The sequence below is a fragment of the Adiantum capillus-veneris genome, chromosome 23 (genome assembly GCF_014529385.1).
Source record: "Adiantum capillus-veneris isolate H3 chromosome 23, ASM1452938v2, whole genome shotgun sequence".
In the NCBI taxonomy this organism is placed as follows: Eukaryota; Viridiplantae; Streptophyta; class Polypodiopsida; order Polypodiales; family Pteridaceae; genus Adiantum; species Adiantum capillus-veneris.
This window is the reverse complement of record NC_140953.1, coordinates 53,851,140-53,923,228: the sequence shown is the minus strand read 5'-3', so window position 1 is coordinate 53,923,228 and position 72,089 is coordinate 53,851,140. Positions and strand designations below refer to the sequence as shown.

Here is a 72,089-nt window from a genome sequence, read left to right as displayed (position 1 = left end):
GGTGAGCTAAGGCTCAAAGCTTAGTGTGTAGATTGCAGCTGGACTAACCCACAGTATAAAGTTTGGAACCCTACAGGTGCCAAGGGACACTAAACAGATTGCAGCATTGAAAATTTGACACGTTGGAGTTCTTACATTATGCACATACACACGCATACACCTTTGGCAGGCAAAAGTATAAGAACAGTCTACACAAGGGAACTGTCAGAAATGACTTTGCTTACAAAAAATAGTTGCTCATTGATATCCTTGACACTAGCAAGGAAAGTGTCCATCTCATCTTCCTCATGCATAATCTTAGACTCTAGCTCTTTATGTAGCAATGCAATTTTCACCTCATTGCGACTTGCATAGAGACCAACCAGAATATCCCAAGCCTGTTTTGCAGATTTTTATGAACGAATATGAGGAGTAATAGTGCGCTTCATAGACAACGCAATCAAAGCATGACCATGTGCATCTTTTACATCCCAATGACCTTGCTCATCTGTAGTCTGTCATAAAAGCTAATATCTAACCCACCCAAATGATTTTCTGATATTAAAGTGATCATTTAATGTGGGAGAATAAACGGGAACAAGGGTTAGGATATAGACATGTGCTTATAGATCTATCTCAATATGGAGACAATGGTAATGGGGCCCAAATGAGAGATGGTCTATCAAAGAGCAAGGCTAACCAATGGAGCATAAAGACCTTAGAGTTAGCTTCATTGAAGACCTCCAATAGTTAGTGTAAAAGTCCTTTGACCTTACGTAAGCTAGGGCTGAGCTTGAGGTGGGAACCCGGCCCAAGCTTAAGGTGCTTGACATGCCTGATGATTGAGATGCTTGAGGTGCTTGATGTTTGAGGTGCCTTTCATGCTTGAGATGCTAGGGATGTGATTGAGGTGAGAACCCAGCCCAAGCTTGAGGGGCTTAAGGGCCAAGCTTGTGGTGAGAACTAGGCCCAAGGTTGCGGGGCTTGAGGTGGCACAAAGTCAAAGGGAATCCCTACAAGGAGGGGGCGAGCCATGCAAGAAGGGGGGGTGGTTGCTTGACCACTCTCTCTCCCAAAGGGCACCCCTTGCCCAAGGGGCAAGTAGGACACATGTCAAGCCCCTAGCTAGGTTACCCTCATGGTGTGCCTAAAGACTATTGATTGGCCACCCAAGGGGTCCAATGATAATTTAGGAGATTTAATTAATTGTTTTTACATTTATCAAGTCCTCTCTCTCAAAGGGGAATGGGAGACACTTGTCCAAGTGTGATTGGCTAGACTGGGAGGGGTCCAATGAGCTTCAAGCATGAGCTACAAGGGGAGGGGGGTGGGGGGGTGGGGGGCGACCAAAGCAAGTAGGGGGCTTGCTAGGGGGTATACTCTCCCACACACTCCCTCATGGTGTGAAGTGCAAAGTGCAAGAGCTCCCTCTCCTTCTCCAAGCAAGTAAAGAGGTTGAGAGCCTACACCAACACTCTTGGCTATGAAATGCAAATCCAATCAAGAGCCATGCTTTAATGCTTAAGCTTGTCATCTTCTCCATCTTCGTTACTATGCTCTTATGTATGCTAGCAAGAATAGTGATGATAAGTGAGGAACTAATTCTTTCTCCTATGAAATGTTTCTTCTTCCCCTTCCCTACCCTCATTCCCTGTTAGATCTCTACACCTTCAAAGGTGTTTGAGGTCTTGGGACTGAGGCTTGGGATAGTTAATGCTTTCCACAAAGTTTATGTTATGCCCGTGATGCATGAAGCTTTCCATCTTCATTGCATCACCTAGGTCACAAGGAACACAAAAATTGTATTGTAACAAGTCTCTCTTGATGGGAGAAATCATAATACAAATGCCTATTGGAGGGGGCCACATAAATCTGGTCCTCAACTGTGTTTGTACCTAGGATCAAGAAGAATATTTTGTATGTATCTACACTTGCTAGACTTGGTCTTGTTGTGAAATTTGTGAATGACAAATGTTCAATTCATGATCTCAATTTTGGTGATGAGATTGTTGCATCAGGTATTTTATGTCATGGGTTGTGTAAGCTCACTTTGTATGACAAGTGTGGGCAGAATTTTGCAAATGTAGTTGTGGATTCTAGGGCTATTTCAGATGCAAAGCTTTGGCATGCATGCTTAGGACATCTAAATTTTGCCAATTTGCTGTGTTTGCAGAAATCTGATATGATTTCTCATTTTCCACCTCTTGAAGCACCTGTCAAACATGTATGTAAAGGTTGTATTTTGGGTAAGATGCAGCGATTGAAGTTTCCAATGGATGGTTCTCTTAGGACTACTTGCAGGTTGCACCGTGATATTTGTGGGCCCATGCAAACTCCACCCTTAGGAAATAACCTTTACTTTGTGACTTTCATTGATGATTACTCCAGGCATGCATGGGTGTATCTGCTTAAGGCAAATTCCAAAATGTTTTTGTGCAAGTAATTTTTGGCTATGGCTAAAAATGTCTTGAAATGTACTATGGACACCCTCCGTTCCGATCAAGGGGGGAAGTACATGTCTCATGAATTCAATGCATTTCTGGCTAGTGGTGGGATAAAATGCCAATGTACACTATCGTATACACCTTAAGAAAATGGTGTTGCTGAGAGGAAAAACAAGTCTCTTATGGAAATGGCACAATGTATGGTCAAAAGTCAAGCTTTACCACATTTGTTTTGGCTTGAGGCTATTATGTTTGCCACTTATGTACTTAATAGATGTCATACAAAAGCTTTACAATCTACGAATCCTTATGAAGCATGTCATGATAGAAAGCCTTCTATTGAGCACATGCACGTTTTTGGTCGTTTCACTTATGCTTTGGTGCCACAAACATAGCATAGAAAATTGGATGATAAGGCTGTCAAATGAATTTTTGTTGGTTATAGTGTTGAAAGCAAAGGTTACATGCTATATCTTCCGCAAACAAAGGGTATCTTGGTCTCACGGGATGGTGTGTTTGTGGAAGATTCAATTCAACCCTTGCTGTCATGTACTAGAGACAATAATGTAAGCGCACATGACATTTATGACACTTTGTTGCCTCTTTTTATTGGTGGAATTTTGAATGTAAATTCCAATGAGGCAAATGTACAGCCTATGGGGTTTTTTAAAAATGTTATAGATCAGCCTATTACTAATGCAGATGTACATGATGTACTTGATGAGGAAAGGGCTGAGAATGAGCAGGCTAGAGGTATGTCGAAATGACTAGTGCATACTTTGTGTGACAATAAATTGGACGCACCTTTGTCTAGTCGTACTCGTTCAAGTTCTTGCCATGCATCTTATGCATCCGATTGTTATGCTTTGGCTATGTCTAGCTTATGTAATGTTGAGGAACCTCTATCTTTTGATGAAGCACAAAGTTCAAAAAATTGGATGGCTTCCATGCACTTATAGAAAATGACACATGGACTTTATGTGATTTGCCTCCTGGCAAAAAGGCCACTGGTACGAAGTGGGTTTACAAGTTGAAACGCAAGCCGAATGGTGAGATCGATCGCCATAAGGCTCGACTTGTTGCAAAAGGTTATGCACAACAAAAAGGCATAAATTATGAAGAGACTTTTGCTCCCACTTGTCGTATGACTACTGTGCGTTTTCTATGTGCATTGGCAGCTCATTTTGGTTGGGATGTACATCAATCAGACATTGTTACTGCTTTCTTGAATGGTGACATATTTGAGGAAGTTTATGTAACGCAGCTCACGGTTTTGTCATTAAAGGGCATGAAGATAAAGTGTGCAAATTTAAGAAAGCTTTGTATGGGTTGAAGCAACCTCCTCGTGCTTGGTATGAGAAGGCTGACACTCATTTGGTCAAACGAGGCTTTCATAACAATCCAATAGAAAGCACATTGTATGTAAAGCATAAGGGTGATGTACTTCTCATTGTCGTTCTCTATGTGGATGATTTGTTGATCACTGGATCAAATGAGAGACATATTGCTGAATTTAAGGCTGATTTGAATGCTACTTTCAATATGAAAGATTTGGGGCTACTGCATCATTACTTGGGTATACAAGTTTAACAGTGTAATGGTGGTGTTGCCTTGGGTCATACAAGTTACATAGAGACATTGCTATGCAAGTTTGGACTTGAGGATTACAAACCTGTTGTCACTCCCATGGATACAAGTTTGAAATTGAGTCTTCATGATGCTAGTGATCCTGTCGATGTCACTCTTTACCAAACCACTGCTAGCTGCCTTATTTATGTATACAACACGAGGTCATATATTCAGTTTGCAGTCTCACATGTCAGTAGATTCATTCATAGCTTAGGGTCTAAACATTGGCAGGTAGTTGAGAGAGGATTTTTTTGCTACTTGAGTGGCACTTTACATCTTGGCTTATTTTATCCCAAGGGGGGATCATTTTCATTGCCACCAGATTTACATGCTTTTTCGGACTCAGATTGGGCTGGTTGTTTTGACACGTGAGTGTCCACAAGTGGTTTTTGTTTCATGCTTGGCAATTCATGTATATCATGGTTGAGCAAGAAGCAACCTACTGTGGCCACTTCGAGTTGTGAGGCTGAGTACAGGGCAGTCTTCACAGCTACGGTTGAGTGTGTATGGCTCAGACGCCTTATGGCTGATTTGGGTGTTGGACAGGACACTGCCAACACTATCTACACTGACAGTAGAAGTGCATTGGCAGTTGCAAGGAACCCAGCTTTTCATGCTCGCACAAAGCACATTGAGGTGCATTTCCACTATGTCAGGGAGAGGCTCTCAGCAGGAGAGATCAGCTTGGCTTATGTGCCAACACAGGACAACCTTGCAGATCTTTTCACAAAGGCATTGTCTCGTGAGAAGCTTGACGATTTCACAAAGCTTTGGGCTTACTCCCCTTTGTGGAATGATTATGTCCTTAGGGCATGGAACTTCCCTATACTCTATGTGCCAGCTCTCGTTCATTGCATCACTCCCAAGGGGGATTTGTTACCATATACATGTGGTAGTGAGTGTGTGTGAACACAATCAGGACCGTCGGGGATTTTTTCCCTAACTAGGAGGTTTTTTCGCCTGTGCATTGTATATGCGCCCATCACTCTAGGGCTATCTATCTTTCTGTTGCACTAAGTAATACACTCTTTGTTGTGTGAGTTGAGAGCTTCCTTCGTCTTCTCCAAGCTGTATGTGTTTTCCTACAGCCTAATTCCAACAATTGGATGGTTATATTTTGAGCATAGATTGCTATCTATAAATAAATATTTACGTACAAGAGGGAAAGGCTCACTCCTACACAAGGGGAGATTGTACCTAGTGCTCTGTGTCCCTCTTCTTCTTCCTTCTTACTCTCTCCCTTGCATGCACGCTTTAGTACACCAATCTAAGAGGTGTGCAATCCATTCTCTCTCTCTCTCTCTCTCTCTCTCTCTCTCTCTCTCTCTCTCTCTCTCTCTCTCTCTCTCTCTCTCTCTCTCTCTCTCTCTCTCTCTCTCTCTCTCTCTCTCTCTCTCTCTCTCTCTCTCTCTCTCTCGCTGCTACGAGTGGAAGGCGAGGTGGCCCTGCCAAATAGAGAAAATAACATATTGCAAGCCATGAAGCGACAAAACTGTATACCTAGACACCATCTTTGCACATACTCCAAGCCGTACACGATAAGAGAGAGACAAAGGGTGAGAGAGAGAGAGAGAGAGAGAGAGAGAGAGAGAGAGAGAAAGCGTGCAGGCACACCTCCTAGAGCGGAGTGATACGTCGGCACGGCGAGAGAGGAGAGGAGAGGAGAGGAGAGAAGAGCAACACAAACACTGGGTGCAATCTTCACCCATGCAAGAGTGACCATTTCCCTCTTGCACGTATTTCATATATAGATTTCTTGAATGATCAAAATTGAGAACAAACTGGTCGGCCGGTCATAAATGGCCAAAGCTCATAAAGAGCACTAAAATATACATAAACTGCCATATCTTTTCACATAGTCCATTAGCTGTTAATTCTTTTTCCACCTGTCAGCTGCAAGATAATAGTAGAATATCAATTCCATTACATACCTCTCCATTGGAAAGCAACTTACTCAGGTGCTGCAAAGATAAGAAATCTACAAGCGATACTTGTAAAAAAGAGTGATTAGAAATCTGTGTCAAAAATAGCACATAGTAGAAGAAAAAATTAATAAAACTAAACAACATTTCTTATGCCTGCCGTCATCCACATACTACCTATTCTAGTGTCCCATACCACCAGAATAAGCAGTATATGTCATACCCTGATGAATCAGGGTATTATTGGTCACATTCATCATTCAATAATCAATTCCCGTCAATCTCAAGTCCAATTCCATAAATATTATCGCGACAAAAAAACATCATATACCAATTCCCAATCCAATTCCAAGTCCAAATTCATATCCACATATTTGTCAAGATATACCCAATTCAAATCCAAATCCAAGTATCCTTCATTTTGTATACTCGAGTAACAAAATCGTACCAGTTGCAATGGTGGCCAGCCACTGCTGCATGATTTTTTGATCGGTGTTGCCTAAACCGACGAATCTACACCCCACGTGCTGCCTAAATCAGCGAATCGGCACTTGTGCTGCCTAAACCGACGAATCTGCACTGATATTATGTAAACTTTTGAATCTGTTGTGTATTGTGTGCTACCGAAATCGGCGAATCGGCACAGGATGAATGTTTACACATTGCCTAAATTGGCGAATCTGTGTGTTGGTGACCAATGGACCAAGCAAGACATAAAAGAGAAAAATATTTACTATCTGTTTGACACCAATTTGGAGTATATAAAGTACTTACAAATTGTTGTGAATTAATGCAAAATACCTCAACTCGTGAGTATCTGCATAGCTTAATGTCAAATGTTCTCCATAAAACTCCATTTTGTTCAAAGCTCAAGCCATAATATGAGAGGTGGCTCAAAAGATAACATGAAAAAAGCAGGGAGGTATTGGATGTACATACCTGGATGATATACTGCCTTTGGAAATATATATGTACCAATGTGTGTGGGGAGAGAGATACAAGTAGGAGAAAGCTGCAACTATCAAAATTACACCAAAGAATAGTTAACAAAGCAAAAATATGTTAAATTTGTGCTGAAAATAGGCTATGTAATAGGCAGCTTGTTTAAGATAATTCAATTTATGTCAAAAGAAAAATAGTACTACTTGGCCTCTCTAGTGATACTATTGTATAAAAGACTACATGTGGATTTTGATTGCGCATGGAGGATGTTTATGACTATTTATGCAAGAATTATAAAAGAAAATAGTTACAAAAACTTACAAACATAACCCTAGAATGAGTAGTAAAATCATTAGAATGAAAATAGGAATGCGCATGTATAAGTCTTGTGAAACCAAAGTGCAGATCATAGTGGGAGTGGGTAAGGGTAGTCATCACACCAATTTAGTTGTCCCCTATTTTTGATTAAGTTTTTAATAGTAAGTACTTGTATTGGTAAGAAAGGCCGTGCTTATTAGTGCATCCATAAATAATTACCTAGGATATCCCTAAGGGGTAAATTGCAAATTCTTTATGAAAAATTGTTTTCAATTTCAAGGAAAAATGGCACAAAATTTAAATTGCTGCAAGAGAAGTTCAAGATAGATAGTGTCATCCCACTTAGAAAATAGGTGCCAGTTGGTTTATTTATTGTCCACCACAATACTACACAAGCTTTGCACGCAACTACTCTGTAAAAAGAAATAGTCAAAAGATGTTATCATTCACCATGCCATCTCAATAACTAACAAAAAGAAAACTATGTCTGAGCACAAAAATAAAGTATTCTCTACTTACAGAAACTTCAATTTTTTTTGAACGAAGTGGGAAGAAAATGGTGACAAAGCTATCCTCGATTGTGCTTTCATGAGCAAGATGCGTGTTTAGTGATTGATTTCAAATTAGCATGTGAGAGTGAGTGTAAGATCTATTCATGAGTTGGTATCAATGATGCATGTGTTAGTTGCAGTTATGGATTGCTTAGGTGTCTATCAAGCAGGTGATTTGATTTAGCATACATAGCAATCATATATACCTTGATGCTTTCCATATACCCTTATGTGCAAATGCCTTTTTGCTAATGTTCTAGTCACTGCCCACAATAGTCTTTACAAACAGTGGATTAATGTTGCTTGCCCTCTGTAGACCTTGAAGACGGCGGATAATTGCATTATAATTAATGTGAAGACTTGGAATAAGTAGGTTCATTAGTGTCTCTTGGACAGCTCAAGGCGATGTATTTCGAGATGCATCTATCGCTTTGGATGTTCAAGAAGAAGAAGATGTCTTTGGGCTCACCTATGTTGGAGCTCATGATGATGATGATGATTTCAGTTCTGATTGTAGAACAATTACAATAAAACTCGTCCTTCTCAATCTGGCAAGATCATTGTGCTTTACACTAACACGCATGCACTTTTGTGTGTTGTGCAAGCTCTCTCCAATTGATCCACTTTACTCCTTGGGTCCACCGTTCCCACAAGGATATGTGTGAATTGGTTCATGCTACTGCAGTGGGTGAAGAGAAAAGTAGGATCTCAACCTGACGCGACTCCACTACCGTGTGTCCCTTTGTAGCAATTGGGGTCTTGCCATGCCATTGTGAGAGTGGGCTTTGCAGTGTCGTGGACCGGTATCAACAAGATAACCCTTGCAATGACTCCGGAGGATGATCAAATTTCAATGTAGTCGATGTTGATTCATATGGGGCGATGGGAGATGGGCTTACAGAACATACATTGTGGGTCCCCTTGTCTTCAAAGGACCGTGTGTGAGCAGCCTTCTTGTAGAGATTGCATGAACTTTGGTTGCACCTTTTGAACCATACAATCTACGGCATGGAAGTTCAGCGTAGTAAATAACCTACAGGTAAGGTACCTACAGAGTTCGAACAGTCCTCAGGTCCATATAATTGTTGCCGGTTCAAGCGATCAATTTGCTAGTGGAGGCACAACAGATAGCCCAAACACGGAGGGTATACACATCTCAGGAACAGAGGACACCTGGATTGGTTATGGCCCGCTACGCTCACCATCAACGTCCAAGAGAAGTGAGAGTCGCTAGGTATGTGTGTGGAGGTTTTTGACAAAAAAGAGAGAGAAAATAGGGACGGTGTGGCTGCCAGCTAGAGAGAGAGAGAGAGAGAGAGAGAGAGAGAGAGAGAGAGAGAGAGAGAGAGAGAGAGAGAGAAATTACGTTGGCCACAAGTGTACTCTATCCAACTAGGGGGGAGAGGAAAAAAAACACATGGGCGGCAGCTAATTGAGAGGGCGAGACAAAGAGAGAAAAGTTGTCGAGCAGCTGCATGCAAAAGGGAGGCTCCATCAACTGGCAGCAACTATGCAAACAACAATGTGAGGAGGATGGGGGAGAGTTAGTGCGAGTTACAGGAGCTGCACATGCAAAAGCGGTGGTTGGTGAGAGAGATAAAGAGAGTGTTCAACTCTAGTTGAGGTCGTTTGCAGGCAATTAGGGAGAGAAAGAGAAGGTGTCGCCACTTCTGCATGAGGGTGGTCGTTGAGAGAGCGAAAGCACCTAACAGTCGGAGGATTGAGAAAGAGGGAGATAGAGGCAGTTCAACAAACGGCTGGCAAGAGAAGGAAAGAGGGAGATATGTTACCATATACGTGTGGTAGTGATGTGTGTGAACACACTAGGACCGTCGGGGCATTTTTTTCCCTCTTTAGGAGGTTTTTTCCCCCGTGCATTATATATACGCCCATCACTCTAGGGCTATCTATCTTTCCATTGCACACTAAGTAAAACTCTCTCTATTGTGTGCCTAGAGCTTCCTTCGTCTTCTCCAAGCTGTGTGTGTTTCTCTGCAACCCTAATTCCAACAATTGGTATCAGAGCAGGTTGCATCCTCCCGGGCTTAGTCGCCAGCTGCTCCAGTACACTCCTGCTCACTTTCTCCGATTTCAGTGAGCTTTGGCGAGCGTTCGTAGGTCGACAAATACTTTGGGATATCTCGTAGAGCTCGGTCTGCTCAGATTTTCGATTTGGGCTCATTTCGGCCTCCGTTTCCACTACAGGCAGTACTGCACATGCTATTTCGTCATTTTGTGCAGAATTTCTGTCAGTGCCGTTTTTTGAATAATAGGTGCCTTATAGTCTTCTATGGTTTGTGCTATATAGCACGTGTTGTTCCCGCTCCGTTTCTCCTATTTTCGAGCAGTTTTCACATCAGGTGCAGCATTTACCATGGCTGACAACAACAACACAGATGTGTTCAAGATGTTTGCTGCTGAGGACATGTTGGATGGGGACAACTACCCTATGTGGGCTTATATGATGCAACACGTTCTTGTGTCAAACGGCGTCTGGAACATTATGCAGGGCATTGATGTACGTCTTGGTTCTAAGGATGTAGGCGATGTTGAGGATGTTGCAGGTCTTGCTGCAAGGGTTGCTGCTGTTAGAGTTGTTTTGCCTACGGTAGAACAAGCTCGTTGGGATGTAAAGGATGCGCAGGCTCATGCATTGATTGCATTGTCTGTGAAGCGCACCATTGTTCCTCACATACGTTCAGCAAAATCTGCAAAACACGCTTGGGATATTTTGGCTAGTCTTTATGCAAGTCGTGATGAGGCTAAAATTGCTTTGCTGCGTAAAGAGCCAGCTGGAGTCAAAGATTATGCATGAGGAAGATGACATGGACACTTTCCTTGCTAGTGTCAAGGATATCAATAAGAAACTTATTTCTGCAGGTGAAGTCATTTCAAATAGTTCCCTTGTGCAGACTGTTCTTGATGCCTTACCAAATTCTTACCAGACTTTTGCTAGTACTTGGAGACTTATGACCCAAGGAAATCCAGAAGTTGTCAAGTTTGATGCATTATGCACATTGCTGTTGCAAGAGTCGCTTTCCAAAAAAAAAAGAACTAGACAGCGTGCAGTTGAACAAGCTTTTATTGCTTCTCAAAGAAAGGGTGGTAATATCAATGCAGCCACTTCTTATGGTTCTGCTGCGAGTGGCAAAACTTCTGTTCCTAATGCTTCTGCTGGCAGAACTTCGTCTGGCTATTCTGGTGATAAGGGCAAAAAGAAGATACGTTGCCATTATTGCAAGGCTAATGATCACTTGATCAAGTCGTGTCCTAAGTTGAAGGCCAAAGAGGCTAAGAAGAAAGAGGGTGGTTCCACTGCAAATACTGGTTCCACTACAAATGCAGCCATTGTTGAGTCTTCTGTGAAAGGAGACTGTGATGCTAATGTTGATACAGAATGGGCTTTTAGCGCAAAGTGCACTTACAATCTTGCTATCCATGATGCATGCTTGTCAGTTGCTGCAGATTCACATGTGTGGTATTTCGATAGTGGTGCTACAAAGCACATTACCTCACATCGTGAATTGTTTACCTCTCTCAAGTCTGTCCCTCATGGGAATTTAGTCACTTGTGCTAACAATGCCTCTTATCCAGTTCAGGGAGTTGGAAAGATTGTGCTTACTGCTACTAATGGCAGTTCTTTCACACTTGTTGATGCACTTTATGTACCTGGGATCAAGAAGAATCTCTTGTCTGTATCTGCACTTGCTAGACTTGGACTTGTAGTCAAATTTGTGGATGACAGATGTACAATTCATGATCTCAGTTTTGGTGATTAAATTGTTGTATCTGGCCTTTTGTGTCGTGGGCTGTATAAGCTCACTTTGTATGAAAAGTGTGGACAAAATTTTGCAAATGCTGTTGCAGATTCAAGGGCTATTTCAGATGCAAAACTTTGGCATGCACGTTTTGGTCATCTGAATTTTGCCAATTTGTTGCGTTTGCAGAAATATGATATGGTTGCTTCTTTGCCGCCTCTTGAAGCACCTGTCAAACATGTTTGTGAAGGCTGTATTTTGGGTAAGATGCAGCGTTCTAAGTTTCCAAAGGATGGTTCAGTTTGGGCCACATGCAGGTTGCAGCTTGTGCATAGTGATGTTTGTGGGCCCATGCAAACTCCGTCCTTGGGCAATTACCTGTACTTCGTGACTTTCATTTATGATTACTCCAGGCATGCATGGGTATTTCCGCTTAAAGCAAAGTCCGAAGTTTTTATGTGCTTCAAACAATTTTTGGCTATGGCTGAAAATGTCTCAAAATGTACTATGGGCACCCTCCGTTCCGATCGAGGGGGGAAGTATATGTCTCATGAATTTAATGCATTTCTGGCTAGTCGTGGGATAAAACACCAATGTACAGTGCCTTATACACCTCAGCAAAATGGTGTTGTTGAGAGGAAAAAGATTCTGTTAAGCCCTTGCTGTCGTGTACTAGAGATAATAATGTAAGCTCACAGACATTTATGACATTTTGTTGCCTCTTTTCAGTGGTGGAAATACGAATGTAAGTTCCAATGAGGCAAATGTACAGCCTATGGGGGTTTCTGAAAATGTTTTAGATCAGCCTATTACTGATGCAGATGTACATGATGTACTTGATGAGGAAAGGGTTGAAAATGAGCAGGCTAGAGGTATGCCAAAATGGCTGGTGCACACTTTGCGTGACAGTAAATTGGATGCACCTTTGTCTAGTCGTACTCGTTCAGGCTCTCGCCATGCATCTTATGCATTAGATTGTTATGCTTTGGCTGTATCTAGCTTACATGATGTTGAGGAGCCTCTGTCTCTTGATGAAGCACAGAATTCAAAAAATTGGATGGCTGCCATGCAATCAGAATATGATGCACTTATAGAAAATGACACATGGACTTTATGTGATTTGCCTCCTGGCAAAAAGGCCACTGGTACGAAGTGGGTTTACAAGTTGAAACGCAAGCCGAATGGTGAGATCGATCGCCATAAGGCTCGACTTGTTGCAAAAGGTTATGCACAACAAAAAGGCATAAATTATGAAGAGACTTTTGCTCCCACTTGTCGTATGACTACTGTGCGTTTTCTATGTGCATTGGCAGCTCATTTTGGTTGGGATGTACATCAATCAGACATTGTTACTGCTTTCTTGAATGGTGACATATTTGAGGAAGTTTATGTAACGCAGCTCACGGTTTTGTCATTAAAGGGCATGAAGATAAAGTGTGCAAATTTAAGAAAGCTTTGTATGGGTTGAAGCAACCTCCTCGTGCTTGGTATGAGAAGGCTGACACTCATTTGGTCAAACGAGGCTTTCATAACAATCCAATAGAAAGCACATTGTATGTAAAGCATAAGGGTGATGTACTTCTCATTGTCGTTCTCTATGTGGATGATTTGTTGATCACTGGATCAAATGAGAGACATATTGCTGAATTTAAGGCTGATTTGAATGCTACTTTCAATATGAAAGATTTGGGGCTACTGCATCATTACTTGGGTATACAAGTTTAACAGTGTAATGGTGGTGTTGCCTTGGGTCATACAAGTTACATAGAGACATTGCTATGCAAGTTTGGACTTGAGGATTACAAACCTGTTGTCACTCCCATGGATACAAGTTTGAAATTGAGTCTTCATGATGCTAGTGATCCTGTCGATGTCACTCTTTACCAAACCACTGCTAGCTGCCTTATTTATGTATACAACACGAGGTCATATATTCAGTTTGCAGTCTCACATGTCAGTAGATTCATTCATAGCTTAGGGTCTAAACATTGGCAGGTAGTTGAGAGAGGATTTTTTTGCTACTTGAGTGGCACTTTACATCTTGGCTTATTTTATCCCAAGGGGGGATCATTTTCATTGCCACCAGATTTACATGCTTTTTCGGACTCAGATTGGGCTGGTTGTTTTGACACGTGAGTGTCCACAAGTGGTTTTTGTTTCATGCTTGGCAATTCATGTATATCATGGTTGAGCAAGAAGCAACCTACTGTGGCCACTTCGAGTTGTGAGGCTGAGTACAGGGCAGTCTTCACAGCTACGGTTGAGTGTGTATGGCTCAGACGCCTTATGGCTGATTTGGGTGTTGGACAGGACACTGCCAACACTATCTACACTGACAGTAGAAGTGCATTGGCAGTTGCAAGGAACCCAGCTTTTCATGCTCGCACAAAGCACATTGAGGTGCATTTCCACTATGTCAGGGAGAGGCTCTCAGCAGGAGAGATCAGCTTGGCTTATGTGCCAACACAGGACAACCTTGCAGATCTTTTCACAAAGGCATTGTCTCGTGAGAAGCTTGAAGCTTTCCGCAAAGCTTTGGGCTTACTCCCCTTTGTGGACTGATCATGTCCTCAAGGCATGGCACTTCCCTTTACTCATGTGCCAGCTCTCGTTCACCGCATCACTCCAGGGGGGATTTGTTACCATATACATGTGGTAGTGATGCGTGTAAACACACTAGGACCTCCGGGGCATTTTTTCCCTCATAGGAGGTTTTTTCCCCCGTGCATTGTATATACGCCCATCACTTTAGGGCTATCTATCTTTCCATTGCACACTAAGTAAAACTCTCTCTATTGTGTGCCTAGAGCTTCCTTCGTCTTCTCCAAGCTGTGTGTGTTTCTTTGCAACCCTAATTCCAACAAGATAAAGAGAGCCTCCCGCCATATGCGTTTGTGTGCATGTGTTTTGGAGGCATCGATAGACAGAGAGTTCGTTGGCCCGCATGACCTCAGAGGTTATTGGTGGCGGAGAATCTGCACGATGGGTGAGAAAAGAAGTGTGGTTGTAAGACTATGGTGTATGCAAGGAGGTCAGTGGGCCAGAGCTTTTTGCTTTCAAATATCATTACTGATAATTAGAGGTGGTTATCCTTCTGTGAGTTAGTGCATGGCCCCTTACAATGCAGAGAGAGGTCGCCATTGGCCAACTGATGATGACGGCTACAACTGCGTGTGCTGGTGGCGATGCCCATGCTTTCACGCGACTACGTGTGCTAATGGTGGCCAACACAACGATTTTTGATTCCACCCTCTTATTCACGTCAACCCACTTACAGATACCTACCACATAATTAAATGGTTGTTTTATAAAATAAAATCAAACCCTGATTCACTTTTGAGTAGTCTTGTAGTTGTGTCAAAAGTCGTCAGAGAAATCTTTTGGGATTATTCCGACGACCGTAAATGTCATAATAACTAATATCTAATTTTCCTAAATGATTTTCTCATGTTAAACTGATCATTTAATATGGGGAAGTACCAGGGGAGAAAAAGCTAGACTATTAGTAAAGCTATCAGATTGGTCACAGTAGGGGGCCCACAGTAGGGATCCAAAGGGGTACCATCTGCACAAGAGCAATGTGCAATGTGCAATGAATGGGCTCCAAAGACCTTAGGGTTCAGCCCATTAAGACTTCCAAAAGGTTAAGTTCCAAAATTTCAAAGTGTAAAGTCAAATGGTCAATTGTAAATGGAATTGGATGCTTTGTGTGTGTGCAAAAGGCCAATAAGCTAGAGGACAAAAGCAAAAACGTTTTGGGAAGATGACAAAGCTTAATAAGGACTACACACACGCACACACACACACTATACACCTAAGCTTACCCTTTCCACAAAGTAAAGAGGACACATGTCAGGCATGCAAAGAAACCCCCAATTCTTGCCTGAATCCTATTGGATGGGCACAGAGGTGTACCAATGAGAAGTTAGCTAGTGTAAACTAAAATTTTATTTTTATAAATGCTCAAAAAATAACCAATAAGAAATAGTCTCCCTAAAAGACTATTGGACAGTCAAAAGGTCCAATGATAATTAAGCAGTTCCTAAAATTGCTTAATTCCTATTGGCCAAAGGACTAAAAGGTCCAATAGCAAAGCAGATAATTAAATTAATTATTTGGCATTTACAAAATGGAAAAAAGGATGGACACTTGTCACAAGGCTCTTGACTGGGCCTCTCAAAGGCTATTGGCCAAATTATTTACGGGCTAATAGGAAGCCAGCAAGAGTAAAACTCATACTCAAATACTATTGGCTAGGCTTTTCAAGGGCCAATAGGAATGCAGCATGAGTAATTGGCAAGGGGGGTCAACCAAGAGGAGAGAGGGGGCTGTTTTGGAAGGGCACTATTCCACACACACTCGCACAACTCATGTGTAGAGCAAGAAAATCATCTCCTTCTCCAAGATTTAATGGAAAGCTCATCTTCTTCTCCAAGTTTGAGAATGGAGGCCTACACCAACAACTCTTGGATATGGAATGAAAATCCAACCAAGAGCTAAGCTTCAATGCCATGCTTCTCTCCTCTATTATCTAATTACTAAGCTAAGCAAAGCTACAAGAGTAATTAAGTGAGGAAATACTTCTTTCTCGTAAGAATACTTCTTCTTCCTCTAGATCTACTCTCATACCCCGCTAGCTCTCACCATCTTCGAAGGTGTGTGAGGTCTTGGGTCTGAGACCAACGAGTAATTGATGTTATGTGTTATCACATGTAAGTTTGGTGCATGAAGCTTCCATCTTCATAGCACCGACGAGTTTTTACCAAGGAACACAAAGAATTGTATTGTACAAAGTCTCTCTTAATGGGAGAAGTTATAATACAAATGCCTATTGGAGGGGGGACCGGTCCATGTAAATCCGGTCCTCAATAGTTGTCAATTGTTTTATTTCTCTCTCTCTTTCAAGTATTGTTATGCCAAACTGATTAGGTGTTATGCTAATGTTGTTATCTCCAACCAAGCACTCTTGTATGCTCATTAGGAATTTGCTCTTAATGAAATGCTCACTATGTTAAGTTATTTTTCGCTATTTACAAGCTTTATAGACCAGTAATTGTTACATTGGTATCAGAGCTATCGGTTTCTCTTTTCTTGCTCAAAAAGAGAGGTCCTCAAGCTTGCTACAAACGGTTGGAATTATTAATTGCATGAGGGTAAGGAGAACAGGGATTTATTATCCTTGAGGTGCACCTGTTTCGTGCAGTTAACGGGGTATCACCGTCGAGAGCTATGGTCTTAATAATGGAGTCCCAAGGGGCTTGCCTACGGCTTAACCATTATTGAGCTATTAGAAGCTTGACAGGAACTGGTGCCGACTGGGCTATGATAAACCCTCTCTTCTATTCCTTGCAATTAATGATATTCCGAACCACGGGTATAGATGCTTGAGTGCTTAATATCTTTGAAAGTAAAGAGTAGCAACTAGGGCTTGAAGTGCCAAAGTACAAGTAAAAATTTACACCTAAAACTTAGTTATAATGGCTGACAATAGTAGAGAAAGTGAAATTAATTTTGATGGCTTTGATTTTGCTAATGGTCAAGCTACTAATGATGCCCCTATGCTTGTGAACTATCTTGTTACTAGGCTTCAACAAGCCATGGGCAACCCATCCCTCCAAGGTGAAGTACAACAGCAATTACGCATCCATGGGATTCTCCAATCTCCTCACCTAGACGAGGGAGTGCCTATGAAAGATCCTAGTGAGATTTCTAAAAGAGGGATCTCTACGGTGAGAGAAGAGGAGGACCCATACGAAGGACCCAAAAGCTTACAAGTTGATGGGGCAACTCCCTCACCAAGGAGAGCCCAAATCTCAACGGTAGAGCCCCCACCGAAAGAACAAGAAAGAAGTGAATCTCCCGCCACCTCGACGGAGATGGCACCACGAAGAAGGCGGGCAAAACGCTCTCCAACACCCCCTAAACGGAGAAGACCATCGGATAGTCCTTCTCACCATAATTCAAAGAAGGAAGAAAGGAAGTATGAGAAGAAAAAGGCAAGAAAGGAAGATTTTGCTAATGGTCAAGCTACTAATGATGCCCCTATGCTTGTGAACTATCTTGTTACTAGGCTTCAACAAGCCATGGGCAACCCATCCCTCCAAGGTGAAGTACAACAGCAATTACGCATCCATGGGATTCTCCAATCTCCTCACCTAGACGAGGGAGTGCCTATGAAAGATCCTAGTGAGATTTCTAAAAGAGGGATCTCTACGGTGAGAGAAGAGGAGGACCCATACGAAGGACCCAAAAGCTTACAAGTTGATGGGGCAACTCCCTCACCAAGGAGAGCCCAAATCTCAACGGTAGAGCCCCCACCGAAAGAACAAGAAAGAAGTGAATCTCCCGCCACCTCGACGGAGATGGCACCACGAAGAAGGCGGGCAAAACGCTCTCCAACACCCCCTAAACGGAGAAGACCATCAGATAGTCCTTCTCACCGTAATTCAAAGAAGGAAGAAAGGAAGTATGAGAAGAAAAAGGCAAGAAAGAGGTCACCCTCTTCTCCATCTTCATCATCCTCCTCCTCTTCTGAAGGAAGTGATGGCACGGCTCCCAAAGAATTCAAAAGGAGAGGCCATAGGAAATCCTATGCCGCTTGGAAGAGGTTGTCCAAGCTCAAACAATTCAAGGGGGGAGGAAAGAGTATCTCTTTTCTTACCTACGATGGCACCTTTGGTGCTACGGACAAAGTCTTGGCCTTTATTCAACAATTTGATGCGGCATTTGGAGATGAGGGTTTCACGGAGTCCTCTAAGATACGTCATGTAGCCATGCATCTCCAAAAGTCTGCCAGGCAATGGTGGTCTAGCCTACGAGCAAATGGTGAAGCTCCACGAACATGGAAAGCTTTAAGAGCTTCCATTATGAAGCAGTTTTTGGCTAGCGATGCCAAAGACAAAGTGCTCACCGAATGGCGAAGCTTGAAGCTCTCTCCGTACGAATCTATTCACAAATACGTAGACAAGTTTTGGGATTTACATCTCAAAGCCATTGTCTACAAAAAGATAGATTTTGGAGAGAAAAAACAACAATTTTGTGCGGGTTTATCTGAAGATATGGCGGAGTATGTCAACTCCCAAAGGCCTCGCACTATTTCAGCGGTCATACACCATACTATGGTGGCTTCACGAATCCACTTCCAACAAGGGGCTAAGAAAAATTATAAACCCATGGAAAGCAAAGACCGTAATGAGCCTAAGGGGAAGGACCATGTCCAAAAGTTTCCCAAGGGCAACTTCAACAACAACAAAGCTAAGGAGAAGGGAGTCTACAAAGGCAAAAATAAACTCTCTCCTGAAGAGCTAGAGCGTTATCGCAAGGATAACCGTTGTTTCAAATGTGGGGAGCAAAGGCATGCTTATCTTGCTTGCCCACAGAAGAACACACGCAATGAACCTCCTAGAGCTTCCATAATTGAAGTTAAAGAAGAAGATGCTCATCACAAAGGATCTCCTCTATGCCATGCTTGGGGGAAGGTGAGAGAACATGATGCTTTCATTCTCTTCGACAATGGCTCTACTCACAATTTCATATTCACGGAGTTGGCCACTAAGCTAGGCATCCAAGCCTTTGAGATGGGAAATCCCCTACCAGCCGATAATGCTTTCAAGGGAGAAGAAGTCCCAGTTACTCCCTTGATTGGGAAATTGAGGCTTCATGTCCAAAGTTATGTGGACAAAGAGGATTTCTTCATCTCTCTCCTTAAGCATGAGGATGTAATCCTAGGGGCACCATGGTTTGATCGCATGGCGGCCAACATCAAGTTTCCTGAAAGGCAAATTTACTTTAAATACAGGGACAAAGACATGTACATATATGCTAATGAGTCAGGTAACACTATACCTCTTGTACATAAGCAAGCTTTTGATAAGTCAATAAAGAGCTCTATTTCCGTGTACATGATATTTGTAAAAGACTCTCAAAATGAACCTAATGTTCTGTCAAATAAAAATAAAGGGAATAAAAAAGAATTAGGGTTATCTAATTTCCTTAATGAATTCCAAGATGTTTTTATTGACGACATTCCTAATGAATTGCCTCCAAAACGAGGGGATGATGACCATGCAATCGAGCTTCTTCCAGAAAGCTCACCGCCTAATAAACCTCCTTATCGAGTTTCTCAAGCTCAAAAAGAGGAAATTATGCGGCAAGTGCATGAGTTGGTTGAGAAAGGAATGGTTAGGCTTAGTTCATCTCCATTTTGTTCACCAATTTTATTAGTGCAAAAGAAAGATGGCACATATCGTATGTGTGTCGACTACAGAGCACTAAATAGGATCACTATCAAAAATAGGTTTCCCGTTCCACGGGTAGAAGACCTATTTGATAAGCTACAAGGATCGACCTACTTCAGTAGGATTGACCTAAAAAGTGGCTATCACCAAATAAGGATTGTTGATCAAGACATTGTAAAGACCGCATTTCGCACTACGTTTGGTCTCTACGAATTCATTGTCATGCCTTTTGGCTTGACCAATGCACCAGCTACATTCAACCGCATGATGGAGAAGCTCTTTAGGCCTCACCGCAGTTACAGTGGAGTGTTCTTTGATGATATAATCATCTACTCCAATTCCTTGGACGAACACAAACAACACCTCCAAGTAATTTTTCAAGTTTTGCGAGAGAATAAGCTTTACATAAATCAAAAGAAAAGCGAATTTTTCTTACAAGAGATTCATTATTTAGGTCATATTATCTCTGAAGATGGCATCCAAATGGATCCATCAAAGTTAGAAGTAATAAAAGCATGGCCTAACCCAAAGAATTTGCATGGATTAAGAAGCTTTATAGGTATGTGTGCATACTATAGACACTTCATAGAAAAATTCTCACTCATAGCAGGACCATTGCATGACCTAACAAAAAAGAACGTTAAGTATGCATGGACTACCAAAGAGAACACTGCTTTTGAAAAGCTTAAAGAGAAGCTTATCTCTCAACCTGTGCTTACACTACCGGATCTCTCAAAGCCATTTGAGGTCCAATGCGACGCTTGTGGTGATTGCCTTGGAGCCGTGCTTCTCCGAGAAGGGCATGCCATAGCATATGAAAGTCGAAGGCTCGACCCAGTTGAGCAAGCTCTAGGCATATATGAAAAGGAACTCCTCGCAGTTCTACATGCCTTAGACACGTGGAAGCACTACTTATTGGGGACTCCTTTTATTCTGCGGACGGATCACCAAAGCCTCAAGTACTTCATGACGCAAACCAAGCTCTCCGACAAACCAATGAGGTGGGCAAATTTCCTTTCGCAATTTCATTTTCATATTGCTGACATTGCTGGCAAGCATAATCAAGTAGCTGATGCACTCTCAAAACGTTCGAGAGTGAATGCGGTTTCCATAGCAACTCACAATGATCTATCTTCTATGATAGATGAGTATGCTATCGATTCCGATTTTAAAGATGTGATGTTAGCCCTTGCACTAGGGAAGAAAGAGGAACCATTTACCTTACAAGATGGTTATCTTCTCTATGGTAATAGGCTATGTGTTACCAATTCACTACGTGAGAAAGTAATGTATGAATCTCATGCTCCTCCATATGCGGGGCATAGAGGAATTCAAGCTACCCTAAGAGGGATAGAAATGTACTTCTATTGGCCTACCATGAAAGAGAACATACAAGAGTATGTTTCAAAATGTGTGGTTTGCCAAAAGACAAAGTTTGATAGAGGGAAGCAACTTGGTTTGCTTCAACCTTTGCCAATCCCTAATTCACCCTGGGAGAGCATATCCATGGATTTTATCTTTGGATTTCCTAAGTCTATCGATGGGAATACGGGAATATGGACAATAGTAGACAGGTTCAACAAACAAGCGCATTTCATACCTGTCAAAAAGACTATTAAGGCCCATCAAATGGCAACCCTCTTTATATCACAAATCTTTAAATACCACGGCTTGCCAATGTCAATAGTGTCAGATAGAGATCCTAGAATGACCAACAATTTCTGGAAGGGTCTCTTTGAGAATTTAGGTACAAGGCTAAATTTCTCTTCGGCCTATCACCCGCAAACGGATGGTCAAAGTGAGATAGCTAACCTAACAATTCTTGATCTACTCAAAGCTTATGTCACTGAAGTAGATCAAAGATCCCAATGGGAGAAGTACTTACCTTTAGTGGAGTATGCTTACAATAACACAGTACATACATCCGCGGGAAAAGCACCTTTTGAGGTAATTGAGGGAAGATCAAAAAGTCCCCTGCTACTTAAGGTACATGGGAAGATCTTCGCTGCAGATGAATATAGCCGCGACCTACAAGAATCTTTCCAAAAGATTAAATATGCTATATCCATCTCACAGCAAAGGCAAAAGGCTGCTTCTAACAAGCACAAAAGAGCCCTGAACTTTAAAGAAAATGATTGGGTCTTGCTTAAATTTCCCAAGGCTCGATTAAGGCACACGACGGGCAAGAATCCTACGGGACACCAAAAATACTATGCTAAACTAGCAAAAAGGTACTATGGCCCCTTTAAGATTCTTAAGCCAATCAATGAGACGGCTTATCAGCTTAAGTTTTCAACCACTGGCTCATACACAATGCTTTTCATGTGAGTCTGTTAAAGCCTTACCAAGGAGAGCCACCCCAAGAAGCAACCATAGAAGACCCACCGGGGATTGAAGACCAAGAAGAGGTACTACAGCCAGAGTCCATTTTCCGACACGAAGACAAGGTATTGAGAGGTGGTAAGATTATCTGACGGTATCTTATTAAGTTTAAGAATTATCCTTTTGAAGATGCTAGATGGATGCAAGGCATACAATTAAAGGATAACCTAAACCTTGTCAATGCTTACAATGATTCCCTAGAGTAAGCAAATGTAAATATGTTTTAAATGATCAATGTTTTTGTCTTATAAGACTCTTTTTTTCTTTATTGTGCACAAATGTTAAGAAGTATGCATGCTTAGGATCAAGTTTGCGGAGACGACGTCTCCCAAACACCAAGTAGAGCTTGTCACTCTACTATGGAAGATTGATAGGACTAATGTGCAGACATGCTTGCGGCAGCTTCGGCTCTCAAGCGCCAAATGGATTAGTCATCCATTGTGGAACGGTGTCGTAGGGTAAAATAGGGTCCTATACCTGCTAAGAAAAGGACTAATGACTATGCTTTATCATCTCTACCTCATAGTCGAGGACGATTATGATTTCAAGAGAGAGGTAATGTCATAATAACTAATATCTAATTTTCCTAAATGATTTTCTCATGTTAAACTGATCATTTAATATGGGGAAGTACCAGGGGAGAAAAAGCTAGACTATTAGTAAAGCTATCAGATTGGTCACAGTAGGGGGCCCACAGTAGGGATCCAAAGGGGTACCATCTGCACAAGAGCAATGTGCAATGTGCAATGAATGGGCTCCAAAGACCTTAGGGTTCAGCCCATTAAGACTTCCAAAAGGTTAAGTTCCAAAATTTCAAAGTGTAAAGTCAAATGGTCAATTGTAAATGGAATTGGATGCTTTGTGTGTGTGCAAAAGGCCAATAAGCTAGAGGACAAAAGCAAAAACGTTTTGGGAAGATGACAAAGCTTAATAAGGACTACACACACGCACACACACACACTATACACCTAAGCTTACCCTTTCCACAAAGTAAAGAGGACACATGTCAGGCATGCAAAGAAACCCCCAATTCTTGCATGAATCCTATTGGATGGGCACAGAGGTGTACCAATGAGAAGTTAGCTAGTGTAAACTAAAATTTTATTTTTATAAATGCTCAAAAAATAACCAATAAGAAATAGTCTCCCTAAAAGACTATTGGACAGTCAAAAGGTCCAATGATAATTAAGCAGTTCCTAAAATTGCTTAATTCCTATTGGCCAAAGGACTAAAAGGTCCAATAGCAAAGCAGATAATTAAATTAATTATTTGGCATTTACAAAATGGAAAAAAGGATGGACACTTGTCACAAAGCTCTTGACTGGGCCTCTCAAAGGCTATTGGCCAAATTATTTACGGGCTAATAGGAAGCCAGCAAGAGTAAAACTCATACTCAAATACTATTGGCTAGGCTTTTCAAGGGCCAATAGGAATGCAGCATGAGTAATTGGCAAGGGGGGTCAACCAAGAGGAGAGAGGGGGCTGTTTTGGAAAGGCACTATTCCACACACACTCACACAACTCATGTGTAGAGCAAGAAAATCATCTCCTTCTCCAAGCTTTAATGGAAAGCTCATCTTCTTCTCCAAGTTTGAGAATGGAGGCCTACACCAACAACTCTTGGATATGGAATGCAAATCCAACCAAGAGCTAAGCTTCAATGCCATGCTTCTCTCCTCTATTATCTAATTACTAAGCTAAGCAAAGCTACAAGAGTAATTAAGTGAGGAATACTTCTTTCTCGTAAGAATACTTCTTCTTCCTCTAGATCTACTCTCATACCCCGCTAGCTCTCACCATCTTCGAAGGTGTGTGAGGTCTTGGGTCTGAGACCAACGAGTAATTGATGTTATGTGTTATCACATGTAAGTTTGGTGCATGAAGCTTCCATCTTCATAGCACCGACGAGTTTTTACCAAGGAACACAGAATTGTATTGTACAAAGTCTCTCTTAATGGGAGAAGTTATAATACAAATGCCTATTGGAGGGGGGACCGGTCCATGTAAATCCGGTCCTCAATAGTTGTCAATTGTTTTATTTCTCTCTCTCTTTCAAGTATTGTTATGCCAAACTGATTAGGTGTTATGCTAATGTTGTTATCTCCAACCAAGCACTCTTGTATGCTCATTAGGAATTTGCTCTTAATGAAATGCTCACTATGTTAAGTTATTTTTCGCTATTTACAAGCTTTATAAACCAGTAATTGTTACAGTAAAACTTCTAAAATGCTTCATCTTCTTAACGTTTTCTTCCCTTTCAACTAGAGATAGAGGTCGTGGAGGGTTACTAAAAAACGTTTGAACCTCGTTCAACCATCCTATTACTTCTCATGCTATGTACTCTATAACAATCGTATTATATGAGTTTAAATATTTTTTAAAAGAAAAAATCATACGATCAAGCTAGCTCACCAAAAATCAGTCTATAAGCGCTTATTCGACTTGTAATTCAAGATTCGCATTCCACGCATCTTTTCGCACAAAATATACACATACATCCCTATATATTGAAAAAAAGAGAGTTCAAATAACTTAGCTGTATTCATCATAACCCTGGTTCTCTCGGTATCCATGCTTCCTTCGCAGTAATTGCAATTCCAAGATAGTTTCCATAGCTCTGATACCACTGCTACAAGCGGAACGCGAGGTGGACTTGCCAAATAGAGAAAATAACATATTGCAAGCCATGAAGCGACAAAACTGTATACCTAGACACCATCTTTGAACATAATCCAAGCCGTACGCGATAAGAGAGAGACAGAGGGTGAGAGAGAGAGAAAGAAAGCGTGCAAGCGCACCTCCTAGAGCGGAGTGATACGCCGACACGACGAGAGAGGAGAGGAGAGGAGAGAAGAACAACACAAACACTGGGTGCAATCTTCCCCCGTGCAAGAGTGACCATTTCCCTCTTGCACGTATTTCATATATAGATTTCTTGAATGGTCATAATTGAGTACAGACTGGCCGGCCAGTCATAAATGGCCAAAGCTCACAAAGAGCACTAAAATATACATAAAATGCCATATCTTTTCACATAGTCCATTAGCTGTTTATTCTTTTTCCACCTGTCAGCTGCAATAATAGTAGAATATCAATTCCATTACACTCTCTCTCTCTCTCTCTCTCTCTCTCTCTCTCTCTCTCTCCCTCTCTTTGTGTGTGTGTGTGTGCGTGCTCATGTGTCTCAATGAGCACCTTGTACAATTGGATTACAAGGTATGCATGCTCGAATTTGCTATTTCGTATGCATGTTTGTATATTTTGGTAGGGCATGATGTTTTCATATGTTGCAAGCCTCAATAAGCCATGGCATCCTAGTACCCCATGGGGGGTGATACCATTAACCATAGAGAGAAAGAAGCATTGCTGAAGAAAAAGGTTGTATGGTGAGAGATTACCTATGAGGTGCACTGCCCCAAAGCTATTACGGGAAGAATAATATCTATGAAAAATATACCATGCAATGGAGCTCCCAAGGGCATTGCCCAGGATAAGGGCATAGGGCAATAGCACTTCATTAGAGTAGCAACATGAGAGATGGGTTGTAATGAAATTTAATTATGATGCAACTGACAAAGTGGCAAAAAGGAAATCTGACTTATGGATTGAGCAATAACCTATGGACACTCAAACAAGCCATCCTCAAAAGAGATGCGATGACCACTCAAAACACAATCAGGCACAAGATTTTATGTGGCTGGATGTCGAGTTCTATCATCGTGCGAACGAGGCTTGGGGTTCATAAATTAAAAATTTATTTATATATACTGTTGAGTTATTAGACCATGTCAAAATCATATCAATAGAAAACGTTTGTCACGATTTATATGTGTGGTGAATGACGGCACCACTGATGGGCGATGCAGGCTATGGGGCCATGCAGACCAACCATGGTAGCCACCCCTGCAATCCCGCAGAGAGAGAGAGAGAGAGAGAGAGAGAGAGAGAGAGAGAGAGAGAGAGAGAGAGAGAGAGAGAGAGAGAGAGAGAGAGAGAGAGAGAGAGAGAGAGAGAATTATCATCCACAGAGGTCAGATAAGATCCATGGGACCAAAAACAAAACATAACAATCGCTCCAAGTATGTGAGGATGTTTGATAAATATTAGTTAAGGATTGAGAGTCCATCAAAAATTGTCCCCTTGAGGAGGCGGGATTGACGTAGCAGTGTCCTCCGGTCCTCTTTGTCCTTGAAAGTAGGAACACAATGCTCAAGGGGGCACTTGTCTATTGTGTTGTTGATCCAAGAAACATTTTCTGGCTTGGTCATAATTGGTTGAAGGATGTCATTGAGCTTAGTGATTGCTTCTTCAAGGGTGTCCTCAGTGGTGCACCAAGGTGATTGGAGCCCACCAATGCGGACCTTGAGGGCATTCTCTTGTTGGAGTCTTCCTTGGCAAAGCTCTATTGCCACACAAGTCTTCATGTTAGCAATAGCTTTCGAGTGAGCTTGGGTGACTTTGGCTTCAACTTCCTTCACCTTGTTTTGGCACAACAACTATGATAGATTGGTTATGCCATTTCCCTCTTGAATAATAGGTCTTGAGTTCAACTCCTCGTCGGCTAGATCTTTAGGTCTTTTAATTTTAATTAGTTTCCTACGACGTTAAATTAGTTTCTCTCTCTTTCTCTCTCAATGTGTGTGCGTTTTTTTGTTTATGCATGTTTTCTCTCTCGACCATGGAATCAAAGCGTGCCTCTAGCTTGCTAAGGCATTTTACGTCATAGGAACAATCTCGAGGGATCTTAGGGTGGGTTCAGGCTGTCGCCCTGCGCATGTTTTTCGCTGAATTCGACTAATGAAAGGAGACACCTTTGGAGTAGCCGTTCAGAGTGCGCCTTCCCTTGTAGCCCACATTCCAAGAGATCTTAGGCTGGGTACAACCCTGGTTGGGTTTAGACTACTACTGTGCGCATGCTTTTTGTTGAGTTGGACCAATGAAAGGAGACGTCTTTGCAGTAGCCATTTAGATTGTGCATTCCTTTGCAGCCCACATTTCGAGGTGGCATGCTGACCTGTGCCCAATTGTTGGCGAGTGTGTTCCGCGCTGGAAGGCTGCCCATGTGCGTGGAGAGCAAACTTGAGACACTTCTTTTTGTGAGAGAGTCCACCCTTGGTGCGTGTGAACCAGACAATGGCATCTCCTTGCGCAGTCTGATAACTCAAGTCTTGGCATCCAAAATCTGCAATTAACTCCGATCCTTTTGGCTATCTTTACTTTGGATGAAGCTGTACTCGAAAATTTGCATGTGATGTCGGAAGAGACCATGTTGCTGAAGGTGCCGTTGCTCACTCGTTGCAGGCGTCTTCCCCCCTCTCTCTGCCGTGCCCGTCTCAGACCCTCAAGTCTCGTTTGCAGGGCGTTATCTTCTCAGCTTGCCATCGCCGGTCAGCTCTCGGACTCCACCTTTTCTCGCGACGCAGAGCATCCTCTCGCCAGCTACGAAAGCACCACACTAACGCTATCAACGTCATCAGATGCGACATCAACTTTAGCAGAACCAACATTTCCACCACCATCATCATCATCACAATCAGCATTGCGGTCAGCTCCAATAGCAACCGTCTCAGCACCGACTTCAACGTCTTTGACAGCATGTAAGGACAATCTCCCAGTCGATAGCACTTTCCTGGCTTGCTCCGAGCCTGGAGAGCGGCTAAAAGTGGGAGTTCTTCTCAGTGGTGGTGTGGATAGTAGCGTTGCTTTGCGATTATTACTAGCTGCTGGGCACTCGTGCACAGCTTTTTATTTGAAAATCTGGTTTCAGGTATTTCCGCTGTGCTATCTCTCTATCTTCGATTCATTCTTGCTTGTTCCAGTCTTGTTTCTGATGTCCAAGCATCATGCTTTACTCCTTTGCTTTACCTTTTGATTCTCTGTCCTACTGTTATTTGGCATAACACAAAATTCTGCATGCCCATCCATTTAGTCCTTTTCTATCAGTCATTGTCTCATGCAGGAGTATGTGTGTGCAGAACTTTGCATGGCTTTGTACACACATTCAGTGTTCACTGATCTTATTGGGCGATACACTCCAATCTTGTCTGTAGGAAGATTTTGAGAACTTTTGGTCTTCTTGTCCATGGGATGAAGATTTAAAGTATGCGCAGGCAGTTTGTGATGAGGTAAACTTTGAATTTTCTTGATGCTTTTACCTCCATGGCATGTACGGGGGATTGTGGCATCATATTCTGTAGGAGGGCGTTTGTGCACATGGGAAGTGTAAGAGGGCATTTTAAGTTAAGATTATAAAAAATGGTTGGGTTTTCATGCCATACTTTTGTAAGTAGCTTGCTTTCTGCTTGACATCTTTTCTTTCTGTAGGCAGGTGTAGAGCTCCAGGTGGTTCAGATGACAGATGATTATTGGAAACATGTGGTAAGGGTTTATATTTTCCGTTAAATGTTCAACCGTCTAGTTTGTTAAGCTAAGGACCAAAGTTGGAAAGAGGAGAAGAATATCTGCCGTCTGTTTTTGTTTGCTTGGCGAGCTGTTGGTTGCATGGAGAACTATATTTTTGCATCATACAATGTGGTTTTCATGTTTGTGATCGAAAATTCTGAGCAAGCAGCTTAGGTTTAAAGGACTCATACACCTTGCATTGATCTGCATCCCAAGCCAGCATTCATGCAAGAGTCCTTCCTGGATCGGACCATACATTTGTCTGAGAGTCATGAAGATGCGTTACTGCTTTTGAAGGTATCAAGCTGTTAGTGTTCACAAACCTCTCAAGCTTATGATGTGACTAGCTCTCCAACTTTAGCACCCACAAAATGACGTAGAAAAAGGTAATTAACATAACGAGCTTATAAAACTACAGTCCATACTTGACCGGCCAAAAGTGATAAAAAATAGTTTCAACACCCAGTTTAGGGCTCTGTGAACATCACAAAATCATAGGAAAATTCCTCGAGCTTCTTGATCCTCTCCTAATTCCTTCTACTCCAAAAAAAGAAGAATTACATACATAAGATTACACGGAATGTCAATAAATAGCGATGAACTAGTTACAACCATGCAGGCAGGTTATAGATGACTTGAATTCTGGTAACAATGAATGCGTTGCATTATTATGGCTCTATAATTATAGCAAAGAGAATACATCATCAGATCAGAGCATTCATATCACATGGGCATAGAATTTACAAGGAGCTCTAGCATTTATTCAGATAAAGATGCACCTTTTGTAGAAACAGCTCAATGTTGTAAGTTTTGGAATCTAGTGGTATGGTCAACAAGCGTTTGATTCCTTTGCAGATGATAAAAAAAATGCAAACATTGTTTGTAATCTGCCTATTCAATACATTATCTTCTAGTATTAGTCAAAGATGGGTGTCTGTCTTCTGTCTGCCTTACCGCTTTTGAAAAATTAAAACCTTACCTTTGTTGAACAAATTTTCATGAACTTTGCGAAGCTAGCTATTTATCTAGAGAAGTTTGTTTCTTGTTTTTTTTGTGACATTAGGTGTCTCATATGATACAAGAATACCAGGCTGGGCGAACACCAAATCCTGATGTCTTATGCAACTCACGAATTAAATTTGGTTAGTGTTATCTGGTCCTATTTTGTTTTTTCAGCTTTATTTAGAGCGTATAGTTTGAAGGTGCTCTTTAATTCACAGGGGTCTTTTTAGAGCATGTGAAAGACCTGGGGTTTGATAGAGTAGCTTCTGGACATTATGCAAAAGTTGTGCGCAAACGAAGGGAGTCGCAAGCTGTGCTGCACTTGTCTGAAGACGAGGTTAGAAATAGATCATGCCCCCCCCCCCCCCCCCCCCCCCCCCCCCCCCCCCCCCATCCCATAGAAAAAAAAAACCACACTTACTTCCCCAGGAAAGGAGCCCCCTTTTGTGCTGAAAAATAAACACATGCCTCCTTTTGTTATGGAGCTTCAAGTGATACTTATGCAGGTGAAAGATCAGACATACTTTTTGTCGCACTTGTCACAGTCCCAGCTCTCAAGGCTTATTTTTCCTCTTGGTTGTGTTTCTAAGGTGGGTGCTTTGTCTTCAATAGGAGAATGTACCATGCGTTTCTTCTGGATGATCTTCAAGTTTTGATTGCTCAGGGTCAAGTCCGACATATTGCTGAGCTTCTGGAGCTTCCTAACAAGCAGAGAAAGGATTCCCAAGGGATTTGTTTTCTTGGCAAGGTAGAGCTTTGAAAACTTTATGACGTCTTATGTCATTGCTATTTTGACATTTTCACAGGGTTGAGGATGGATATTTTTCAAAGTAGCTTTTCTTCTCACGTATATTGTTGCCTTGTGATTCACAATAACGTGTGACAATTCATAAGTAGTCATCTCAGATGCCTTGTTCTATCTCTCTCGGGTTCAACAATCCCCCACGTCTACTTCTGAGAGATAAAGGCTCCTCTCTCAGATGCCTTGCTCTATCTCTCGCGGGTTCAACAAACCCCCGCGGCTACTTTTGAGAGATAAAGGCTCCTCTGGGTGATGTGGTAATGTCCAAGTGACATGGAGGATGATAATGACGCATCTACTTTCAAGCAATCGGCTGCAATGTGGATCAACAATGTCCTTGTTGGTTACTGCCAAACAAATACCTTTGCTGCCCAACTTGGATGGTGTGAACCAAAAAGCAAACGAATGGATGCTCATAGAGCAGGTGGATGACATTGTCAACTGTGATGTCCACGAAGGCCATTGGCAAGCCTATGTTGCCTCTACGTGGCAAGATTGGCGAGAGCAACACCATATGGATGATGAGGATGTGTATGTCCTTGGAGTTGTCCACAAAACGTGGCAAGTCCTCTGTATGCTGTTGAAACAATGCCCTTGTTGGTTACCGGCAAACATATACCTTTGCTGCCCCAACTTCGATGTAGTGAACCAAAAAGCAAACCGGATGGATGCTCAAAGAGCTTGTTGATGACGATACAATTTGTGATGTCCACGAAGGCCACCGGCACGCCTATGCTGCCCGTATGCGGCAAGATTGGCGAGAGCAACGCCAAATGGATGATGAGGATGGGTATGTCCTTGGTATTGTCCAAGAATTGTGGGAAGTCCTCTATATGATGTCGAAACAAGCTTAGACACCGAAGTGATCAATAGCAACATGGGAGCAAAATCTGCAACAAATTGAACTATATATATATATATATATATATATATATATATATATATATATATATAGAGAGAGAGAGAGAGAGAGAGAGAGAGAGAGAGAGAGAGAGAGAGAGAGAGAGAGAGAGAGAGAGGTTATTATGGGACCAAACTTACATGTGAGGGCTGATAAGTGATTCTAGATGCTCAAGAATTGTGGTGATGAGAGTCATAATGGAGAGCAGACACTGTGGTTGGGAGAGGAAAGTGTGTTGAGGAAAGCATGTTCGGATGTGACCAAAAGCTGAGACTCTAGTAGTCTATGGTACTCAGACTCTCGAACTTGCAATGGCATAATGTGCACAATCGATTTGACTCTTCTCCATTGCCTAACGTCCTGTCTCGCATCGAAGGGAGTGGGAGCTAAGCCAAATGGCTGCGATAGTGCGTATCGCTGATAAGGGGATAGACTCAAGCATATAAGGGTGAGTATGGTTCCTCTTTAAACGAAGAATAATTCTCTGTCTTGAATCGTTTTCAGTGGAGCAAGCACGTGTGAGTGTCTCAGGAGCTCCCGCTCGCAATGGGATATTTCCCTTGGTTTTGGATTAGTTTTCACGCGAGAAAACTCTATTGTTTTGCAATCTGTCGCGATGGAACTGTGCATACCTGTGGGGTGTTACAAAGTGATGACGTAGCATGACCTAAAGGACGGACTCCGGATAGGGAGGAGGGATCAGATGCCTAGTGAAAGATGTAGAAGAAGTTTCACCAACTTTCAAGTCTTGCCGAGTATCCTATCCTTAAAATTCAGTTCCTACCAACTTATGGGACCCTGTCCGATGGGGCCTAGGGACACAAGGCCTTAAAAATAAAGTAGGCCCACTCTCTCATCCTTAAAAATTGTGTAAAAGGTTGATGATGTAGCAATTGTACGGACATCCGCGATTTGCGTTGTTGATGTGGCAAGCCGTACGGATTTTCGCGATTTTCGATGGGAGCTACTAGCGCTAGCTTTTGGGGCAGGATGCTTTTAGACTTGACGCTTTTCATGTAAATTGCTTTTGGAAGGCCAAGGACCTATAAATTAATTGTGAGGGCCTCATTCTCAGGCAATTAGCTTGGGAGCACTATTGAGAAGAGGACACTGGGACATCATACTTTGTGAAGCATAATAATAAAGAAATACCGAGAAGGGGCGCCAATCTTTGGGGCTAGTCTCTCTTGGCGTGGAACTCCGCTGTGCCGTGTCGTTTTTCTATTTGTTTTGTTTAGTTCTTTCAATTTTCTCACGTGTTGTGGTAGATCCTCGGCTTGGAGTATCCAAGTCTATTACAGTGGTATCAGAGCTCAATCAATTCTTCTTCTACGAAGGATCCGATCCCTTTACTCGCAACACACATGGATTCAATTGTCACAAACTGGTGACGTGGCTGCTGCCCAGTACACACATACCCGCTTGCCCTGCTGTAATGATGACGTGGCTGTCCTGGCACTGCTAAAAACAGTCCAACCCCCCCCCCCGTTGTAGTGTTGACGTGGTAGGTAGAGTACGGATTCTGGATTTTGCGGCATAGGGTACGGAAATGCTGACGTGGTAGCTTGCGTATGGAAAAGCAAATGCGAGAGCAGTTCTCGCGGCAGATTTAGCCCAGCTGTTGGTTGCGTAGAAATTCCACGCTAAGGTTGCTTTATGAACGCTAGGCAACAAGAGAGAGGGCTTAATTTTTAAGTGCTTTATTCTCATAAGCTTATTTTTAGGGACAGTTTTTTATGAACAACTTTTGGGGCGCTGCTTTTGGCATCCCTTGTAAACTCTTTAAATTAGTAGATTGGGCTCTCACTTCTCAGAGCATCTGGACGCAAAGTCTGAGAGTGAGTCCCGGCTACTCGCTTGTACTTTGAGTTACAGATTAATACAAAAAGAAATATCGAAAGGGGCGCTAGTCTGTGGGGCCAATATCTCTAGGTACGGAACTCCGTCGGGCCAGTGTCAAATCGATTGTGAACTGTGAACTGTTTTGAAGTATTTTATTGTGGTGTCGCGGTAGATTCTCGACTTGGAGTGTCCAAGTCTGTTACAGTGGTATCAGAGCATGGCCGATTTCTCTTCTACTGGAAATTGATTCTTTTTACGCGACACTTATGGCTTTAGGTAGAGATCAGTCGACTTCCTCTGCATCCAGAGATGCAGGAAGAGATCACAACGAAGATTCACGCGAGGAGTATGGCCCGCCTCGGCCTACTCAGGCGAAGCTCGAAGAGATGGAGCGCCGACGATTGATCGGCGATGCAACAAAGATGATGCTTAATTTTGTGAAGGATCCAAAATTTGCAAAATATATGAGCCGGACCTCTTTCGATGAGGTGCACCGTGCACACATAGTGGCGGTAGACCACAGCGCCACCCCTCAAACCGGCTCTCAAGAAACCTCCTACTCCCAGGATGCACACAGAGATAGAATTAGAAGAGGTGGTTGATGCACGAATTGCTTAGCTTTTTGACACGCAGAACAAAGCGAAAAAGCACGACAAAAAGCAAAAGAAGCAAGAATTAGAAGAGGTGGTTGATGCTCGAATTGCTCAGCTTTTTGACGCGCATAACAAAGCTAAAAAGCACATCATGTAGATTGCATGGGCGGACACTTTTAGCACGTGTCCGGCCGGTCATTTTCTGAGCCTAGATTGGTGCACACATTTTTAGCCATTTTTGGGCTTCTACGTTTTTTGCACCACTTACACATTTTTGCCCTACCTCAACCTAAGATTCTATAAATAAAATGCTTAAGATCTTGTAGTCATTTACAGATTGTGTATTGAGAGCATCATTTGCAGAGCACTTGTGCTCTCTCTCTCTCTCTCTCTCTCTCCACAGCGTTTTCGGCGCACGTGGCTCACACACTTTCCGTTGCTCACTCTCACACGGTATTAGTCGTCAAGAAATGGAGAATCTGCGTCGATCTCTCCTCCTGAGGCAAGGGCTAGCACTTTTGCCGGTTTCCATTGCAGTGGAACTCCAAAACGCTGATCAACGTTTTTTGTAAGAACAACCAGTATTTTTGCACTTGCGGCGCTGATCTGCATCCTTGCCCAACGCGTCCCTCCTGCAGCAGAATCGCACCAAACCGGCACCAAACAATCTGCTAGCGTTTTTGCCAAGGTGGTACCATACGTAATGTACGGTACGTATCTGTACGTATTGTACGTCATTCCGTATGGATAAATTTTTTATGTACGTAAACATACGTACCTTTGTAAAAAACCAGTAAATGAGAGAACATTTTTAAAAAAATTCTATTATTCATTAGAGATTAAGAAAATGTATATCATGCAAACTACTTGGGACACATTACTACACATTATCAACTTGAGATTCACTAGCCAAGTACCAAGTAACGATCATGTAAAACATACATTAAACATTTGTATCTGGTGACAAAAGAACAATGAAAAACTTTCAAGCATTCAATGAAAGTATCTGCTAACAATTGAACAATGAAAATAGAGCATACCTAAATAAAAACACCCTGCTGAAATATGTGAAAATGTATGGACCCTGGTTGTTACCATGAGGCCGCAAAAAAGAAAAAAGAAAAAAGAAAAAACACATCGTACAATACGATCAATCCGTGTACAATACGGATCAGTACGGACGTGTCGTACATTACGGATTAGCACGTATGGATTGATCCAACCTTGGTTTTTGCAACACCCAGCGTTTTTTGGACAGATCTGCTTTTGCAGACCTTGCTGTGTTTTTCCGTGTTTTGCTGGCATTTTTGGTGATTTGCGGTGTTTTTTCACAAAACGCTGATCTTGTGTACCTACGGTAGTGGCCAAGGAACACCCAGGAGTCTTCTAAACTGCCTGGAACTTGCAGATCTACACCTTGGACAAGTACATACACCCAATCGGCACCATTTTCGGTACTTATTACTTGCTGTTTTTCCTCTGTTTTCAGCCCCTCGACGAGAATCCTCTCCTTTGACACTTTGCGATGCCCCCGCATCGACTCGTGGTGTACATGCACGCTGAAATCTCTATTACAGCAGCGTTTTCAGCACCCTTTGCAGCGTTTTTTGGGCAGACAGCACGCCGAATTTTTACCTCGTGCGGTTGAACCAATCCCTTGCTCATTAGGACACCATCCGATGGTTGTCCGCGCAGTTATCTTGGACTGCTACAGCCTTGGGAACGGTACCTTCATTGACAACTTGTGATCTTATTGATCTACCTTTGGGACTTTTTTTGAGCACGCGACATGTCGACTCCGAAGCAGATGGGACAACAACAGCAGTCCCAGAAGGGGGCCACTATGTCTTCTGTGACTACGGCCACTTCCACTTCTGCGACTATGTTGGCATCTGCCAACGCTACATCCAACAATTATGCCCTCACCCAATTTGCTGAGGACAAGAAGTTGGATTTACACAACTATTCTGTGTGGAGGACACGAGTCCGCACAATTTTTGCCTACCATCGACTCTGGGAACGGTTGAATTATTTCATCCATTCGGCTACTGAGTCTTCCCTTCCCACCGCCACTCAGGCCTAGATCGACGAGTGGGTGGATCGGGACATACGAGTCTTCATCTTTCTTATGATGAACCTCTCGGACCGAATCACGAAAGAAGTTTCCAAAGAGGAGCATGCACATCCATTGTGGAGACGGATTCTTGACCAGTTTGAGGAGACCTCGTTTGCCAAACAGATCACACTTGAACGGGAGTTGTACAACCTCCAGTTCAAGGATTTCAACTCACTTGATGGGTTGACCCATCGCATGCGGTGTAACAAACTTGGACACTCCAAGTCAAGTATCAATCACGACAGCACCAAATAACCACTTCAAAACATTTCACAGTTCACAATAGATTTGCACTGGCCCGGCGGAGTTCCGTGCCTAGAGATATTGGCCCCAAAGATTGGCGCCCCTTTTGGTATTTCTTTATGTATTAATCAGTTCAAAGTGCAAGAGAGCGGTTCGGGTTTCACTCTCAGACTCTGCTTCCAGATGCTCTGCAGAGTGTGAGCCCAGACCACTTATTTAATGATTACAAGGGATGCCAAAAGCAGAGCCCCGAAAAGCTTCAGATTAAAAGCCTAAAAATAAAAGCAAAAGTTCTCACAGCTCTCTTGAGCTTTTTAAAATAAAGTTGAGTATTCTCTCTCTCTCTCTCTCTCTCTCTCTCTCTCTCTCTCTCTCTCTCTCTCTCCATCTCCAATGTGTAGAGAAAAAGCACCAGCCTGCCGTCGCCTATAGGCTTCAATTCTGCCGCAAAAGCATGCTGGAAAGCTGTCGCAGATTTCGTGACTGCCGTACGGTGCCACGTCAGCATGCCAGCGCATTTCACGGGTTTCAGCCCTGCTGCCTTTTAGGGTTAGGGTTAGGGTTATGTCAGGGCAGAATTTAGGGTTAGGGTTTTTGGTAGATTTTAGGGTTTGCAGGATTTAGGGTTAGGGTTTGCAGATTTAGGGTTTTCAGCAACAGTCAGGGTTTCCTCTCGGGCAGCCATGTCATCACTTTGTGACATACCTCCCTCTTGAAAGCATTGTAATCGCCCTCGATTACGTCTGCAAAACAGACAGGCCATAAACCGTCTTAGCAGACACTGATATTTAGTACCTACTTACTAGGAACACACATCTAGCACATGTACCAATCGACAGTCACATCACAGGACATCACATGACAACATTCAACATTCATTCGGATCTTAGATCATGATTTATCGGCAATGTAGCTAGCAATCGCATCTAGATCCAATCGGGGCCTCATTGATGTCCGATTGACTAACCCCTATTGCAACCATGTCTATTCGATATCAAGTAGACCAAAATGCTGCAGTCATTTTGTCTATCAGTTCCTGCACTTAAAAGAAGTCAAGAACAAATCAGTATCATAATGAGGAATTCCATTTCATAAAGTCATCCAGCAGAATACTGTCAACTCTCAGTATCCCTGAAGCTCAAAGAGACATCAGTGACTTTAGTATCAAAATCAAGGCATCTGTTGACAAAGGAGTGGAGTAACTCCCCTCTTGTGCATCCCACTGCACCAGATCTCCGGCCAAGCTGAATTCTGGGTTCCATTTGGAGTAGACTATGCTAAACCAAAAGCCTCGAGGTAAAGTTTCACATTCTGAGGAGTATCTGCTAGGTCCTCCTCCTCCATCCACTTCACATCCAATGCAGGATAATTCTTGAACTTAACCAAGAACCGCCTTCGGACTTTACCTTTATTCTTCGTGTCCTTATGTGCCAAAATCTGTTCAGGAACAAGGATCTCCTTGTCTTCTTCCACTTTGGGTTGCTCATCAAGCTCCCCATCATCAGGCACATCACCTTTAAAAGGTTTCAAGAGACTCACATGAAATGCATTGTGAATCCTCCAAGTATCAGGCAGTTTTAGTCGGAAGGAGACATCATTTATCTTTTCAGTGATCTGGAAAGGTCCGTAATATCGCATACTAACCTTTGGAAAAAGCCTCTCCTTTCCCTTTTTCTTTCTCAGGCGTGCCTTCTCAAAACGTAAGAGCACCCAATCTTCCTCCTTCAATTTCAAGTTGTGACAATGGCGATCCGGTGCCTTTTTCTATCGTTCTTGAGATTTTTGCAAAGTCTCGCGAACCTTGGCAAAAGCCGTATCTAAGTCTCGCGTATATTGATCCGCTTCAAAAATCTTATCTTTCGTGCTTAGGAAGGGTGGAACCTTCGTAGCACCTTCAACAATCTCAAATGGTGCCACCCCGTCAAAGAGTGTATCGTGTTATTGTAGGCAAATTTTACCAAAGGTAAGTACTTTTCCCATTGAGTCTTCTTATCTGAGATATAAGACTTCAATAAATCTAGAACCATTGAATTTGCAATCTCAGATTGCCCGTCACGATGACGAGAACTGCAACCGCGTGCCAATGTTCTCCTAAATTGCCTTCCAAAACAAACTCGTAAATCTGGGGTCTCTGTCGGAGACAATCGTCTCAGGCATGCCATGTAATCTGAAAATCTGGGCCACAAACAGTCTCGCTAAGTGATCCGGCTTGACTGTTTTCTTCACTGGAATGAAACGAGCCTGTTTGCTAAATCTGTCAATAACAGTCCAGATACCATCATGACCACTTTGTGTTCTCGGGAGATCAAAAATGAAATCCATTGCAATACTTTCCCAGGGGCGGGTGGGTATGGGCAAAGGCTGTAACAATCCTTGTGTTTTATGCCTGTCAAACTTGATCTTCTGGCATACTAAGCAACAGCGCACAAACTCTTCCACATCCTTCTTGAGTCTCGGCCAAAAGAAGTATCTCTCTACCCCTTTCATGGTGGTAGCAATGCCGCGGTGACCCGTAAAAGGTGGACAGTGGCATTCAGTCATAACCTTTTCCTATAACGGCTGTGTAACGCATAACATGGTTTTTCTCATCAAGTAGCCATCCCGAATGGAATATCCCGCTACTGTCTCCCCATCCCGTAACTGTGTGAAAACGTCTGCAAAATCTGTATCTATGGCATACTGGTCGATCATATCCTCGAAGCTCCTATGATGTATCGCGGAAATAGCCAGAACCAACGGCTTCTGAGACAAAGCATCTGCCACCACATTCTTCTGTCCTTGCACATGGACAATCTAGAAGTGAAATTGTGACAAGATGTTCGCCCACCGCATCTGCTTTTCCGAAAGCTGCTTCTGTGACAAGAAGTAGCGCAAACTCTGATGGTCTATAAAGACAGTAAAATCCGCTCCGAGTAGGTAATGCCGCCACTGAGTAAGAGCATGGATAACTGCCAAAAGCTCTTTCTCATAAATCTGTGCTGTCATCTCCGGCCTTGAGAACAATCGGCTCTCGTAAGCAATGACATGGCCTTCTTGCATTAAGACCGCACCTAGACTACGACCACAAGCATCACAATATACTTCAAATGACTTCTGCAAGTCCAGCAAAGTCAAAAGTGGTCCTGTAGTCAATTTCTCTTTCAATGTCTGAAAGGCAGTCACCTCTGTGGATCCCCACGAGAAAGGGACCCCTTTCTGTGTCAAGATATGCAAAGGGGAAGCAACCTTTGCAAACTTTCGAATGAACCATCTGTAGTACAAACACAGTCCCAAGAAGCTTCCAACTTCATGGACATTCTTCAAATCGGGCCAATCATGTATAGTCTCTATCTTGGCCGGATCCATTTGCACTCCTGCTGTTGAGACAATGTGTCCCAAAAAGTGTATCTCTGGTAGGAAAAATTCACTTTTCTTTGCATTAATCACTAACTTGTGATCTCATAATGCCTGAAAGACCTGAAGCAGATGATCTCTGTGTTTTGCCTCATTCTTGGAGAAAACAATGATATCGTCAAAGAAAGTGCCAACAAATAGCTTGTACTCTCAAAAAATCCTGTCCATCATCCGGTTAAATGTTGCAGGAGCATTGGTTAAGCCAAAAGGCATCACCAAAAACTCAAATAGCCCAAAAGTCGTCCGAAAAGCTGTCTTGTAGACGGCTCCCGGCGCGATTTTGATATGATGATATCCACTCTTCAAATCAATCCTGCTAAAGCAGGAGGATCCCTGTAATTTGTCGAGTATATCATCGATCCTAGGAATCGGAAATCTGTTCTTGATGGTGATTTTCTTGAGAGCTCTATAATCGATGCACATTCTCCAAGACCCGTCTTTCTTCAAAACCAACACTGGACAGCAATACGGTGAAGTACTAGGCTGGACAAGACCATTTTTCAAGAGGTCTTTCACTTGGTTCATAATCTCTTCATTCTGTGCTCGGCTCACACGGTAAGGTGGCCGGTTCGGTGGTGTGCTTCTAGGGATCAGATCAATGGTATGATCCTCAGGCCCTCTAAAAAGCAATCGGCACGAGTGTGGAGAAAAATCTTGGCGTTCTTTTGTTCAGGTCAAAACATATTCGACCTTTATCCATTGTTCAGTTCTCTCCCAAAAGAATGAGTAAAGAAACTGAAGTTCATCAAGTACAATCTCTGAGCCCTTCATTTGTCAAAGTCGCTTTCTCGGCCCGGTAGTCAACCACGGCGTAGTTCTTGTGGAACCAAGGGATTTGGAGTAGAATGTCACTCGCGTGCCCTGAACACCCCCGTCATTGCAAACGATGTTTGCCAATGCTCGGTGTAATGGCAACATCCCGTCCGAGTGCCACTTGAACTACCTCCGCCTGTGGCCTCAGCCTGTCGGGGGTAGTTCCAAATCGAGCCGCCAATTCCAAGTGAAAAGAAGTTGGCCTTGGCTCCTTCAAAAGAGCTTCCTGATCCTTCACTTTGCCCCAAAAACGGCAAAGTTTGTACTTTCATTCATTTGATTCGGTTCAGGTCCCACGCCATGTGGTACTAGTTCTGCTTTTTGTCTGCCTTTTCTGCCACGTCTCTCAGCTGCTTTAGAACTTTCTGGCCTTTCTTCATCTTGTTCATTTGGTGCCTTGCTAGGGCACTTCGCGGAGATATGTCCATGTTCCCCGCATCCAAAGCACTTTCCCTCCCTGATGAAGCGAGCTCTCTCCTCAGGAGTAAGCTTGGGTCGTGCATCCTTCTTCTCTGGGTTGCTCTTTCTCTTTCTACTTTCATTCGCTGAAGTCTGTTCGGCTCGTTGTGTCATGACCTCATCGGTGGGGTAGGTCAGACTGCCAGAGTGAATGGCAAAACCCCGCTTCTCATGACTCATCAACTCCTGAATAGAAGCTGACTTCTGTTCCAAGCAGTGATCTCGAATCTCTGTAGGTAGACCGAAAGTAAACCGCTCGATCTGTTCTTTGAATGAGATCTTCTTGAATGAAGAGGCGGGTAGAAAAGAGCTCCAATCTCTCGCAATAAGCATCCACTGTATCTTTCTTGGTCATCCGAAGATGGTTCCAAGCAGCTCGTATATCACGTTCATACTCTTGCGTCAACCAAGAAGAAATAAAAAGCTTCTTAAATTTCAGCCATTTAACTGGCGCAGTCTTGTTTAAAAGAAGTGTGGACCACCAAGTTCGAGCATTCCCCTTAAAATAAGAGGCAGCTCTCTGGATCTTGGAGTGCTCTGAGTAGCGTCCTCCCGCGAAAGCGATGTCAAACTGCTGTATAAAAGACAGCCTTCGAAGCATCTTTACATCCTGAAAAAGTGTCAAATTTGATCGACTGTCCACCTTCCTTAAACTCTCGAACTTTCTTGCTTTTATCTTCCAGAAAGTCATATTGGTTGGCTTTATAAAAATTCTTGTTCGCACAAAAGTTGTCGTCGCCAGAGTCTGAACTATCTGTAGACGAGTTCTCTTTAGAACTGTCACTCATTGGACTTCTTTGCCTTTTTCTTGCCCTTTCCGAAGCGTTGTTTCTTGCTTTGCTTTTTGCCTTTTCTGTCTTCTTCGCTCGAATCCGAAGAGCTAGAAGAATTGTCAGAAGAAGAAGAAGAAGAACTGGGTTCTCCTTCAAATTGAACACGCTTCTTCTATTTCTTTGCCTTATCAAATGTCGATTGACGACCCAAATAACCTGGGAAGTCAGTGCCTTTCTTTTGCTTTTTGCCGTGCTTTTTAGCTTTGTTCTGCGCGTCAAAAAGCTGAGCAATCCGTGCATCAACCACCTCTTCTAATTCCTTCTCTGAATATGTCTTGTGAGCAGAAGGTTTCTTGAGAGCGGGTTTCGGGGGCGGTGTTGTGGTTTTCTGCCACTGCTCGTGCACTTCCTGAAAAGAAGTCTCGCTCATATATTTTGCCAATTTCGGGTCCTTCGCAAAACTGAGCATCATCTTTGTTGCATCGCCGATCAATTGACGACGCTTCATCTCTCGTTGCTCCGTTGGAGTAGGCCGAGGTGGGCCATACTCTCTGCCGGAATCTTCGTTGTGATCCTTGCCCGCATCTTCGGATGCAGAGGGAGTCGACTAATCCTTGCGTGAAGCCATAGGTGCCGCGGAAAAAAAATTGGGGATCAGATTTTCCGTAGAAGAGAAATCGGCCGTGCTCTGATACCATTGTAATAGACTTGGACACTCCAAGTCAAGAATCAATCACGACAACACCAAATAACCACTTCAAAACAGTTCACATTCACAATAGATTTGCACTGGCCCGGCGGAGTTCCGTGCCTAGAGGTATTGGCCCCAGAGACTGGCGCCCCTTTCGGTATTAATCAGTTCAAAGTACAAGAGAGTGGTTCGGGTTTCACTCTCAGACTCTGCGTCTAGATGCTCTGCAGAGTGTGAGCCCAGACCACTTATTTAATGATTACAAGGGATGCCAAAAGCAGAGCCCCAAAAAGCTTCAGATCAAAAGCCTAAAAATAAAAGCAAAAGTTCTTTTCTCTCTCACAGCTCTCTTGAGCGTTTTAAAATAAAGCTGAGTATTCTCTCTCTCTCTCTCTCTCTCTCTCTCTCTCTCTCTCTCTCTCTCTCTCCAATGCGTAGAGAAAAAGCACCAGCTTGTCGTCGCCCAAAGGCTTCAATGCTGCCGCAAAAGCATGCTGGAAAGCTACCGCAAATTTCGGGACTGCCATACGGTGCCACGTCAGCATGCCAACCCATTTCACGGGGTTCAGCCCTGCTGCCTTTTAGGGTTAGGGTTAGGGTTAGGTCAGGGCAGAATTTAGGGTTAGGGTTTTTGACAGATTTTAGGGTTTGCAGGTTTTAGGGTTAGGGTTTGCAGATTTAGGGTTTTCAGCAGCAGTCAGGGTTTCCTCTCGGGCAGCCACGTCATCACTTTGTGACATGCAGGAACTCTAGGACGACCTTGTCTCTGCCGGAGGTGACATCACCTCGACACGCATGGCTGGCCTCTTACTATTCAAGCTTCCCCACGCTTTGATCCCTATTTTTAGAGTTTGCTCACATCTGGACGTACCTCTTTTCCCACTTGGGACGAGATTCTCCCTTCCGTTAGACAGATTGAGGGGCACTCCGCATTCCGAGCCGAAGGTGCTGTTGATGCAGAAGGAGCTTTGATAGCTCAAAGAGGTAACAAGAAAGGTAAAGGTAAGAAGAAGAAGAAGAGCAAGGACATCAAATGTTACCATTGCCACAAGAAAGGGCACAGAGAATCAGAATGCAGAAAGAAGAAGCGAGACGAGGCCAACAGGGAGAAACAAACAGCCTCGACTGCAGTAGTAGCCTCTCACGAGACGGCGGGGACCGCTCTTGTCGCGACGATGGACCACGCTCTTGCTACATCGTAGTCAGGTACTTGTGTTGTTGACAGTGGAGCCACCACGCACATGACTCCCCAACAGTCATGGTTTAGCTCTCTCACGGAGACTCACGGACAGACCATCACTATGGGTGACAACCATGAATTCCAGTGTCTGGCACATGCCAGATTATCCTCTTTCGTTCTACCTCAGACCCGCAGTTTAGTTCAATGGAGGCGCTTTACGTTTCGGACATGGCCTTCAACCTCCTCTCTGTGTCGAGTTTGGACTCTCAGGGAGCTGACATACACTTTGGGAGTGGCACAATCACCATTTCTGATTATACGACATGTACTATCCTTGCACGCGGTGAGCACGATGTTTCCCTATATCGCCTCATTGCTCTTCTGTCTAGGACCACGGAGTCTTCTTCTCTATGGCATGCACGATTTGGACATCTATGTTATCAGCAGCTTCAGCAGGTTGCTAGGACCTCTATGATGGAGGATTTACCAGCGATAGGCTCCTCATCAAGCGTATGCGAGGCTTGCCAGATGGGCAAGCAACACAGGGTTGCCTTTTCGAAGCAGGCATATAACAGAGCTTCGACACCACTTGCATTGGTTCACATTGATCTATGTGGCCCGATGAGCACTCATTCATTTTCTGGCTCACAGTTTTTGCTTGTGCTTGTGGTCCGTGGATGATTTCAGCAGGTACACTTGGGCTTGGTTCCTAAAGCTCAAGTCGGAGGCTTTCAAATTCGTTCGAAATTGGAAAACGATGGTTGGAAAGGAGAAGGACTTGCACGTCAAATGTATTCGCTCAGACAGAGGGGGTGAGTTCACCTCGAAGGACTTTGCACAATGGTGCAAGTTAGAGGGTATCCAATGCCAACTGACTACTCGTTGCACTCCTTCCCAGAACAGATTTGTTAAGTGGAAGGAACGGACTATCATGAAGATGGCTCGTGCAATGCTTGTGCATGCTTCTTTACCCCGGATTTACTGGGCAGAGGCGTGCAACACGGCGGTTTACATCCAGAACCGTTCTCCCACCCATGCTTTGTAGGACATGACCCCTTATCAGGCTTACTACGGGCGCAAGCCCTTGGTCTCACACTTTCGAGGTTTTGGGTGTCCGGCCTTTGTCCATGTGCCAAAGGAGAAGCGACAGAGTTAGACTTCAAGGCGAAGAAGCTCATCTTCCTAGGCTATTCACGAGAGTGTGACGGATACCGGCTTTATGATCCTGACGCCAAGACCACCACAGTTAGCCATGATGCGACTTTCATGGAGCTCTTCAGCACACCTGCAGAGGGGCAGCATCCAAGCCTATATCTTCCCTACCTCCTCCTCGTCCACCTCCTACATCTGACCCTATCCCTGTTCGTGTTCCTTTTCCCTCTACACCGCAGCCAGTTACTTCACCCGATCATGCCATGTGAGACCGATTCTGATGTGGATGATGGTTCTTCTTGGGTGGAGGCGGTCCCACCTTGCAAGGAGAAGTTAGTTCCTGGTTGGCTCTACTCTACAGTTTCTTCCTCTGGTGTCACGAAGTTACCAAACCCGCTAGACCCTAGACAGCCTCGACGTTCTGCACGCCTCAAGGACAGGCAAGTTTATGGTGGTGCAGAGTTCGTAAACTTTGCACTTATGTCTCAGATTCAAGCTTCACAAGTTGAGCCTTTTGTGAAGCATAATAATAAAGAAATGCCAAGAAGGGGTGCCAGTCTTTGGGGCGAGTCTATCTGGGCGCGGAACTTTGCCTTGCCATGTTGTCTCTCCCTCTCTCAGTTTTGTTCAGTTCTTTCAATTTTCTCATGTGTGTTGTGGTAGATTCTTGGCTTGGAGTGTCCAAGTCTATTGTAGGAGCAATTAGCTAATCTGGCTCCTGTTCAGAAGGCTTTTGCCTTGGCAAACACGCATTAAACCCACAAGATTGTACATAGTCATTTGAGAAGCCCAGCTAGTGGGGTATTATCATATGTGAAGGGGTAGTGAGATGCACGAGAGCAAAATCATCGTGCTACATGAGATAGGGGAGAAGGTGAGTGTCACGTGACACATCCAACTCTGTGTGTCCGTGGACAAGCTACAGCACGACAAGGGTTCAGTCAGTCCAGTCAGTCTAGAATAGGAAGTGTTCTGGCACTTTTGTGAGTCTGTTCGCAGACCGTGCATGTCCAGACACTTAGTGTAGATGCATATCCTCCGGTTGCACACAACATGATCATAAGCATTCCCATCAGAATCCATCAGAATCCTTCAGGGGAATTTTCCAGTGCATTTAACCTATTTTCTCTATTTTTGACATTTTCCACTTATTATTTTTAAGTGACTTTTTTTGGAAAGTAGGTAGTGTATATAAGCAAACCTAGACTAGCACTAATTGGCAGACGAGGCAGCAGGAGCACTCGCTCAACAGGCAACTTCTCAGCAGAACCCCAAGCCTAGCGTTTTTGCTCCATAGCAACAGCCTAGCGTTTTTGGACCAGATCAGCCAGCGATTTGCACTTGCAGATTCCGGCGACAGCAGAACATTAGATCAGCCTAGCGTTTTGCATTTGCAGAACAACCGGCGACAGATTTGCAAATTTTCAGCCTAGCGTTTTTATAACCGGCCTGTTAACTTCAAAAAGGGCGGTAGACTTTACTTCAAACCTTGATTTAACTTTCACCCATTATTAGTCGTCTACTCTACCTGTGCTATAATGACACAAGAGAGGGGAATGGGATACAGATGCTAGAATGCATCTGTATGCGAGTCAGACACTAGATTGGTCCCTGAATAGGCGCCCCTTTCGGTATTTCTTTATTCTTCAGCAGAGGGAATAAAGCTGTGGTTCCCTACAAGCTGCATCGCACAACCTTGGCTGAATTTCAACTGTTCTGGCCCGATTTCGGCAGCATAACTGTACTAGGATCCTTCACAATCAGTATTCCCACGCATTAGATGACTTTCCACACGCATACGGACACTTTGCAAAACCTGGTGAGAATCTGCAGCATGCTGAATTCTCTGTTTTCTGCCCCGAAAATGCGCCAGATCACTTGTACAGCGGTCCCCTCGCGTCACCGAACCTCTTGAGGGTATTAGGGTCCGTTTAGGGCCAAAACCCTAAACCTGCAAAAATACACAGCAGGCTGTAATTCACTGTTTCGGGCTCCGTTTCGCGTGCCGGTCGCATCCGTAGCAAGTCCTCGAGCTCCCACACCTATAGGGCTACTTGCCCTTTGAATCGGACGAGATTTTGCACGTGAAACCTCTTCGAATCACCTGTACCTGCGGGGGATTAGCCGCTAGCTAACCTAGTACCTGTGCAAGAGGCTCTTGCCTCGGCAATCGTGCATGAACCCACACAACTGTACATTGGTCAATCTGATGAGCCCACTAGAGGGGCATAACCATAAAGAATAGGGGGGAGAGAGAGTAGTGAGAGGTGTGCAGGTCATGACATCCTGCACCTCACTGTACATAGAGGGTGAGCCAACACTCCATTGAAGCTCTCCCACCTGTGACAGCACTCAAAAACGAGCTCACCGCTGAAAATCACGTTTTTGTCTTCTCTTTAAGTAGTGAACTGGCCTCAGAGTGCCAAGTGTCACTCAATTGTGCATTTTCCCTGTTTAGACCCTCGGGTCTAAAAATATCTCACGTGCAGCCTCTGTTGACTTGGTCACAGAGTAACAAAATGATCCCCATGTCAAACTGCAGGTAATGACGCGAAGACATTTTGCCGTCCAAAATAGCAGTCCCTAAAATTTAGGAGTTTCTGCCATTACATTCTTCTAGGTCATCTGACCCTCTTTGTACACTACAACCACACCCTGAACTGAAATGTAGCCTATGTAGCAAAGGATTCCGCTTTGGCTGGCCAATGACCCCCACTTTGACTAACCATAGTCCTTGTCCAACCTTAGTGCTCTTTAGCCGTGAGGCCTAGACTCTCTGAACAGTTCCACACTGGCTATGCAATGCAGGGCAGTTAGATTTCCAGAGGGGTGTTTCCAAAAGGTAAAACAAATGAAATTCCCCAAAGAAAGAGAAAATAAACAAAAATGGAATTGCCACTGGCTGGTGACATACCCCCCTCTTGAAATCTCCAACGTCCTCGTTTGCACCTATGTTGTACATACTTACAGTCAGCACTTGGGTGTCCGGACACTGTGTCGACACATGTACGACACATACATGCTCAGAGTCAACTCCTCGTTGACACATGTATTACCTGCGTGTGAACCCTATCCCAATGACATAGTGGAAGCGTCACACTTTGCCATTGCTTTGAGTCCATAACTTTCCAATGACAAAATAGAAGCGTCACATTTTGCCCTTGTCTTTTAGTACCCGTTGAATCCAGTAACCTTTCGAGCATACCCAAACCGACAGTTTAAGAATGCAGTTACACATGTACTCTTCAATAGAAATAATTGTTGTACCCTTGACAGACTGACAAGAAATACTCACTTCTATAGCACTAAACAAACTTTTGGACATTCCATAAGAGCAATTGCCAAACTGACAATCTGTACAGCTCTAACATTCATGTAACATGCACTTCATTTGAGCTCACTGTAAGTAACATGTACATCATTTCTTCAGAAGCGATTGTCACACTGACAATCCATGTAGCTCTGAATCTCAAGGGGTCAAGGTAGGTTGCAAACTAAGGTTTTAAGTTCCCATACTTTTAGTGACTCTGCAAGTTCACTTTTTTCCATCCACTTGACATCTAGAGGTGAATAGCTTTTGAACTTTACCAAACAGCACCTTGCAACCTTGCCTTCTCTTTTCTTTCTTTTTGTGCCAAAATCTGTTCAGGGACCAAGATCTCGTCAAGTTCCTCGACTTCCGGCTGATCTTCAACTGGCATATCTTCTGGCACATCACCCACATAGGGTCTGAGAAGACTCACATGAAACGCATTGTGAATCTTCCAACTCTCAGGCAATTTCAGCCTTTATGCAATATCACTGATTTGCATACTGAGCATCGAAAACAATCTTTCTCTGCTCTTCATCTTGATCTTTGGAGATTAACCTGTGATCTACCCTTATGCTGTCACTTTTATTGGGCTGAGAATCCTCTGTTTGACCCAATTTTGGCAGCATAACTGTAGTAGAAACCTTCACAATGAAAAATCCACATATCCAAGTGATTATCCACGCATACTAGAGCACTTTTGCAAACCTGTCCTGGAAATTCAGCATGCTGAATTCTCTGTTTTTTAGCTCCTAAAATGCTCCAGATCACTTGTATTACTGTCCCCTAGCTGCCCCAAAGCTCTAGGGACAAAAAGGCATCAAATAGGGTCAAAACCCTAAATTTGCAGAAAAATACAGCAAGCTGTATTTTCTTCTTTCAGGCTTTGTTTTGCGTGCCAATCGCACCAATTCGTAGCCTTTGATCTTCTGCATCAGTAGGACTACTTGCCCTTTGATTTACACGAGATTTCTAATCTTGTTAAATCATCCTGTACCTGTTTTGAATTAGCCTTTAGCTAATTCGGTACTTGTATGAAATCATTCCAAGTGGAAGGAGTCTGTCCTTGTAACAACAGTGTATTCCACCACTGACTTGCATTTTTTTTCAGAAAAGTGGCAGCTTTCCTGACTTTAAATGCTCCTTTCAATAAATGCTTTGTCAAACTGTTCGAGGAAAGAGAAAACCTTTGTCCTCTCATCAAAGCCATTGAATGTGTCAATGGACTCACTGATCATCTTCTTTGTATGGCTTAGCTTATCCATTAACTCCAAATTGTCAAAAGAGACAGCTTGCATAATGGGTACACCAGTGGGAGCCATCTGTACGCCCTGGCCAGTAACATGTTGATGTCCAGGTGTCATATTCACTGATGGGATTGAAAAACCAGCCATACCCAAGTTGCCTTGTGACACCCCAAACTGACCTTGTGTGCCTTGAAATCCTGGGTGCAAACCAATGTTTGCATACATGGGGTTGGGCACCATGCCTTGCATACCCCTAAACACTGTTCTTGGCATGCCAAAACTGCCTTGAACTTGATGTGTTATTGATGAAGATTGTATGAACTCCATAAATCTTGGATTCTCCATCAATTGCTTGAACATGGTCACAGCAGTAACAACCTGTAAAGCTTTCTCTGCTTGGCCTGAACTCTCGTCAATTTCATGTGCAGTTGGAATAGGCTGTCTATCCTCTGAAGAGGAACCCTCTTCCTTGTTGCCATCCATCCTGTATTCAAAGAAAGACTCGTAGCCTTTCTCACCTGTATCCAAAGAAAGACTCTCGTAGCCTTTCTCACTTGTAAATCCACTTGATCTACTTTCAAACTCTCTGCGTTTTCAAGGTCATCCCAAACTCTCTCTGTGTCTTTAACCCAAACTGACCAAGGCTCACTTTTTGAGGAAAAAGTGATTTAATCCCGTCGATGGAACCATATAACCGGCCTGTTAACTTCAAAAAGGGCGGTAGACTTTACTTCAAACCTTGATTTAGCTTTCACCCATTATTAGTCGTCTATTCTATCTATGCTATAATGACACAAGAGAGGGGAATGGGATACAGATGCTAGAATGCATCTGTATGCGAGTCAGACACTAGATTGGTCCCTAAATAGGCGCCCCTTTCGGTATTTCTTTATTTTTCAACAGAGGGAATAAAAGCTGTGGTTCCCTACAAGCTGCCCCGCACAACCTTGGCTGAATTTCAACTGTTCTGGCCCGATTTCGGCAGCATAACTGTACTAGGACCCTTCACAATCAGTATTCCCACGCATTAGATGACTTTCCTGACACATACGGACACTTTGCAAAACTTGGCGAGAATCTGCAGCACGCTGAATTCTCTGTTTTCTGCCGCGAAAATGCGCCAGATCACTTGTTCAGCGGTCCCCTCGCGTCCCCGAACCTCCTGGGGGTATTAGGGTCCGTTTAGGGCCAAAACCCTAAACCTGCAAAAATACACAGTAGGCTGTAATTCACTGTTTCGGGCTCCGTTTTGCGTGCCGGTCGCATCCGTAGCAAGTCCTCGAGCTCCCGCACCTATAGGGCTACTTGCCCTTTGAATCGGACGAGATTTCGTACGTGAAACCTCTCCGAATCACTTGTACCTACGGGGGATTAGCCGCTAGCTAACTCAGTACCTGTGCAAGAGGCTCTTGCCTCGGCAATCGCGCATGAACCCACACAACTGTACATTGGTTAATTTGATGAGCCCACTAGAGGAGCATAACCATAAAGAATACGGGAGAGAGAGCAATGAGAGGTGTGCAGGTCATGACATCCTGCACCTCACTGTACATAGAGGGCAAGCCAGCACTCCATTGAAGCTCTTCCACCTGTGACATCACTCAAAAACGAGCTCACCGCTGAAAATCACGTTTTTGCCTTCTCTTTAAGTAGTAAACTGGCCTCTGAGTGCCAAGTGTCACTCTATTGTGCATTTTCCCGCTTTAGACCCTCGGGTCTAAAAATATCTCACGTGCAGCCTCTGTTGACTTGGCCACAGAGTAACAAAATGATCCCCATGTCAAACTGCACGTAATGACACGAAGACATTTTGCCGTCCAAAAATAGCAGTCCCTAAAATTTAGGAGTTTCTGCCATTACATTCTTCTAGGTCATCTGACCCTCCTTGTACACTGCAACCACACCCAGAACTGAAATGTAGCCTATGTAGCAAAGGATTCCGCTTTGGCTGGCCAATGACCCACTTTGGCTAACCATAGTCCTTGTCCAACCTTAGTGCTCTTTAGCCCTCAGGCCTAGACTCTCTCTGAACAGTTCCACACTGGCTATGCAATGCAGGGCAGTTAGATTTCCAGAGGTGTGTTTCCAAAAGGTAAAACAAAAGAAATTCCCCAAAGAAAGAGAAAATAAACAAAAATGGAATTGCCATTGGCTGGTGACAGTTTTTGCATCTGCTTCACACCCTAGCGTTTTGCAGATTCTCCACGACGGAACTTCAAGAGACCTCAGCGTTTTCAGTTTTCAGCCTTTAGACATCGCAGATCAAGTCCCGAACCTCGTAGATCTCACCTTCCCGCAGCAGTTCCTCGCCGCACGGTCAGTTTCCGCAAGGATTACAGTTTCAGCCCGGAAAACGCAGATTTCAGCATCTGCATTTTCAGCGCGTCGTCGTCGCATCGTCGCCATCGGCATCGTCACCGACATAGAGTCAGAATTCAGCAAATAAAGATTTGCAGATTTCAGCCCGTCTGGTCGTCGTCCTCATCGTCGTCAACATCATCGGCAAGTCCAAGCATTGTAGAGATTTGTGCAATCATAAGTAGACCGCTCTCGCCATAGAGAGTGGGGCCTTCGGAGGAGGGTTTTACAACGTCTCTGGTGTTGTCTTCTCTTCTCTATCTCTCAGTCTCATGCATTTCCATTCATAGTGTCCATTCACTTAGTTTGTGTCCATTGCACTCTCTCACTAAAGGAAGGGAAGGCTCTCCCTTTCGTAAGTAAAAGGAACCCTTGAGCACAATTCGGAGCACTCATCTTGAGCAAAGTTCAAACACTCATTCCGTTGCACCTTACATTGGTATCAGAGCTTTGGCAGTGTTCTGTATCACTCAAGGAAAGAACCACAAGAATCCCAAGAATTTTTTTGCTTGTTGCGGTCGCACGAACCCAAGTTCACTTGTGCGTGTCGATTCCTAATTGCGTTTTTGAAGAGTGACAGGAAACCCAAGAAAGAAAGGCTTGTCTAGCCTCCCCTTGTGCCTCTTTTCACTCATTGAGAGCGGACCGTGCACTTAGCGGCCGGTCAATCGATGTGAGGTGGGAAAAAGCAACCTTGGTGTGAGCGCAAGGCCGCCAAGGGGTGCGCCCGCGGAAAAGAGAAGAACTCGGGTGAAGAGAAGATCCTTCTCAAACACGGTTTGCAAGCGAAAGAGAACCTCAAGAACCTCAAGACCCTCAAGACCCTCAAGAACCAAGACCCCCAAGAACCCAAGTTCCTCGTGAACTTAAGACCCAAGACCCCCAAGAACCCAAGTTCCTCGTGAACTTAAGAACCTAAGACCACAAGAACCCATGACTCCATTCCGCTTCGAGTGATGAGCATGAGAGAGGCGAAGAAGAATTTTCCCCACCAGGAGGTTTTTCCGACCCTCCCCCTTCCCCATCTACTCCAAGGATTGCACTAACTCCTATGGAGGAGTTGAAGCAAATGTTTCTGGAAAGGAAGTTAGAACGCGAAGCAAGAAATGCAGAAAGAATGGCAGAAATGGAACGCAGACACTCAGAAAGAAACACAGAAAGAGAAGCAGAAAGAAAGGCAGCCAAAGCAAGACAAGAACAGAGCGACCGACACAGGAAAGAGTTTTGGCAACTCTTTTCTCAAGTTCAGGCACAGATACAAGAAATTTGGGGAAAGGAGACTCTCTCAGTCTCTTCTTCTCCCAAGCATGACACACAGGATTTGCATGATTATGAGAAGCATGATGAATTGAATGATAATGATGAGCATGATGATTTGAATGACAATGACAAGCATGATGATTTCCATGATGATCAAGATGTGATTTCTCACAAGCATGAGGATTTTCATGAAGATGATGTGATTGTTCACAAGGATGATGTGTTAGTTGATGCTTTTCTTAGCGAAGCTAACCTCGTTGCAGATTCGATCAATCACAAAGGATCGATCTTGGCTCTCGAGCCTAGGTCCAAAGAACCCTCACAGGAAGTATTATGTGTTCGCACGATTGATACGCACGCATTGTTCACGTGTTTCATTCGTGATCGTTCCTGTATTTTCATCAGCGTCTTTATGTGATCCCTTTTCCTAGGCAAGACATATTGTACGTTGAGCACGTTTCAATCATGAATGAGCACGAATGTATGCGGATTGTTCATAAAAAGCTGAAAAGTATTCATTCAAGGAAGTCACATTCCATGTCTCTTCCTTGGCACGACACAATTGTAGAAAGAGCACATGAAAGTATGAGCACCAAGCATGGGCATTTCCGTTGTGAATTGCCACAGTTGATTGCTTGAGATCAAAAGAGAAAGATTCGATCTCATTGTTTGCGTGTGTGGTGAACGGTTTGGCACTCCGTCTCTTTGTTCATCTACATTGCATGCACAGTCTTTTAGGAAGACAAGATTTTTTCCACTCACTTTACATGGAATCGGTATGTTCATGGTTTTGTGTTGGAAATGGTTTCAGGAATTTTCAGCCATGGAGATTCTTGAAGAAGAAAGAAGCATGACTCTAGACGAAGTTGAAGCAAGGAAGGAGCTACAGAAGACTTTGTGTCGCTTTCGGCGCGGCCCAAAGAAGCAAGCGTTGCAGACCTTTATGAAGTTCAAGTACCGCACGATCCACACATTCGAGTGGGCCGACGAAGAGTCCCTTCCAGGATTCCGGATGCTATTGGCGATCTCCCTTGACGCCATATAGTTCGGTACCAGTACCTCACTTTGAAAAGGAGGGGATGTCACGTGACACATCCAACCCTATGTGTCCGTGGACAAGCTACAACACGACAAGGGTTCAGTTAGTCCAGTCAGTTTAGAATAGGAAGTGTTCTGGCACTTTTGTGAGTCTGTCCGCAGACCGTGCATGTCCAGACACTTAGTGTAGATGCATATCCTCTGGTTGCACACAACATGATCATAAGCATTCCCATCAGAATCCTTCAGGGGATTTTTCCAGTGCATTTAACCTATTTTTCCTATTTTTGACATTTTCCACTTATTATTTTTAAGTGACTTTTGTTGGAAAGTAGGTAGGGCAAATTGAGTAAGTTTGTATATAACCAAACCTAGACTAGCACTAATTGGCAGAAGAGGCAGCAGGAGCACTCGCTCAACAGGCAACTTCTCAGTAGAACCCCAAGCCTAGCGTTTTTGCTCCACAACAATAGCCTAGCGTTTTTGGACCAGATCAGCCAGCGATTTGCACTTGCAGATTCCGGCGACAGTAGAACATTAGATCAGCCTAGCGTTTTGCATTTGCAAAACAACCGGCGACAGATTTGCAGATTTTCAGCCTAGCGTTTTTGCATCTGCTTCACACCCTAGCGTTTTGCAGATTCTCCGCGACGGAACTTCAAGAGACCTCAGCGTTTTCAGTTTTCAGCCTTTAGACATCGCAGATCAAGTCCCGAACCTCGTAGATCTCACCTTCCCGCAACAGTTCCTCGCCGCGCGGTAAGTTTCCGCAAGGTTTACAGTTTCAGCCCGGAAAATGCAGATTTCAGCATCTGCGTTTTCAGCGTGTCGTCGTCGCATCGTCGCCATCGACATCGTCACCGACATAGAGTCAGAATTCAGCAGATAAAGATTTGCAGATTTCAGCCATTAGAGTTTTCAGATTTCAGCCTGTCTCGTCGTCGTCCTCATCGTCGTCGACATCGTTGGCAAGTCCAAGCATTGTAGAGATTTGTGCAATCATAAGTAGACCGCTCTCGCCATACAGAGTGGGGCCTTCGGAGGAGGGTTTTACAACGTCTCTGGTGTGGTATTCTCTTCTCTATCTCTCAGTCTCATACATTTCCATTCACAGTGTCCATTCACTTTGTTTGTGTCCATTGCACTCTCTCATTGAAAAAACGGAAGGCTCTCCCTTTCGTAAGTAAAAGGAACCCTTGAGCACAGTTCGGAGCACTCATCTTGAGCAAAGTTCAAACACTCATTCCGCTGCACCTTACAGTGAGCTTTTCATTAAACCTGGAAACTTGGAAATCCACTTGCAAAAAGAGAAGATCAGCCCTCTCTCTCTATTGGGCGCCCCCAAGCTGGCCCTCAGCCTCATGGATGTTGACTAGGTAGCAGGCGAGTGAACCTTCTTCAAGCCATGTGCCCAGTTTTCCCCATTTGGTCCAATTTCCTAATCCCTCCCGACTTATTGTCAGTGACTTATTGCGTGGCACAAATTCCATTTAGGCGTGCACACTCCATACTGATCAGAATTCAATATTAACTGGCGGACTTAGACAGTGATTGACCGACCTAGATTCTCGATGTGAGGAACCCGATTGGTTGTAGCCGTTTCATACTAGTCATACAACGTCCACTTGCACCTTTTCAAGGGCTCCGGGGGGGGGGGGGGGGGGGGGGAACAAGCAAAAATAAAATAGATAAAAAACAGGTAACATTTATTTAAAGAAGGCAACAAGAAAAATACACCTCCTGGGGACACCACACTGACTACACAATAAAGGACAAAATTTTGATGGTCACATAACATAGCCCATGAGTTTTGTTTATTGGAGTCATAGATTGGATGACTAGTTCACACGTGGCGGGCAATGCTGTGGATTCCCATCCTGATATTTCTTCATGTAATCAGAGGAGAGGTAGACGGCACGGAAACACGTTCTTTTGAATGAAACAAAAAGTGCTTTAGGTGTGGAAGAACGACTCTTCGTGAATCTCTGTCTAAATCACCTTTCTATACATGGGAGAACAGCTTGTTCGAAGTATTGTTTGCATGATTTGCTATCATAAATCAATTTGGACTCTAAAATGTTGTAGTTCAGCTTGTTGTCTTTACTTCTGTTACTTCTTGCAATCCTGAAATACTTGTTATAGGTAAAATTCAGTGACTTCATAGCGCGACATCTTGGGGAGAGAGAGGGAAGAATTTTGGAAGCTGAAACAGGGACATATCTTGGCAATCACAAAGGTTATTGGTTCTACACGATTGGTCAAAGGCAAGGTCTACGCCTATCTCACGGACCATGGTAAGAGGAGGCAAAACCTTGCGGTCTGTAAATTGTCATCTAGAAGGGTAACGTTCAGCAAATTGTGCAGGTATGTTGTTGACAAGGATCAAGAAAACAATGTTGTTTTTGTGTCGAAGGAGTACTATTCTGGTGAGAAAAGAAGGCGCGAGTTTGAAGTTCATGCTTTCAAATGGCTTGATGGTGAATTGCCTGATGATTTGTCAGGTCTACGATGCAAGGTTTGATAAAGACTTTTTTCAATGCACTTGTTTTAAGATCATTGCTCTACGACTCAAATTCAGAGATTTAGACATACCCTGCTGTCCCTTCATCGTCATGCAATCTGTTTGGCCTACCTTGCCATGCCTATGCAATGTGTCTCAAAGGCACCTCATTCCTCTCACTTTTTCCCTCTAAAAGTTTTCTCTCTTCTTGTTTTCCCTAAAAGGTCTCTCTCTCTCTCTCTCTCTCTCTCTCTCTCTCTCTCTCTCTCTCAAACACACACACATGTTTTTTTAGTAATATCATTTGCTTTACTAATGGGAAAGCTCAAAATGAGGAAAACCCATGGAAAATTAGTCAAATTAGAGCTCATAGTGAAGGGGGGAGAGCTCATCCAAAACCCGAGCAAATTTAAGAGATTGGCGAAGGGAGGTTTTGAAGAGGAAAACATAGTCTACTTGAACCTGTTGGAACATGAGATAATTACGTGCTTTCCAAACTGTCCAAAGCACCCAAAATCTAACCCAATCGAAAAAGTATGCATACGGCCGAAGCACTCCAAAAATCCAGAAATATCGGCCAAAATGGATCTGAGGAAAATTATTGTGAAGACATGTAGAGATGTAATCCACAAACTGTTGCGTGTGAGAAGAAAACCACAATAAACGTGGAATATTCTCAGTACCGGCACCACAACGAACGCATCTCAAGGAGGCCATTCCTCTCGAGCGAAGAAATTTACTAGTTAGGAGAACCCCAATAATACATCTCCACATGAACATTCGCTCTTTCAAGGGAAGTTTACCATGCCACACTTTAATAACTTTGTTGCACGACCATATAGTACCTTTATCCATATGCCGTACCTTATTGCAGTGCTCCTCTAGCCAAAAGGATTATTGCAAATGGCAATATACCTTTTTTGTAGATAAAGAGAGGATCGATGGCCTTGCATAATGCCAGTCACAAAGTCGATCCTCAACGACAAGCGATGGAATGGGAGATTTAGAATCAACAATTTCCTTGATGATTTGCCATATGTGTCTATAATGCATTCCAAGACCAAAAGTAAGAGCAGCTTGTCGAGATAAGAGTACATGCCCATCAGCATCGACAACATCCGATATCGCATCAATACCTTTCTGGGAGAGAAAATATATTGGTCTTGGAGTTCGTTGAACAAGGGTTTGATTGAAAGCCAAACTCTAATTCAAACTCTCAAGTCTGAGCGAATTGCCATTCACAGATCCCTACCATGCCATGACAAACTGCTTTGTGACTTGTTTCCAATCCGCTACCAGACTGGAAGCAAGGCGACAGCTTGGAATCGTAGCTTCAAATTTTCAAAAACGACATCCCAGTAGAAAGGCTTCCAATGACCAAAAGAAGGTGTAGAAACCGCATGAGAGCACAAAAAAGCAAACATCGACGTCCAAGGCTGTTTTTGTTCCACCAGTATCATTAACAATGCGGCTTTCCTTGCAATATCATGAGAACACAAATGTAAAATATTCAGACTACCACACTTCTTTGAAGTACATAGTTTATCCATAGCAAGCAATTGCAACCCTTTTTTATGCGAGCAAGTAGACAAAAAATGATCCAAAATCCTAGACATGAAAGCACGAAGTTGACAAGTTAGCCAATGCAATAATGGTAAGAAAACCTGTATATATGCTATCAAGATGGATTGCACTATTCTGAGACATACATGTAATGGCCAGGTAGACAATTTTCAATATTGTAATTTGGATCTAATCTTATGCTTAACCCAATCCAAACATTTCGCATTGTTCACTGACCAAGCTAACAGCTATCCAAGATGCCGCTCTATCTGATCAGGTTTTACTATTTCACCTGGCAATAATATAGGATGCCAATCCTTTTAATGTAATGGCAAAAGCTTAGATTTTTGGAAGTTAACATGAAGGCTAGCAGCCAACCCATGAATGTGCAAGGCATCCATGATACAATGAACATCATCTGGATGATTGCTGGGCCAGAACAAGGAATCATCAGCATACGCTTGTGCCACAAAATGATTACGAGATGGTAATTCCAATCCATGCAACTGACCAGATGCCGTCAAGAAGTCCAAATAAAGCAATAGAGGATGAATGGCAATAGCATAGAGCATGGCACTCAAAGGACATCCTTGCTTGACTGAACAACCAAGATCCCACGACTGTGTAAGCTCACCATCAATTATTTCGTAAGATTGACTATGTTCGTAAAGAAAGTAGACCACACGACGCATTTTCAATCCAAAGCATAAGCTTGCCATGATCTGTACTATGAAGTCCCACTGAACAGTATCAAATGCTTTCTCTATATCAACTTGCATGATAAGCACATCTTGTCTAGTATACTTTGCATAGTCAATGCCGATGAAAGCATCAACAAGATTATCCATAATTTACTTGCGACGAGAAATGAATCCATATTGAGCGGCATGTATGCCGGAAAACAAATGATCTTTAATTCGTGTAGCAATTATTTTGGACATTAATTTGTAGATGACCTGCATAAGCGTAATGGGCCGCCAATTAGAAAAGGATTCACAGAGTGCTTGCTTAGGCAACAATTTCACCAGGCTTTCTTTCCACGATTGTGGCAAAGATTGTGTAATCCATGCATGGTGCATCATGAAAATTAGAGGTTGTTTTAGGGATTCCCAAGAGTGGAGGAAAAACTCTACCGTAGGACCATCCCACCCAGGAGATTTCCAATGACCAAGATGCAACAAACTACTATGCAGTTCAACTTCTATAAAGGCAGCCTCAAGTGTATCTGCATCATCCACAATCACTATAGGATGTACATACGATAACATCAATTGTCTAGCTTGCAAGACCTCTTGCGAAGGAGCCTCATGAGCTGCAAACACTCGTTAAAAATGATTCACCATGGAACGTGCTAATTGTATTTTATTAGTAGTCCATTGTCCAACATTAACCTTGACTCTTTTAATGGCCGTAGATGCCGCAAATGATTCAAGCTTAGAAAATTGTTTTGATGAACAACCTTTGTTCATAAGAGCATAGTGTCGCAATCTGACTCTTCATTTTTCTAGTTTCCGCTTGTTATTATGCATCAAAGAGAATTTTGCAACACATAAAGTTTCTTGCTTAGAGACAGTGAGCAGTCTAGAATCCACAAGATTTTCTAACCTTGACTGCTGGCCTTATTTGCTTTTACCTTGCCTCTTTGCTGTTGCATGTACCATGTACCATAATCCTGTATGGCTGCGTGGATACGCATAACAAAACGATACCAGGCTACATCCACATCAATGAACATATGAGACATAAGAGGAGGAATCACTACTTCAACCATATTTTGGAAGGCTTTGTGCGAAAGATATGCATTATTGATATGCAATAACGCTTACGGGGAAGAGGAGGCTCATCAAGTACATGCAAACATATTATATTGTTGAGTACCCAGCAAGTACTAGCGATCCAACCATGCTCGATATCTTGAGTGCGCATCATGAGTAAAAATATAACCCCTCTCTGTAGAGCGAGTAAGGGCCCACAAATCTAAAATACCTAAATTATTGACCATATTATCCTAAGAAGAACGCTTAGAACTCAACATATGCGAATGACTAGACGTATTGTCAGTGTTTGCAGGTGCATTATTAAAATCCCCACACCAAAATGCATGCGATCGCCAAGTTATTTGGTTAGATCTTGTCAAAGGTGGCTTCTTTGGGCTGAAGCAGTATAAGCATGTATACCAACAATTTCCCTGAACAAGACATTGAACAAACATCCGTCGTCACTTAAGATCATTGTGTGCCAATATTGGTTGCAATTCATGTTGCACTGTCATTAAAACACCGGAATAACTACCAGTGTCAGCATGAGCAAGGGTCTCTCAAGGGCACTGCTCTAAAGAGTGTAGTTAATTCTGGCCTCTTGCGGAAGCAAAGCCTCATGTAGTCGAGAGGAAACTAGTGACAAAAGTGTCTGCCCTAGGAGCATGGGTGCATAGTCCTGGTCGTCGTCTTGTGCACTTTTTTGGTGTATGAGGGGAACGGCCCGGAGTGCCCAACCCGACTTCTAAAACAAAACAAAACAAAAAAAGCAATTTAAAATCCCGCAAAATATGAAGATCGACTTGCGAATGCATGCTGATTATGCTCCTGCAAAGCTACAATATTTGCTTTATGTTATGTACATAGTGCCAGTTCAGTTTCCACTTATCATGATTGCACAAACCCGCGCACATTGTATGTAAAACATTTGAGAGGAGAATGTATCTGTACAATATTACATGAGAATTGCAAGAAGAGACCATCAAGAAGTAGTGCCCATTGGTACATCTACATCCATGCCAACAATCAACAACGAAGAATCCACATGCATTCCTTGCGAAGAAGGGAGGTGCAGGTGATGGCCCAGATGTGGGACTAATCAAAGCATCTTTGTACGAGCAAACGACTCTATCCTACACTTCCACCAACGTTTTGTGATCGTGAGAGGTAGATGCAGATTGCCCACTACTTTTCCCATCTGAGGCAGGCACATAATTTCTTGACGCAGGTGAAAAACGTGGTTTAGCTACCCTTTTTGGAGTTTGCCAACCATCTTTAGAATCAACCAGTTTTGCTTTACCCTTAGTGTCAGTCTTTGCATTAGATTGTACATTTGCCAAAATCTTATATTTGTCTTTATCCTGTTGAGAATGCATGCTTCCATTGGAATCGCCCATCTTTGTCTTCATAGATGAAGAAGAGGGAGAAACATTATTATTTTCAATTGAAGGAACAATAGAAGGCGGTTTCAATAGAGGCTCTGGACATTCAGATTGCATGCCCAAATTTACCACAACCGAAACATACACCCGTAAATTGTCCCCATCTGAGTTAAAAAGGCCTTTTGCCTACCATAGGATCCCCCAGAATTGACCATAATTCCAGTAGGTGTAGGTTTGTGTGTGTCATATGCCCTCCCAATTTGGAATTAGTGTCCAAATTGGGGGGGCATATGACTTTGCTTAACTGAGCTGCCAAGAGAGGTAGGATTTAGGAAATGTTTTCATGTACATGGAAATCCCACTATTTCCACCCAAACTGGCCACCTGTGGCAGATCAAAGTCTGGTAATCCTTAGTAAGTGCCCACGGCAATACATGCGTCATTTGCATATTGAAAAACAAAGGCGACATTTCCAACAATTGCCAACAAGACCTCATAAAAGCCTCTCGCACCAAAATATACCCCTCTGACAGCGTGTCTTTTTGAGGAAAAAATAAAGGGAAATTCACCTTGAGAATTTTGGAAAATTTGAAGGGCATTTTGGGAATTTATGACAAAATATTGGGAATTTGCACAAATTAGAGGGGTATTTTGGTAATTTTCCCAAAAATCAATCCACTGGCCTACATCTTGTGCACGGAAAGAACAAGATAACAACATTTAAAGCATATTGGGCAACCGGATCCATAAGTTCCTGCACGGGAATGACCACTTCAGTAGTAGGTTCTTGACCTTCCCAGGTATTCTGGGCATCCGCAAATCCTCAGAGAGACATTCTTTGATGTTATTCGCCGCATCCCTTGAGGTGAAATCTACCTGTTTCTTGCATTTGTATGCTGCTTCTTCTGCCATAAGGAGAAAAATCCACTACCACACCCTAACCGAGGAGGAAGAAACTTAGGATAAACCACAGGAGGAAAAGCACAGCTCTGACAACCAGCTCTCTCTCACACACACACACCACTCACTCTCACATTTCACGCAGAAAAGCGTCGATATATACAACCACAGAGAAGTTCACAAAGCTTAGAGAGACACACAAAACTGTACAAAATCTGCAGACGGCTGACTGTGCAGGGGACAGAAAATTCCTGACTCACTCTCTCTCTCTCTCTCTCTCTCTCTCTCTCTCTCTCTCACACACACACACACACACACACACACACAAGACCAAAATGAGACTCTGTACTGAAAAAAGCAGAAAAAGCTACGAGGCTGAACCAGGGGTTTCTGGCGCGCGCGCGCACACACACCCCACACACACTTCACAGCAAGACACCAGCTTAGGACACGAACAGTAGGGTTCACTGCTGATAGTCTGCGCAGGCTGCTGAAGGTGCTCGAATTGATGACTGCTGCGAAGAGAGAGCACAGGGCACTGTGGGTGCTCAATACGCAGAGCGTGCAGGACACTCAGAGCAGAGGGGCAAGCTAGATTCTCAGTTTGCAGAACATGCAGGTCTTCCACACACACACACGCGTGCGCGCGCACGCGCACACACGGGTAGGTCCTTGTTTCTCACTAGTCCTGTCTCTTCTACACGCACACGCACACGCACACGTGCATGTGCAGGAAGACCCTTGTGAGTTTCTCACAAGCTATTGACCTTGTTTCAGGTGCGCCATGGTCCAAGGTTTTATGAGTGTAGTCTGTCTTTTCAGAACAGTCAAGCATTGAAAGACACAGCAGTGGTTCGGCTTTCAGACGATGATCAAGGGATAGCGGCAGGACAGTATGCAGCCTTTTACAGAGGAGACGTCTGCCTGGGTTCCGGCGTGATTAGCGAGTTTAGAAGCGATCGAAGCTCAGCCGTGTCTGTTGAAGCTCGTGAAGCTGCCAAGATGAAGGAATTGCCAGCTAGCAGTCTAAGTAAGTCAAAGCAGAAAAAGCTGGCCTCTTTACAAAAGAAGAGCGTAACAGAGATGGGCAAAGAAACAAGAGATGCTTCAAATCAAGAGACTCTTGGATGGTTACCCAAACTACTAACATTGGTAGAGAAGTGGTTCAGCTGGATGAAGTCGAGATAACAGATTTTGGTCCTATTCGTTATTACATGGGAGTTGTATTGCATTGGTTGTGGTATTGTAATGAGTCCAGAATGGGCAGGTAGATGGTGAGGTCTTCATGTACATATGGTGGGGAAACAACTGTTCATGTAAATGTGGCAGATTGCGTCATGTCTGTCATCGGCAGTGCGTAAGATATATACTTCTACCTGAGGAGCTTGCTTGTGGTCAGCGGCTATGCTTAAAAGAAAGATAAGGTTCAGTGTAATCCCTCCCCTCTGATTTGAATTTTGAATTTGAAGGTAATAAAAAAAATCTTAAAATAACTTTCGAGTATTGGTGGTCAGATCTACTACATAGGATAAAAAAGTGGCTGTACTTGAGTGATAAGTGTGCACATGTAACTGGGCAAGGGGAATACTACATGTTGCATCGCAGATTCTTGTTCTGGATCTACACACAGCTGGTTATTTATCATGCTTTACACAGTTCTGCACCCACTATGGGGCTATATTGACCTGTGGATGATTTTTATGAGGCGTATTTTACACGTCTTATTTCAACTAACAAGTGGATTTTATGTAACTATGCATGGCCCTCCAACAAAACTGCCCTCCAACAAAACTGGATCCTTCTTTGACCATCGTCACCTTGCGTCTCTAACTCGTGATAAAAATGCAAGCAATTAACCTTACACTAGACATGCCCAATATCAATGTGTTTGCAGAGATTGAATTTTTAAGGCATCATTTGCTGTGTAACCAATGAAAGAGCAGGAGGATGGCATGCTTTGCTATTCGACCTTGGTAATCAACTGCAAGTCTTCTAACTGTGCTTGGACGTAAGGTACCTGGATTTTGTGCAGAGTTTAGAATGCCTTGATAGATTACAGTATGATTTAGTGTTTCCAGAACCCAAAGTCTTCAATGAGACTTAATGAACTCAACAATATCCAAGAACTTGTAAGAAGTTGCAAGGTGCAATGAACACAACAAATTGCTTGCAAAAACTCCAGGGCAGGTTTTTGACTTGGTTATGACATCGAGAGGTAGTTTTCTTGGCTTAATTGCAGGAGACTCGTGGATATGTTGAGTCTTGGAATGTGGATGCTTGTAGAGGGCAAACAATGTCCTAAATGGAGATGAAGGTGATGATGCATATACTCCTAAGCCTCTCAGTAGAATCATTTGAGTCATTTAAGTAAACTAGAATCCTTGCAACAATTGATGTATGTATCACTGAGTCCAAACTAGCTAAATTTTGGATGAAAAGGGCAGGATTTTGTGCCTTTATTGATTGTAAGTAGGCCTATAGTAAGATATGCCCTTTGTTGATGTTTGTACTGAGGGGTAAGCAGCTAAAGTTTGATTTGATATAACATAAGAAAATGTTCTGAAGAGAGAGGGTTATCAAGCCTTTCCAGGGAAAGTACTAGCATGTATAGATCACTCATGCTTGAGATAGAATTTAATGATTGCATGCAAGTTTGTGTAAAAGTTTTATGTGTTGTTTGTAAGAAAAGTAACACTATTTTTCCTCCAAAAATTGTGGATAGAGGATGATCTAACAAATTGGTCTAGCAATGAATTCATTGCCAACATAAAGGTGAATCTCGTTTCCTTTGATTTTATGATGAAATGAATGGAAAAGCTTTGAAGGCAAATGCAACTCGAGTACTTGATACTCGGCATTAAGTTTTTTGATGGAGCTTCATGCATAGATATGAGCACTTCAACCATTGGTGTATCTTAGCCTCTCTTAGTTGTTACTTATGTGCAACAACCAAAGGCTAGACAATTGGTAAACATGTACAAAATAGCAAACCAACCATGCAAACCTAGTAGCAATTTTTACAACGCGAATAGCTGCATTTGGTTTTCCAAAAAGAAACATTGTACCTAATTTTTTCCAGTGGTTATGCCATACTTAGAAACACCAATGTTAGCCATGATTAAGCCTTTTGAGTAACCTGTTAAAGACTTAAGAACAAAATCTAATATTTTAAAGAGTCTTTGAAAATATTTTCAAAATTGGATCAGTTAAAAAGAGTCTACAACATGCACTAGAGGTGCCAAGCACTAGAAGAGAATGATGTGAGGCTTTTGATGCTCTCGGCTCATTTTTGGGAAGTTGTAATGCTCCAGTTTGAGAAAATGTCACTTTTTAGTAGTTTTTCAAAACTAGTGACGATTATTCTGAAAATAGAGAATACCTCTTCAGAATGAGAGATTTTATGAGAGACTCTCTCCTTGACCTTTGAGAAAATATATTGCTTTCTCTTAGTGATAGTTTTCTTATCCAAAATCGAAATGAGCCATTGCTACAAACAACTAAAGCCTTATCCTAATGAAATTGTAGACGACTTTTCCATTTATAAATACTCTAGATTAGTAGTGCTAATGACTCGAGTTTTTCATTAATATGTACACCAGATTAGTGCTAATGACTCGAGAAGGCTCAATAACCAATTACTAACCATAAGCTTTGTTATTATTGCAAAAATAACAATCAAATAATAATGTTTATGAGTGGTGAGAAATATGATCCTATGTGTGATTGATGTGTGTCAGTAAATGAGTAGATACGGATTACAAGGTGAGATATATGTGCTGGTGAGGAATATGATTTAATGTGTGATTGATGTGTGTTGGTGGATGAGTAGATGTGAATTTAAAGGATCTATTTATTTTGGGATGTCTCTACTTCTACAATGGAGGAAATCTAGATAACTCTTAGTTCATTGGAAACCCATATTCAACCATGCAAACACATTTTCAATACAAGCTTAAAGTGCAAAGTACCTCTTCTTTTGAGATTGCCTTTTAAGTTTATTTAATAGAAACAAATACTTGCACAAGGGAGGATCCTACTCCTAATTGGGATAGATGGGCTAATTGTGTGATCATATGCTTTGCTCTCATCTTTCCAAACAATTTTTGTAAGCTACCATGTTGTGTCTGCACTCAGTAATGGTACCAACATCCATGTGTAGTAAGAGAAGAACGCACAACAACAATAGAATTCCTTTGAGAACCCCTCCCTATCCTACCCAAGAACCTGCAACGCCCCTACAAGGCCCATTAAGCCTTATGGCCAAGGTAACAACCAAGGCATAGAGCTTGGTAGATGATCACAACTCAAAAAAATGAATGGCTATTGCTGCATTATGTTGGCATCACACATGTAGGAGTACTCTCCAAACTCTTAAAACAAAGGGGACTTTGAACTTATCCCCTCAATGTGAAAGGGAAAGTTTCAAATCCCTAGACAATATCGTTATGTCTATGTTTGCTACATAGACAAAAGAGGTAAGCTTTTCTACTACATCGATACAATTACGTCTCTTCCTTTTCAAGTTTTTTCATCATTCTATTTGTTAATATGCTCATACTCTAAGCTATATCTACTGTCACAAAAGTATTTATATGTGATGCATGCAATTAGAAAAGAGTGTTGGTTTTTAATTATTATTCAACTCTAAGATAAATTTCGTGCACATGCATGACAAAGATTTTGATTCAAATAGATTACTATAAGTATGCGTGGATATCAGGGATTCTATGTTTGTGATTTGCATTTATTTACTAATATATTTACACTCACGCTGCAACATTTTTCTTAGGACTTTGATTCAAAATTGTATACTTGATTGAATTATCAAGTTCACTTATTTTAAATATGCTTGTGATAATTTAATTTGATTCTAGAGATACAAATATGTTTAATATTGTTGCTTCTATCTTCCACTCTATTTTACACATACGAAACATTATCTAAAAATTTGATAAGGATACACGTGGAAGCAAGTATTTTGCCATGACCTTCTACTTTGACTTTATTGTAATACTTTTCCTCCAAGTTCATTGGACGTGTATTTTTTTATAAATTTTTAGCATAAGAAAATTAGTTGGTGTTGATTCTATGCCTTTTCAATCAAGATATTGGTAAAATAATGGATTCTCTTGTACAATGATTTAATTGATTGTGTGGAACAAAAATATAGTACTTGTGACAAGAAATAACTCACTGTTTTTCATCGCTTGGTATGTGAAAATGTTATTTCATAATTTATGAATTGTTCAATCTTTTCAACTTTTGATCCAACACCAATCTGATTATGAAGATGTCGTTGGAACTTAGTAAACACCCCTCAATCAATAATATTTAGTCACTTTCAGAAACTATGGATGGAAGATACTTTGTATCCTAACAATCCCATTATTAGCATGCCTCTACCATTTAAAAACCTCATGTAATTTCTACAATCTGTTGCTAAGGGAGACTGAGGGGCTCCTTGGCTATTGTAAGAGGTTATCAACCATGAGACAAGCAACACAATTTCTCATGCATCAGTGCTAAGCAATAAATTGTAGTTTGCATGAGATCCATCAAAGGCTGTTATAATCCGAGAGCAAGAGTCATTAAGTGTGAGGCGTTGCGGGAGCATGTGCATGCGGTGCGGTGTCGGAGAGGGAAGAAGACACACAATGTGGGTTAGTGGAGATCTCACGTTCAAGGTAGTTGGGGAGCATGTGCGTGCGGTGCGGTGTCGGAGAGGGAAGAAGACACACAATGCGGGTTAGTGGAGATCTCACGTTCAAGGTAGTGAGTGAGTATCCCTTATTCTTTTATCTATGAAAGAATAGGTTTAGTAAGTGAGTGGGCGACTAGATCCGAGGTGTCTGGCTCCGGGGTTCAGGCACATTCTACCTTTACTCCAATCTCTCAGTTAAAGGCGAATGTGCTGATAAGTGGACCATCCCCGTTGCTCATGTACCCAGACACTGCATCTGCTCCTGCAATTGTCAAATCAACTAAACTAACAACATCAACTACATCTTGAGTCTCTTGCGCTATCTCATACAACAAAACAAACGCCATCTAAAGTTCCCTAAATGACCACAATACCAACACATAACTTGTCAACGTGGACGTGAATGCCTCTGCCTCACATGAGTCGTAGATGACTCAGATCTAATGACTCAGATCTATCATACATGACATGTAATCTCTTCCACAATGCTCTCGTAGTAGGCTCGGGTATAACAAGAGCATATGCTGACTCTGCAAGGTGCAAACTGATAGTAGATAACACCATCTCCTCTAGATCCTGCCACTAATCGTCAAATATCTACCTCCATCATCACTCAATGGTCCATGCAAACATCGTTGTGTCAATGCATGAACCATACACTCTCGCCACTATGCAAAGCGTGAACCATCAAAACTACTCATCCCTGAGAGGTCATAATCTGAATGATCACTTGTCTTTGCCGTGAGACCAAAGTAGCAAACTAGAAGGCAAAACTACCTGTCCAAAAACACATGACAAATGTCCAAAGAGTATGGCACAAGAGATGCAAAGCTGTGAGAAAATATTTGTCAATGCATAAATCACATCAACCACAAAATCTCTCTCCTGAAACACATTATCACCAATGTATAAGTGTGACAAGTATCGATGAGAGTGAAAAAAAAGACCATCTGTAAACATGAGCCAAAACCAAGCTTAAGCACCTGTCTAGAACCTGTCACAAACCTGACAACAAATCCAACAAACCCTAATCTGCCAAAACATTGGCAATTGTGAGCTAATTGCCAAGCTCACACCGTGCGATATCGATACATACATGCACGGAGACCAAAGTAGCAAACTAGAAGGAAAAACTAATGGTCCAAAAACACCTGCCAGCTATCCAAAAAGGATGGCACCAGAGATGCACAACTGTGAGACAATCTCTGCCAATGCATAAACCACATCAACCACAAAATCTCTCTGCTGAAACACACTGTCACCAACGCATAAGTGTGACAACTATCAATGAGAGTGCAAATAGAAGACCATCTATAAACATGAGCCAAAACCAAGCTCAAGAACTTCTCTAGAACCTATCACAAACTTGGCAACAAATCCAAAAAAACATTATGGTGATAAAACACTGGCGTATCACCGGCTCCTGTCAAGCTTCTAATAGCTCAATAGTGGTTAAGCCGTAGGCAAGCCCCGTAGGACTCCACTATTGAGACCATAAATCTCAACAGTGATGCCCTGTTATCTGCTCGAAGGCAGGCGCACCGCAAGGCTGAAAAATCCCTATTCTACTTACTCAATTGCAATTAATAACAACAACCATTTATAGCTAGCTTGAGGACCTCCCTTCTTGAGCAAGAAAAGAGAAACCTTGTGCTTTGATACCTATGCAACATTTAATGGCCTAGTAACTTTTGTGTAGCGGAGAATAGCATAGACATAGTGAGCATTTCATCATAATAGATTCCTATTGAGCATAGCAAGAGTGCTTGGGTGGAGAGAGCAACAAAAAGCATAACACCTAGTTAGATAGGCATGAACAATACTTTAAAAGAGAGAGAAATTAAACTATTGACAACAGTTGAGGTCTGGATTTTCATGGAGCCAGTCCCCCCTCCAAAAGGCTTTGTGTTATAGGTTTCCCCCATCAAGAGAGACATTTTACAATACAATTCTTTGTGTTCCTTCAATAACTAGCTCATGCAATGAAGATGGAAGCTTCAAGCACTAAGCAAAACACTTATAAAACACAACATCAATTCCCTCACGGTATCAGATCCAAGACCTCACACACCTTCGAAGATGGTGAGAGCTAGCAGGGTATGAGAGTATATTGAGAGGAAGAAAGAGTAGTCTTACGAGAAAGAAGTACATCTCCTCACATAATCACTCATATTAGCATAGCATAGCTTAGTAATTAGCATGGTAGAGGATATGAGCATGCGTTGAATCTTGGCTCTTGGTTGGATTTGCATCACAAAGCCAAGAGTTGTTGGTGTAGGCCTCCCTTCTCACAAGCTTGGAGTAGGTGATAAGCTTTCCATTAAAGCTTGAGAAGGAGAGAGATAGAGAGTCTTCTTGCTTCACACATGATCTAGTGTGAGTGTGTGTAGAATAATACCTAATCCTCTTGCTGGCACCTCATTGGACCTCTCCAGGCTTAGCCAATAGGATTTAAGAAGCATGAGTGATAGCCTTCTGACACGTGTCCCACTTTCCCCTTTTGTGAGAGCTTTAAGTAATTAATTAATTCAACTAAACTCTCATTGGACCCCTTTGTCTCCTGGCCAATAGGAATCAGGCAAGCCATTGGGCTGATGAATGCTCATTGGACCCCTTGGGAGACTGTTCAATAGTCTTCTAGAGAGCTTAATTCTTATTGGTTCTTTTATTAAGTGTTTTTTAAATGAATTAAACTAGATTTACTCTAGCCTAATTCTCATTGGTCCACCTCTGTGGCCATTCAATAGGATTGAAGTGCACCTTGTGGGCAACTGGGCTAGGGAGCTGACATGTGTCCCCTATTCCCTTTGTGTAAGGAAGCTTGGGAGTGTGTGTGTGTTTCTCTCTCATGACCTACTTACAAGGCTTGCCCCCTCCTATGTAGGAGCCTTGAAGAATTTTTGGCACACTCACTAAGCATCCAATTTTACTAACCTTGACCATTGGACACGACCTTTGTATTTTGGAGGTCTTAATGGGCTGGAACTTAGGGTCTTTAAAGCCCATTGTTGCACATTTATCTTTTGCAATTCCCCCCCCCCCCGCCCCCCCCTTTGGATCCCTATTTTCCCTCCTTTTGATCCCTACTGTGGTCGTGTCTGCTGTTAGGAAATAAGACGTAGCTAAATAGATAATTGAGTAGATTACTTAATGGAGAGAGATAGATTTATATACACGAGATTATAGAGTAGAGAGAGAGAGAGAGAGAGTACACACGATATACGTGGTTCACCCAATGTGGGCTACGTCCACGGGAAAGCAGCCACTCAATGGCTTTAGTACTTCAAAACAAGAAGTAGTTTACAAAGGAATTATACCCTTAATGGAGCGCCCGCCTTGCTTCACTCTCACCACCTCACACTCACCTTGTTGCATCAACTTCACACACTATGCAATGTGTGTAGAAATGGCCTCCTTTTATAGGCCAAAAGGGCTGCCCTCTCTTATGAGAGACAGCCATGTGTAGCCGCCCTTGTGCGAATAAGTCCAAATCGGACCCTCCAATCCGCCCATGTGTGGCCGCCCTTGAGAAGACAAGTCCGCTTTTGAATTCGGCCACCGGCCACCGGTCATTGACTTTCGACCACCGGCCATCGGCCATTGACTACCTGCCACCGGCCAACCGACCAGTTGTTTTCCGACCACTTTCCGGCCGCCGTCCGGCCATAATATTCCGACGAAAAGGAATATTCCGGCAAAAAAAAAAAGTAAAGCTGCCCCTGATTCTTGTCCGTGAAAATTTTGGTTTCCGGTGAGTGATTTTCCTTCACGCACGATGGCTTCTCCTCATAATGGGGGCTTTACAAATGTGCGCTTTTACCACAGAAAATTACAAGGGTAAATCAGGCTCCATACTTAACAATCTCCCACTTGGAGACCGATCTCCAAACCAAACCTGTGACTGCTTTCCATTCTGGCTTCTTATCCTTGAATTCCGATTGAAGATGAGCAAAAGCTCAACTTCTCCTTGTTGACCACCTTTGTAAACATGTCTGCAGGATTTTCACTTGTATGCACCTTTCCTAGCTTTAGTTGTCCCTCTTCCAAAAGAGTGCGTATGAAGTGATATCTCACCTCAATGTGCTTTGTCCTTGAATGAAAGGCTGAGTTCTTCGCAAGATGGATAGCGCTTTGGCTATCACTGTACAAGACACAATTGTCTTGTTTGAATCCAAGCTCTTCTAAGAATCTGTGAAGCCACAGAATTTCTTTGCTTGCCTCCGTCATTGCTGCATACTCTGCTTCCGACGTAGAAAGTGAAACCACTTTCTGCATCTTTGAAGCCCAGCTTACTGCTGTGCCTCCAACCGTGAACACATAGCCAGTAGTGCTCCTTCGAGTATCTTTGTCACCTGCCATATCTGCATCAGCATACCCTTCTAGAAAAATATCAGTTCCTCCAAAATACAAAGCATTTGTTGTTGTCCCTTTTAGATACCTAAGTATCCACTTCACAGCTTGCCAATGCTCTTTACCTGGGTTGTCCATGAACCTACTCACAACTCCCACTGCATGTGCAATGTCTGGCCTTGTCCAGACCATAGCATAC

The 72,089-nt window shown here is 42.9% G+C and overlaps 1 protein-coding gene across 2 annotated transcripts; it reads left to right on the top strand.

The window, feature by feature from the left end:
- Positions 1 to 27,298: 27,298 nt before the first annotated feature.
- On the top strand, positions 27,299 to 63,342 carry LOC147427794 (tRNA (5-methylaminomethyl-2-thiouridylate)-methyltransferase). 2 transcript variants are annotated; one of them, XM_086496442.1, is made up of 11 exons: positions 27,299 to 27,929; positions 28,213 to 28,287; positions 28,487 to 28,540; positions 29,628 to 29,706; positions 29,785 to 29,903; positions 30,073 to 30,156; positions 30,231 to 30,314; positions 55,880 to 56,031; positions 56,102 to 56,252; positions 62,326 to 62,503; positions 62,617 to 62,779. In XM_086496442.1, exons 1-11 carry the CDS (start codon positions 27,414 to 27,416, stop codon positions 62,640 to 62,642), a joined length of 1,518 nt encoding a protein of 505 aa, XP_086352568.1. In that variant the 5' UTR covers positions 27,299 to 27,413; the 3' UTR covers positions 62,643 to 62,779. The 2 variants fall into 2 exon arrangements, with proteins under 2 accessions (XP_086352568.1, XP_086352567.1); XM_086496441.1 differs by lacking the exon at positions 62,326 to 62,503 and having other exon boundaries at positions 27,304 to 27,929; positions 62,617 to 63,342.
- The last annotated feature ends 8,747 nt before the right edge of the window (positions 63,343 to 72,089 follow it).

Bases quoted from the DNA above. Each gene is read 5' to 3' on its own strand.
- LOC147427794 (XM_086496441.1), top strand. From the start codon at position 27,414: ATGTCGGAAGAGACCATGTTGCTGAAGGTGCCGTTGCTCACTCGTTGC. The intron at 28,288-28,486 runs GTAAACTTTGAA...TTCTTTCTGTAG, and splicing joins CGCAGGCAGTTTGTGATGAG to GCAGGTGTAGAGCTCCAGGT. The intron at 56,032-56,101 runs GTAAGAGGAGGC...CAAATTGTGCAG, and splicing joins CGCCTATCTCACGGACCATG to GTATGTTGTTGACAAGGATC.